The 72,089-nt window shown below is 41.1% G+C and overlaps 1 protein-coding gene across 1 annotated transcript; it reads left to right on the top strand.

Moving 5' to 3' along the window:
- The first annotated feature begins 13,620 nt into the window (after window positions 1–13,620).
- KIF3A (kinesin family member 3A) lies at window positions 13,621–39,028 on the top strand. The gene is given in 16 exon segments (XM_070933929.1): window positions 13,621–13,909; window positions 16,656–16,800; window positions 18,422–18,506; window positions 19,974–20,079; window positions 20,517–20,656; window positions 21,280–21,477; window positions 24,153–24,327; window positions 24,998–25,099; window positions 29,704–29,860; window positions 30,777–30,957; window positions 32,342–32,452; window positions 33,397–33,522; window positions 35,188–35,241; window positions 35,625–35,693; window positions 35,844–35,968; window positions 38,636–39,028. Coding segments are annotated over 16 exon segments (2,112 nt in total). The 3' UTR covers window positions 38,685–39,028.
- Window positions 39,029–72,089: the final 33,061 nt, after the last annotated feature.

Below are 72,089 nucleotides of genomic sequence, written 5' to 3'. Positions count from 1 at the left end.
GCAAGCTAGAAGACTTGGTATAAAGGTACAGTCAAGGGCTAAGAACAGAATCTAAAGGAACATCTCCAATTTTATGAGGAGCAACCACTGTAGAATTGAACACAGTAATATAACAATGCTGCATATCTCAGACCAAACTTGAATGTTAGGAAAAGGTTAGACCATAAGAGAAAATGTCCCTGGCAATTAATTGCAACTGAACCTTTATTAAACAATACCTAGACTGATACACTGATAGTAACTCATAATGAGGTTTGACTGGTTCTGTCTTTGGGTAATGTAGAATGTTGCAAAATCTCTGCCATTGTGTTTATGAACCGTGGTTTGCATATAGATCAACCAATGTTGATATCTCGTGGTTTAATGAATCTAGCTGGTATCTCAGATATCCAATAAACAGAAAATTAAAAACACATAAATAATACATTTCACACCATGTCCATTAAATTTACTGTTGAAGAGAAAGTTTTTTTCTTCCATTATAGAGAGTTTTAACTTTCTTTGATGGAGAGATCCACAATTTCTTATATATTCCATTTATATATCAGATATGTTCTTACCATGTTTCCAAAGACATTAATGGACATGTAATGGAAATTATATACCATATAATAATTAAAAGAGCAAAAAAAAAAAAAAAAACCACAGTAAAAGTACAATTATTTTCCATCTAAAGGGTGCATTGCAATATTGTACATTTCCATCTTCCTTATCTAACATCTAACAAATTCCTAAGCACAAATCTTTGTTTTCAGAGTGAAGCGACAGCAGGAAAATAGGCAAGTAGCCTGGGAAAAAAACATGATGTTCCTAATGAAGTACAAGGCCATTTCATTTTCACTCTGCTGCTAGTATTAAATAATACAACACCATACGGTAAGCTATTAAGACACGGCTGTTAGCTGTTAGTTAAGACTCATATGTCACTTGCTGAATATAAGATGGAAAAATGTCAGCGAATCCACTGCTTATATTGCCAGCAACAGTTAATGGCTCCCTGTGCTATATCAACAATTGATAAAGGGTAGCAAATTGCCTTCATTTTGTTCTTCCATCCTCTTTTTTTTGTAGGCAAAAAAACTGGTCCTCCTTTTGGGAACCTCCTTATCACCTGGTTATATAGGTAGTCCTCATGGCCACAATTGAGCCCAAAATTTCTGTTGTTAAGCAAGACATTTGTTAAGTTAATTTTGCCCCATTTTATGACCTTTCTTGCCCCATTTTATGACCTTTCTTGCCTCAGTTGTTAAGTGAAGCACTGCAGTTGTTAAATCACTGGCTTCTCCATTGATTTTGCTTGTCAGAAGGTCACAAAAGGATCTTGGGATATAGCAATGGTCATAAATATGAACCACTTGCCAAGCATTTGAATTTTGATCATACGATGACGGGGATCCTGGAAAGTTTGTAACTGTGAAAAACAGTCATAAGTCACTTTTTTCAGTGCTGTTGTAACTTTGAACAGTCAGGAAATGAACTGTTGTAAATTGAGGACTACCTGTACCATATATTCTAATGCTCACTATAGTTCTGAAGGACCAGGTGAGTCTGTTTCTTTTAGAGAAATCCCACAAATGCCTATAGACCTCTACTGTGAAATGTTTCTCCAAGAAGTTTTTAATTTTCCAGGTTCAAGAAGCCAACATTTATGCATAGTGTGATATTGACAATAAAAATAAGTCAAGTGTGAAGGGGAAAGAAGTGACCCCAGACTCATGCAACGAATTTCAAATAGTTTGCATTCCTTATCCAGTTTGCATGATGAACGCTACAACCACCAGTTGGACACAGATGCATCCAGAATACATAATCAAGAATTGAATTAGGAGATTCCCACACTGCTCACTCAGGCATAAGAGAGGTGATAAATCACTAAAGCAAACAAGGGTTTTGTGCCACAAATGCCTGGGTGGCTCCATTAATCTTGACTTGCCAGAAGCTTAGCAAGGCAGTTGAGACATACCAGGTCTCAATCCATGCCAATGAGCAACAGTCTACTCATGCATACCAATTGTGAACTGTGAGACTGTGGCAGTGACACAAGAGAGTTCAGGTACCCCTGTGCTACATATCACACCAAGATCACAACTGTTTTCCTAATCTGGTATTCAACAAAGTGGCTGGGCTAGAAGATGGTAGGAGTTCGAGAATAATATTTATAGAATTTATCAATGAAGCCTTGAGTGATAGATAAGATTGGGTTAGTCATGCTAGACTTCTATCTGCACAGTCAGCATAGTCAATAGCAAAAAGCTGTAAATGTGACTGTCCTAAACATGGAGGATGAGGTGCCTATCCATGTTTTTTTTTTTTTTACCAATCCATGATAATATTTTGCAAAATTTGGTAAGAAAAATAACTTTTGAAGTTCTTTTCCTTTGGGGTAGGATGTGCCTTCCAGTCTGTCTTGAGTCCTAGCAACTACCTGGATTAATCCCTGCAGTTTTCTTGCCAAGGGTTTTAGAGAGTGGTTTGCCATTGCTTCTTTCCTAAGGCTGAGAAAGAGTGACTGGCCCATGGTGACTGGCTTTTTGCTTAAGGCAGGACTAGAACTCCTGGTCTCCAAATTTTTAGCCTGGTGTCTTAAGCACTACGACAAATTGTCTCTTCTTTTCTTGCACTGCTCTGTTTTTCAGGGTTTGTATTGGCTGATTTGAGGCTGATTCTGACATTCTCCTAACATTTTTTTTTTTTTGCCAAATGTGATAAGAAAAAGAAAACTTGGAATTCCTTTCCTTTGGGAGCGGGGCGTGCCTTCCAGTCAGACTTGACTCCAGGTGACATGTCCCAGGAATCATTTGTACATGACATATCTTCATAATGTTGCTTTTGTCTCGTGCCAAAAAGTCCAGGGCTGAAACATTTTGAAGCTGTCTTTAGTGGCTACAGTTTTACTCCTCCCTCTATCCCAACATAGTTTTTCATGGATGTGATCTAGTATGGGTTGTGCCAAACTGGGTTCTATGGAACCCTAGGGTGGGTTCTGCAGGTTTTATAGGGCAAAATAATCTCTCTGCCAGATTTACATCTATTGCAGTGAGTTTTGCTTTTGCTTACTCCTTTTTGGAAGGTTTTCTTTTCTATTTTGATCAATTAGAAAACCCACTACAGAGGGTACAGGAGTAGCACCGAGGCCAGGAAAAAATGATTGATTGGCCTCAAAGGTTTTTTTCCCACTTGGTCCCTTGCAGAAAGTCCCTTTTCCCCCTTTAGTTCTCTAAAGTAGTTTTATTCTCTGGAAGGGATTAAAGGAGAAGAAAACTTCTAATGCCTTCAGGCATCTACTCCTGTTTTGATGCAGCAACTTGCAACCCTAACTACTTTTTTACAGTCGAGGAAAGGGCTTGCCAAGCTGACATTCGGGACCCCAAATCTTTTTGATTCCAGGAATTTTATATTAATGAACAGGTTCTAATTCCTGAAAACATTGAAAATCTGTGGTTTAATACGGATCAATGATGTAGCCATTAACTCAGTTCCTATTTTACCACTTTCAAAGCTAGTTTGGTATACTGGTTAAGGCATCAGGCTAGAAAACAGCTGGATGACCTTGGGCCGGTCACTTTCTCAGCTCTGGGAAGGAAGTAATGGCAAACATTACTTCCTTCTGAAAAATCTTGCCAAGAAAACTGCAGGGACTTGCCTAGGGAGTTGCCAGGAATCAGGAATTACTTGAAGGTATACAGTATACAAATACATGCAGAAAAAAAGTTGAGTGGTTTAGGATACTGGGAGCATGTTTCCCTTTTTAGCTGCTGGCACTGACTTACCTGGCCATTTTGGCTTGGGCCTGGACACCTGGCTTCTGCACGGGTATCTGCCCAAGTCATTTTGATAGATCTTATCTGGAAACCTTACAAATACAGGGTTAGTACCCTGTTTCTAAAACATGATTCCAACATTCTTTGAAAGAGCTAGGCCTGTGTTTAAAAAGCAAGTGCTCTTTTAAAAGAGTGCTAGTCAGATGCTGCACTGAACATCAATTTAGTCTGGGAGAAGAAGCCAGCTTCCAACCATCTTTCTATTAAGATGGGCATTTGTTTATTACCAGGGAGGTCAGGGGGAAGAAAAGGAAATATTCTGCCAGATGGATGCTGCTTATTCTGTCATAATGAATGTATTACAGGATTCCCACTATTTTTGCCCTCAAAAAGTTTAACCTGGCTGTAGGTTTTGCTGTCTTTGATACTTTGGTTGTGGGAACAATGGTGTCTCTTTGCCATCCAGGCTCTTTCTGGATGCTTTAGAGGTGTCATTCCATTGCAGCACAAACTCAGGACAGAGCTTGCTCCTTTTCAGGCCTGCTCTCTGACTTCATTGCACCCTCTTCCTCTATGCCTATTAGCCTGGAGCAAATTGAGAGGGAGAAAAGGCACCTATGGTAATTTCCTTGCTATCTCACTTTCATCCCAGTGACCTGCCAGTTGGTCTGTTTTTGAGCAGGAGTCCAATGGTCTCGAGTCTGCTGTTGAAAGCATCCACCACACTCACCCAGCCTTGCCAGACCATAATTAAAGAGAAGAACTGGTGATGGGTTTTCCCCATCAGCAACTGATGCCAGAGGAGGGGAAGTCCACTTAAGGAAACTTTCATCTTAACTTTCCTGCATTAACACTGCAAAGATGGACTACTAGTTGGCCACGTTACTGATCGCTTTATTAACAGGTGTCAAAGAAACACAATTTTTGCAGCCTTATGCAGACTGGGGGACGGTATTAAAAGACGCCTGGCTGGGCCCTTTCCGAGGTTCTCTTAAACAGTAGCATTGTGATAGTTTCAATTTATTGTAATGTAACTTTTATTGCATGCAATACAGGAAACTGCTTAAGAGTGAAGGAATTACACACACACACATACACACAAAATCAAAAACATATCCCAAAAATTTCTAGGCAAGTCAGCAAATCTAAATTTCTTGAATGTGGAGCCTTTGCATAATTTATTACAGTCTTTTGCAGAGCAAACGTTAATAAGTATTTTATGGCATCACAAATGTGAGAGTTGCAATTTGACTCATGTTTGGAATTTTTTTTTTTGTAATTTAGTAAACGGAAACTTCTCGGCAAAGTAAACCGCAAGGTACTGATTGACAGTGGCGGCTGGTTACTGTAAAGTCCCAAGTTAATTCTGGATGTATACATCGTATACATTACATCGAAGCCTACGCTAAGCAGACGGTTTGGGTTTGTACTTTGTACCATAAACTGTATAACAGGTAACCAAGATTAACCCAACATGGCTTGTTGTGCAAATGCAGCGCCTGGATCTTGATGCGTCCTGCCTAACTGTGTGGTGGGAGCTGATGTCCGAGGACAACCAAAACTGTCAGAGCAGGCGGGGGGGGGGAAGAGAGAGGGAGAGGAGAAGACAGGAAAGCGAAGCCGTCCCCGCAAACCCAACTACAACAACGAGCGCGCAGGGAACAAAACAACAGGAAACAAAGCACGTGACTCGGATCATATGAGTGGCTGGTACTTTAAAAAAAACAAAACCAGTGGAAGACGAAAAACAAACAACAAAAGTCAGGTTCGCAAAGCAGAAGAATCGGCCAAGGGCGCCAGAGGAACGGATCAACTCCATCAAGGAGGCCAACTTCCAGGAACGAGAGGAGAGCGCGGCAGGAGATCTGAAATCTCCCTACTCCTCGGACGGGGCTCTTACCTAACTGGCACCACCCGAGAAGACCCTCCGTATCTTTGCTACGGTTGCTGCTCTCATCCTGGGTCGCTCCGTCTCTCGGCAAAGGCTCGATCGGCGAAAAGGAGGAGGCGGAGGAGCAGCAGCGGCGGGAGGGGCGTCCACTCCGGCGCTGGAGAGGGCTTGAAGTCAATAATAGTCCCTTCTTAAGGCCCTAATACTCCTCGCGGGGAGAGCAACCGATCCGCCGCCCCTCCTAAGCATTAGCGCCGAAGAGCAAGCGGGGGCAGCTCTGCTGTTGACAAACCCCAACCGCACAAGATGGGACGGGACGGTCCTTCCGAGGGCGGGCTTAGTCCGCTTCAGGAGGCTCCGGTTCCCTATTCGCGCAGGCCACGCCTCCTCGGAGAGACTCCGTGGGACTCTGCACGGAACTGCCAAAGTGGGGGGGGCGGGGGGTGAGAAAATGGGAAAGGGTGAAATGGCCTTCTGAGGGCCAGGTCTCTCAACCTCTTCCAGAGCTGAAGAAGCTTCTTGGATGAGAAGCGAAACGTCTTCAAAGAAAAACCAGAAAGTCCAATTTCTGAAAAATTCCCTCTGAAACTTTCGGCTCAGGTTGTTTCTGCTATAGCAGGCCAAGGGGACCCTTTCCTCCACAGGAAAGAGGAGATTTCAAACCAAATAAACAAGCAGTAACAATATCCCAAGATGTCCTCGACATACAACAGTTTGTTTAATGACCGGTTGAAGTTACAACAGCATTGGAAAAAATGGGATTTATGACCATTTTTCAACCATTGCAGCATCCCCATGGCCATGAGATCAAAATTCAGACGCTTGGCAACTGCCTCATATTTATGATGGCTGCAATGGCCCCCAGATAAGTCATCAGCTTTTGCGACTTTCTCACCAGCAAAGTCAATGGGGAAGCCAAATTCACTTAACAACCATGTTATTAATTTAACAACTGCAGTGATTCACTTAACAACTGGGGCAAGAAAAGTCATAGTGTGGGCTAAAACTCACTTAACAAATGTCTCGCATAGCAACTGAAATTTTGGCCTTGATTGTGGTCGTAAATCGAGGTCTACCTGTATTGTTTTTATTGCTGTCGTCGATTGTGGTTGTAAATTGAGGACTATCTGTATTTGTTTGAATTCTTCCTGTCTCAGGTCTATTGAAGTTGAAATATATTTATTGCAGAAATTCATGGGAAGACAGTTCCAATAATTCTCAGCTAGCCCAGCCCTGGTGTCTCACTTACATTGTTTCTATGTCAAACATCTGGAAACCATCACCAGTTTGGCCAGGAAGACTATAAAAAAGGATCAAATCTCAGCCTTTTGAGTTTTATGCAGACTTGGGTAGAGTAGCCAAGAATGGCAGTCCCTTTTATTGAAAACAACATGTTTGTTTCATATCCCTGAGAAAAGGTACGTTCATAAATGCAGACCAGTACATCCGTTTAACCAATGGGGTTCATACAAAAAGTACCACTGGGCCAATATTTTGAGAAGCCATATGTTGCAAATAAGATTGTGGAGGATGTTTGCTCAGAGTTTACTTTGGAAGATGAAATAAGGAAATGATGATTGGTTCCTTGTATTTAGAAAAATGAAACTGGAATGTTTTCAATTTTAGTGAGTTTTACTGCTACAGTACCTTCTTGCCTTAGGAAGACGCTTTAATATCAGAAAGCGCTCATGCTATTTTGTAAGCCTACAGTGGCCTTTGCAAAAGAATTGTGTTGACAGGTATATGCATTGCTCTGAAAAATCAGGTTATAAGCATACCCAAGCTTCTTTATAGAGAACTCATTTAGGGAGGTTGATTCCAATTATTTCCCTCCTCAGAAAGTTCATTAAATTATTTGATGCGGAAGACATTTTGTAATGATAGCACTTACATTTCTCCGATATCCATTCTCCTGTCTTCTAAATACAAGTCCTGATTAAAAATGCCATGCTGCCCGAGAGAAGGATCCTTTGGCCTTAAATATGGTAGTATAGAAATGCCATATTTTTAGCATAAAGTACAAGTTACTTGCTGGAAAAATATTTAAGGATTTTTGGAATCTGTTATGTCTGGAACATTATGTCCTCTGAGATCACATTAACCCTGATCCTGCTGATCTTTCATAAAATGTTAATCTGGAGGTGCTACAGGCCCTGCTGATCAGGTTAGATGGCCAGTTGAAAGATCTCTGTTAATAGTTTTGTGACCATTGTTGATTTTCTAATTCCTTAGTAATATTTTATTCTATTTATTTTAATATTGTTGGCTTCATAGAGTTACATTTACAAAACGGGTGGCAATATAAATGGAATGAATAAATAAATGTGCATACGTGTTAAGAAACTTACAGCTGGCTTCCCTAACATTAGTGTTTTGTGTGTCTGTGTGTATGACTAGTAGTCAGTCTCTCATGATTGTGTCAATCTACTTAGATCTCTAAAGAACATCTGCTGAGCCTATTCTGAGATCTTCGTCCATTTCATTTTAAGTTATAAAAATTGGGGATCCATGCCTTATTGTTGAAAAGACTAACAAAGAATTATTGTGGCTCCAATTCCCCCCTCCCCTGGGATTAGTAATATTATACTACTAATATAATAATAATAACCAAACTTGAAAGAAATGTAGCAAAAAAAAATCAAAATTCCATTAAAATCAATGATGTACAGTTAGAGTAGTTCAGACTATAGTAAAAGAAATTATAGTTTGGAATAACCAGGCATTGTTCACTAGTGGCTATATAATTTATAAAAATCCCATTGTATCCCATTTCCATCTTATTGTATCTATGGAACAGAGTTAAGATTGTGAAGCTGATAGGTTTAACTTTAGGTTCCCTAAACTTTACATCTATTAAATATATATCATTAGCCAGCCCTTTCCTTAAGAAAAACACCCCCTGCTACAGTATCTGTTTCATTTAAGACTTTTTCTGTTCTTGACATTTTAGAACACAATGTTCAAATGAAAACATTTGAAAAACAATTTTTCAATAAAATTTTAAAACTGATCTAGGCTGCAGAAAACTGATGAGGTATCCAGATGACCTTGAAAATAAGTTAAATGCCAATTCAGGAAATATGCCTGTCAACACATTGTATTAGTAATGCATCATTAATGGAAATGGATGCTTGCTTTATTCTGTTAATTGATTTTTGTTTATTTTCTACAATTAAACTCCAAAATTCTCCGTGAATGAACTATAAAAACAGCCATCTACCTGACTTTAACCAGTATGTCAGGTTTTTACATTTTGGCACATCATTTTAAGTTTTCTCCCAAAGGCTAAACAGCTACATTTAAATTTGTTTACCTTCAGTCTAATTTGAATTTACGTAAGTAATAATGTGTTGCATGGTTTTGAAACATTGCAACTTTACAGTTCTATACTGTATTTTCTAATTAACTCCTCTTCCTCTTATTTTCCTAAGAATTGCCATTTGTAATGGCCTCAAAGACACTGGTGAGCTATAGAATCATATATTTCAACAGCTTTTAATCTTTTTAATGGTAAGGTTGCTTTATTTATTGCTTTCTTATTAATAATATTGCTCTGAATATTTCATAGATGTGGATTAATAAGCAAAAAGGTGTGGTAATTAAATCTGAATATTTGTGTGATTCTTTTATAAAGGACATTACATACACGTGTAACATACATATTTATCATTTTATGGATCATCCATGAAATCTTCTTGTTGCATGTAGCAAAGCAGAGAAGATAAATTGTTCAAATCCTGTGCGAAGTGTGTGTGACCTGGATAAAGCTATGCCAGAGATGAACAACTGTGGCCCCTTTATGACCTGTGGACTTCAATTCCTAGAATTTCTCAGCAAACCATACTCAGCCAATCATGGCTCAGGAATTCTGAGAATTGAAGTCCACAGGTCCAGTGGTAGAATTCTTTTTTTTTTTTTACTACTGGTTCTGTGGGCATGGCTTGGTGGGTGTGGCAGGGGAAGGACATTGCAAAATCTCCATTCCCACCCCACTCTGGGGCCAGCCAGAGGTGGTATTTGCCGGTTCTCTGAACTACTCAAAATTTCCACTACCGGTTTTCCAGAACCTGTCAGAACCTGCTGAATAGCACCCCTGGACAGGTCATAAAGGGGCCATAGTTGTCCACCCCTAAGCTATGTGTAAGGTTTGGGAAAGTCATATTTATAAGCTACTAGGTAGCTACTACCTCAGCACCTGCTAACAGGAACGTGACATGACAAAGAACCCACTTCTTTTAAGATTAAGCCAGAGGAGGATGGTGATCATATCATAGCAGGAAAGAGGTAAACAAAATTCATTTCTACTGCCATCTGGTGGTCTTCTACATTTATGCAGCCCGAAGTGGATAATTAGGGAAGCAGAAAACAGGATGGCCCCACTACCCAGTTTGAGCAGCTACAGTAGTTATTTCCTTATTTTCTGCTTTTTTACACTTGGTTTCTATGACCATTGTGCTCAATAGGATAGAAAGGATTAAGATAAAAGATCCCACTGGGAGACCACAGCAGATTGATTCCATACAGAGAGCAGCAAACACCTCTAATGAAAACATCACCTTAATTGTTTTTGCAGAAAACAAAATCCAAGAATGGAATAAAAACAAAGGCAATAGTATTTAGACCCCTCCAATACAGAGACATACACCAGGTGTGTGGCAGGATGATTGCATTTCACAACTCTAATAAAGAAGCCACCAATCTTACTGGTCATTCTTTAATTTTGAATGGCCTCTATTTAACAAACAAAGTCGACAGTGTTGATCCGAAGTCCCAAAGGTGCTTTTTCAAGTGGAAACTGGACTTTTTCTTAAAAGAAAAACCAGAAAGTCCAGTTGCCTCTTGAAAAAGCACCTTTGGGACAACCATGACCCAGATGACTGAGAATCTCCATAGACTTCTTGATCTGAAGAATTGTCAGTACTTTTTTTACAGAGTGTCCCACGTTGATTCTGTGACAGCAGTTTAACCAGGTTTGTCCATTCAGGCTGATGGTTCATAAAGAGGAAAGAAGTAAAAGAATGAAGATTCCCACCCCCACATACCCCCACCCACCGAGGACAGGCTGGCAGATGTTATAATCCAAATAATGTCCATTTTTCCCATCCAGTTAATTCCAGGACATTCGTCTGGTTTAGCCAAACCTATCCAAAAGACCGCATCCCCAAGTTCGTCTACAGCGATCACCCTGGAGAGAGGGTTCCCAGAGAAGCAGTTTTGTTTCCATCTTTACAGGAGAAACAACCAATGGTCCAGCCTCACAAAACAGATCAGATGGATGCTGCAAAACCTGGAAGACCAGAGTAACAAAATAACAAGAGTTGGAAGGGATCTCCTAGTCCAACCCTACTAAGCAGGAGACCCTACATTATTTCTGACAGATGGCAGTCCAGTCTTCCCTTGAAAGCTTCCAGTGATGAAGCTCCCAAAACTTCTGAAGGCAAGCTGTTCCATTGGTTGATTGCTCTCACTGTCAGAAAATTTCTCCTTATTTCTAGGTTGAATCTCTCCTTGATCAGCTTCCATCCATTATTCCATGTCTGGCCTTCGGGTGCTTTGGAAAACAGGTCGACCCACCTTCCTCTCTTTGGCAGCCCCTCAAATATTGAAACGTCATTCCTGGTTCTTGTCTTCACTAGACTAGCCATGCCCAGTTCCTGCATGTTTTTAGCCTCCAGTTCCCTCATCCCCAGATAGCAGCGAAGAGCCAGCGGTTCCCCTCTCGTCCTTCCCCCTCCGCTCTCCTTTCCTCCGCGGGCGCCTCTCGTCCATTCTGCCTTCTCCCGCTGCCTCCCCACCTCCTCCCTTCCCCTCCCCGCGCCGCAATCCTCGTCCTTCCATTGGCTACCACGCCGAGGAGCACCGGCTGGAGCCTTTTGCCTATTGGCCGAGGTGCCTCTGCAGGGCTCCGAAGAGCGGAGGGGGCTTGCTGGCTCTGTCATTCCGGGTGGCGCAAGCGCATTGGCTTCCGTTATTGTTCACAATTGTAGCGGAGCCGACGGGTAACACTGTAGCTGTGAACGCCCCCTCCGGCTTTCTGCCTCCCTCGGAGCGACGCCTTGCAGCCCCGTTGAGTTCGGCGGCGGCTGGAGCAGCAGCATGCCGGTGAGCCACTCACCCCAGCCTTCCCCTCTGCTCCTTTCCGCCCCGGCTTCTTACGCCCCGGCGCGCCGCGGCCCGTTGCTAAGGACGGCGCTGCCCAGGAGAGCCAAGCGAGGTTTGGCATCAGGTGGTGGGAGGGTGGCGGGGTGGCTGCTGGGTGCGGGAGTCTGCAGAGGGCTGGGCAAGGGGGCTTTAGAGAGCGCGAAGGGGCGCTTTCAGGGATGCCGCAAGGCCGGTCCTCCTGGGGTGGATCTGGAGATCTCTTTTCCCCCTTAAAACGCCACCAACCAACCAATCAGGAGTCCGAAATAAAGCATTAGGAGGTCAGGCAGCAATCGCCCATGAGCAGCCAGGTCTCAGGTTAAGGTAACCTTCCCCTCCTCATCCAGATGGGACGGGCGACCCCGCCCCTCCTTGACCTCACGCATTAAAACCTAGGGCTTGGTTGGTTGCCAGTTACAGGTAGTCCTCGGCTTACGACCGCAAAATTTGTACAGCCGCAATTGAGCCCAAAATTTCTGTTTCTCAGCGAGACAGCTGTTACTGTGAGTTTTGTCCCATTTGACGACCATTTTTTTTTTTTTTGCCAGAATTGTTAAGTGAATCACTGCATTTGTTAGTAACATGGTGGTTAAGTGAATTTGGCTTTCCTGTTGACTTTGCTTGTCAGAAGGGCCCAAACGAGGATCACATGAGCCCCGGGAAACTGCCAATCACCTTATCGGTATCTAGTCAGAAGATAATAAAAGTCCAAGGGAAACACATTCTACTGATTATTTAAATTTGTGTATTAGATGAAAACTATATTTTAAAAGGAATAAATATATTTCTTCTAAAACATCTAAAGCAGGTTTGTGGCTTGGAAACCTCGCTTGGGGGGGGGAGAAGGGAACGAGGCCACATGAGTGATGGGCCAGTGCACACATGCGGTTTGACTTGCATAAGTGATGGGCCAGGGTGCACATGCATGCACATGCAGTTCGACTGCAAGTTACTTACGAGATCGCCTTCTGCTACCGATAGCCTCCCACCGGCCAGTACACTCCCACAGAGAGGGACTCCTCAGGATATTGTCGGTCAAACAATGTCAACTGGCGACACCCAGGGGGAGAGCCTTCTCTGTGGGGGCACTCGCCCTCTGGAATGAATTGCCCCCAGAGATACGGATGATCCCTGATTTACACACCTTTCGCCATGCCCTCAAGACATTATTCCAACAAGCTGGGTTGGCCTAAACATTAATTTTAATGGGTTGTTTATGTTTCAGTGATGTTGGGGCCAAATTATTTAATGTGTTTTTAAATTGTTTTTAAATTTTATATGGGCACTTGTTTTTATCTTTGGCTGTGCACCGCCCCGAGTCCTTCGGGAGAAGGGTGGTATAAAAATTAGATGAAATAAATAAAAATAAATAAATAAATGTGCATGCCAGCCCACCACTCACATCAAACTACATGTGTTTGCCAGCCTGCCACTTGCATCAGTTAAGCTGCATGCACACATCTGTGCATCGGGCTGTGGCCCAGTTGCGAATAGACCATGTCCTGGTAGTGGGCCACAGCCCGGCGGTTGGGGACCCCTGTTTTAAAGTAAAGTACCTTTATTGGGCCTATCCACAAGAAAATCTTGCCAGATCAAATGCAAAAATTTTTCATAAAACATTTTGATGCTCCTTTCTATTTTTTTTAGTGACCACTTAAATATAATCCAAAAATAGAAGATTTCATATTTTCCAAAAATAGTTATTGCCAAATTGCTTCAGGAAGTGTTTTATTTATTTTTTTTTCCTTATGGGAGTTACGACTGTAATCATGTTTTGGTATCTTGGTCTTGCTCTTTGCTGAATAATAATGGGGCATTTCTTTCTCCATGTAGATCAACAGATCTGAAAAGCCAGAGAAATCTGATAATTCCGATAATGTCAAAGTTGTGGTTCGTTGCCGGCCACTCAATGAGAGGGAGAAGACCATGTGTTATAAAATGGCTGTCAATGTTGATGAAATGAGAGGCACTATTACTGTGCATAAAACAGATTCTTCCAATGAACCTCCCAAGACATTTACTTTTGATACTGTATTTGGGCCAGAGAGCAAGCAACTCGACGTCTATAACTTGACTGCAAGGCCAATTATTGACTCTGTGCTGGAAGGTTACAATGGTGAGTGCTTCTTCATTCTAACGGGATGGAGAAGGGGAGGCAGGAGAGCCAGATGTAAACACTTTCTTTTGCAGCACAATTGCCTTTCCTAAATATTAGAACTACTCTGCATTTGTGTGGGGTGTGTGCATGTGTGTATGCATGTGTGAATAGATAGGTATAGACACATGCACAACTTTTGCTGTTCTATTTCAGTATGGAGCCCCCTATTTACAAAATGGATTTGCTTCTTGTAACATCTCTATTTTGAGCCACAGAGAAACAATCCTCAATAGAGTCCTTCAAAGTGCACTAAGATAGAGAAGGATTGTACTTAGCTTTTGTGGAAACCTTTTTGCTCAGAAAAATAATCATATGACTGTCTGCCTTTCTTCACCTATATATATACTAGCTGGACGCCTGTGCTTCTCTATGAAACTATGTGCTTGGGCTTGATAAATTGACACTTGCAGCCTGAAACTAAATGTAGAATGTGTAATAGTGTGTTAATATAATGCAACTGGCAGTTGGAACAGAGGGGGAGGGGAAGTAGAATGTCCCAGCCCGCAGCATCCAGTGGTATTCATCTGGCTAGCATCCTGTCAGTGTGTGAGAGAGTTGAGGGGTGTTTGGAAACTCAAACAGTATTTGCTGTGTGAGCAAGAAGGAGACAGGAAGGAGACTGGGCGTGGTTTAGCTCAACTGTTCTGTAGTAAAGGTGCTTGCTGCTGTGAAAGTAAAACTGAAAGTGAAACTCCTCCTCTGCTTGTGTTTTGCATTTGGAACAAATTTCTTTTGAGGTGGAGAGGGGGAGTAGAACTCCTTAGCATCAGAGCGTGTTAATAATAATAATATAGGAAATACTAATGCTCTGATGGTCATTTCAAAAAATCCTCTCTTAGTGAGCACCTAGAAGCCAAGAGGAACATATGTGGCAAATTTCAAGTTTGTAGGCTTTACGGTTCTGGAGATTTCGTGATTAATGCATGAGTGGTTTTCGCTTTTATATATATAGATAATGCAAGATATCAGTCCAGTTAGACTTATTAAGCCAGGATCAGCCAATTCAACACTTGCAAAAGGCATCAGAGTTGGGTCTGTCAAAACTAAACTCTACACAGGTAGTCCTCAACTTACAACAGTTCAATTAGTGACCATTCAAATTTACAATGACACTGAAAAAAGTGGCTTATGACCATTTTTCACACGACCTTGTAGCAGCCCCATGATCATGTGATCAAAATTCAGATGTTTAGCAACTGCCTCATATTTATGATGGCTGCAGTGTCCCAAGGTCATGTGATCACCAATTGCAATCTTTTGATGAGCAAAATCAATGGGGAAGCCAGATTCACTTAACATGGTACTAATTTATCAACTGCAGTGATTCACTTAACAACTGTGACAAGAAATGTCGTAAAATGAGAGAAAACGCACTTAACAAGTGTCTCACTTAACAACAGAAATTTTGGGCTCAATTGTGGTCATAAGTCAAGGACTAACTGTACAAGTCTATATATACTTGTTTGCCCCTAACAGTTACAAGGACGTTACAGGTAGTCCACCTTGTTCTGTAACCATTCAAAGTTGCAACAGCATTGAATGAGGGGATATACAACAGATCCTCATAGTTGTGGCCATTGCAGCATCCTGTGGTCGTGTAATCACCATTTGAGATCTTCTTTCCTGGCTTTTCACAAGCAAAGTCAATGGGAAGCCAGCAGGAGGTCAGAAATGATAGCCAGGATGCTGCAACCACTTGAGATTCACCAAAGAATGACAACTGGGATTGCTGGAACTGCCATCATAAGTTAATGGAGTCACATGACATCACACTGCATAACCACATCACTTAGCAATGGAGTTCCTGGCCCCAATTACTGTTGGTAAGTGAGGACTATGCTTTGTATATGCAACTCCAAAGTTTTTTCTGGTGAGACATATGTGATAAGTCAGTTCTTTAGTTGTTGAGAGTTGGGGTGTTCAAAGATGCCTGGTTTTATTTGGCTGGACTCAAAGGACACAACCTGATTTTCATATTGTGGATTAATATGCACTTATCCTTCATTTTGTGAAAATATTTTCTAATGTTTAATAAATATACCGTACATAGAAAATTGTATTTTAGGCTTAGGAAAAAAATATATGGGTAGTTCTCAAATTACAACCACAATTGAGCCCATAATTTCCATTGCTAAGTGAGACATTTGTTAATTAAGTTTTGTCCCATTTTACGACTTTTCTTGCCATAGTTGTTAAGTGAATCACTGAAGTTGTTAAATTGGTAAGACTGTTGTTAAGTGAATCTGGCTTCCCCATTGACGTTACTTGTCAGAAGGTCTCCAAGATGCTCATAATGATCCCAGGACACTGCAACTGTCATAACCCTGAGTCAGTTGCCAAGCGTCTAAATTTTCATGTAACCATTGGGATGCTGCAACAGTCGTAAGTGTGAAAAATGGTCATAGGTCACTTTTTTCAGTGCCGTTGTAACTTCCAATGATCACTAAGCGAATTGTTGTAGGTTGAGGACTACTGGAATTTGGGGAAGGTATATTTTTAAACAAAAAGAAATCACAGTTTGATTCAGAAATGTGATGAAACAGTGTCATGAATGAACATATGAGAAAGTGACAGAAGAACTGTGTTTTTGCTTCATGCTTGGAAGTTTCATAGAGATCCTTACTTCTCGACATGTGCATGAACACCTAGGAGAGCCTGTGCCCTCCTGGTACTAGGAGTGCTAAAGAAAGGATTTATATTACAGGTACCATTTTTGCTTATGGACAGACGGGAACAGGAAAGACTTTTACTATGGAGGGTGTCCGGGCTGTACCAGAACTCAGGGGAATCATTCCCAATTCTTTTGCTCATGTATTTGGACACATTGCAAAAGCTGAAGGAGATACAAGGTAAAATAATTCGTTTTCTTTCTTCACATTCCTATCCTGCCAGTATCAATTCCACTTCAGAAGGGCTTTCCTGGACCAGACTGAAATTCCACCTAGTCCAGGATTTGGTTTCCAACTGGGGAAAATTAGGTGCTGGTGGGAAAACACAATCAGGATATGAAGGCAACAGATGTTGTCACACTGAGAGCTGGAAGGCATTGCCAGTGCTACTTGGCTTTTTCTATCTAGAGTTTCAAGAACTTAGAAACAAATGCAGACTCCTTGCTTTTGTGAACCAAAAGCTCTATTCATGCATACATCCAGGCACACTTATCTAACTCAAAGTCTAGATGGCCAAGCTGGGTTTGAATTCCAGAAGAAATGAGGGAGGTACTTACTTACTCATTCTATACTTTCCAACAAATTTGACCAATAATGTTGTTTCACTTTTGTTATATCACTTGGTACTTTTTCTCCAGAGTGCCATTGTCTTATCCAGTTCACATGGGAACTGTCAGTTGTTTTAGGAATGATTCTTTTTCTTCAAAGTCATCTTTTTTGTCCTTGAACTGAATTTCTTTCTGCCTTTTTGGCCTTATATCTGTGGAGGGAAATACATCCTGCATTTTTCATATGTGCTCATTCACACAAATATATAGCCTAAAATTATGCATTATCACTCTACCATAAGAGTGATTGGTATGGCTTATTAGTGTCAGCATATTGGCATTAATATACTGATTGACATACATTTCATTAATTAGTCTGATTATACATGGTTAATGTATTTAAACACCATTCCTTTTAGTTTTCTTTTAATATCCAAAGATAGACAGCTTTTGAAATTTGCCTTACAATTATCTAATGCTCCTGTTGATTTGCCAGTAGCAATGAATTATCTAAACTGAATAGGTGTTTCATGAAAAAAAAATACTTCTATAGGACATACTGCTTCTAACAGCACTCAGCAGTACATATGTAAATTCTTGCTTGCAGAGTTTTCTTTGTCTTTTAATAAGCATCATAGAAACTTGCTTGCCACCCAAACTGAGATGGGTGGTATATAAATTTAATAAATAAATTTATAAATTTAATTAGGTATTTATTTAATTTAAAAAACTTGCAATCTACCAACTCAAGCCTTAGCTGAAATAAATATTAGGTACCAAAATTATTCTGAACACTCTAACTTAATGTAACCTGATTCTTAAACATACCTCTAAACTTTTGACTACCCAAAGCTTTCTTCATTTTAGTATAATTTAGAATAAATTCTCCGAGCTTCTCCATTTTACTCCAGCAATGTGAGATACTGAATACTTCAGAGAGGAGAAAGAAAGGGGATTCCTTAATTCCTTCCGATTTCCTTATAGAAATCGCCTCACAAAAGAGTGGATGGATTCCATTGTCTTTACTTCATAACTTTATGGAAAAATCATACAGAGCATGACATTTCTGTTGCATTTCTGTCTCAAATACATTTCTTAATTTGAAATGCCCCAAATGGAATCTTTCCCCCCCCTAATAAGATAGAGGCTATAATTCCAGTGTATCTTCCCCTTTCTCTTCCCTCCCCCCCCCATTCATACATTAAAATTAATTCTGGCAATGTTTTTGCTGTAATTGTATTTTTAAACTTCAGGTTTTTGGTTCGAGTTTCTTACTTGGAAATCTACAATGAGGAAGTTCGTGACCTCTTGGGAAAGGACCAGACACAGAGGCTAGAGGTAAAAACTGAAATTCTTACCATTGTGAAAACTAGGTACATGATGACCTCTCTGCCGTTTACACCAGGGGTGAAATGCTCGGACTGGATCGGGTGATTCGGTAGCGATCGTGGCGTGTGGTTCGGCAATCCGGTAGTAATGGCAGAGCAAAGCTCCATCCACCCGCCTGGGTGTCGTTACTTCTTGGTTTTAACTGAGCCGAGGTGGCGCAGTGGTTAGAATGCTGTACTGCAGCTACTTCAGCTGACTGCTAGTTCAGTAGATCAGCAGATCAAATCTTACTGGCTCAAGGTTGACTCAGCCTTCCATCCTTCCGAGGTGGGTAAAATGAGGACCCAGATTGTTGGGGGCAATATGCTATTTAGTATACTGTCTTTGTTGTAAGCCGCCCAGAGTCCTCGGAGAGTGGGCGGCATAGAAATACAAATAAATAAATAAATAAATAAATAAATAAATAAATAAGTAAGTAAGTAAGTAAGTAAGTAAGTAAGTAAGTAAGTAAGTAAGTAAGTAACCAGGAAGTAATATGTTCTTTACTTTCTGCGCATGCGCATAAGTTTTTGTGCATACACATAAGGTCTGTGTGCGCATGTGATGTGTGCGCGCGAGCAAGCGAAGTGAGCACTTACAAACCGGTAAGGAAGGTAGTAGATATCACTCCTGGTTTACACAAATGACATTACAGTGCTCACCTCTGATTTATTATGGCTTTTCACACAGTCAGTTAGACGTTTTGATTGGATTTGCCATTTTTATCCAGCTACCAAATTCTTCCCAAGTCCCTGGGATAGGCAAATGTTGTTCGATGGTATTAAAGGTATCATCACAGGATGAAAGCTGTTCCAAGAAAAGTTGCCTTTTGCATTTGACTGATGGTTATTTTGTCAATGTTGATGGTGCTTCGGGTGTTTTGGCATTTCACCCAAGGCACCTAGTCATATTGGTATTATCTTTGTTTCTTTTGCCACAGTTGTTCTACTTCTATTTGTAAGTATTTATGTTTTGTGAATTTTTTCAGTTCTTTCTCTTCTCTTCTGCTGTCTCCAGATACTACAAAGTCCTCTATCCAGATTTTTTTTGGTCTTTCTTATCAATAGTAGTTAAGTCTAGAGTGTTATGGGTGCTAGTTTTTATACATGCACACACAAACAGACTGAATATACTAATATTCCTGTCTTTTTTTCTCCACAACAACAATACTGTGAGGTAGACTGGAGTAGACTGGGTTGAGGGAGAGTAACTGGCTCAAAGTCACTCAGCCAGCTTTTATGCCTAAAGGATGCCTAGAACTCACAGTCGCCTGGTTTCTAGGCCAGCACCTTAATCACTACACCAGACTAGCTCTCTTTAATATTCTAAGAACATAAATACTTGTATGGTCTATTCCACTGAATATAAAGAACACCAGGAACAGTTGTTTTAAAATACATATTGTGCATAGAAATTATTAACTAAAATGTCTTATAGGTTAAAGAACGACCCGATGTAGGAGTCTATATCAAAGATCTTTCAGCCTACGTTGTAAACAATGCAGATGACATGGATAGAATTATGACTCTTGGCCATAAAAACCGTAAGTTGCATAGCCCTAGTTGAGTGCTTCATATTCTTTGTGGAATGTCCTCAGTTTCATTAATTGTAATTATTCATTATAAAAGTGTAAGAAAATCTATCTATATAATATTTATGGTGATTCCTTTGTCTTTTCCAGTGCAGCTGGCTCAGTACATGTGTTTCTACATATGCAGCCGTTGATATAAAAAAGTGATCAAATTTGATTTGGTTCCTGAAGCTTGCCTAAGCTTTTCATTTTTATAATTAATGTAAATATAAAAAACCATGCAAGCAAGCTGAAGACAGCTTGAGTAGATAGAGTTTTGATACCTGTTCATTCATTCTGTTATTTTTTCCTTCCCCCACAATGTTGGAACAGGGCTGCTAGAGCAGTGTCAAAAAGTCAAGATGTTGTTATTAATTCAAGCTTTTATATTCCCTTTTCTGTGTCAATAGGTTCTGTTGGCGCCACTAATATGAACGAGCACAGTTCCCGTTCTCATGCTATCTTCACAATCACAATTGAGTGCAGTGAGAAGGGTGTAGATGGGAATATACATGTGCGTATGGGCAAACTACATCTAGTAGATCTTGCGGTAAGTTTTTTCTTTTCATAAGTTTGTAGCATGTTTTGTCACAGCAGAGGTGATATTCAGCAGGTTCTGACCAGTTCTGGAGAACCGGTAGCAGAAATTTTGAGTAGTTCTGAGAAATAGCAAATACCACCTGTGACTGGCTCCCATCTATTCTCTTCCTCCAGAGTCCCAGCTGATCGGGAGGGAATGAGGATTTGGCAGTAACCTTCCCCTGGAGTGGGGAGGGAATGGGGAATGGGGATTTGGCAGTATCCTTCCCCTGCCACACCCACCAAGCCACGCCCACAGAACTGGTAGTAAAAAAATTTTAATCCCACCACTGAATTATAGCTATTGTCAGGACTTCCTCTGTTCCTAAAGAAGCTGCTAGAAATTGCTAGTTGGAGTGGAGGATTTCTTCATGTCCTTAAATGAACCTTCATTTCCAAACCTATGCTGCCTTACCTCTTTAAGGGCCCCTTCTCTATTGGTGTGGGCTTTTTGTGCCTCCCCTCTTGCATGTGGTTTCAGATCAAGCAGGCAGCCTTTTTCAGTTGCTTTATTTAATGCTCTTCTTTGAAGAAAGTATTTCTGGAAGAGCAGAAATGTCCCTTAACTCTCTGCCTCTTTCTCTCTTCCTAAAGGGTTCAGAAAGGCAAGCAAAAACTGGAGCTACTGGACAACGACTGAAAGAAGCAACAAAAATAAACCTTTCTCTCTCCACCCTTGGGAATGTCATCTCAGCACTGGTGGATGGAAAGAGCACTCATGTGCCTTACCGTAATTCTAAACTGACCCGGCTACTCCAGGATTCTCTTGGCGGCAACTCCAAAACTATGATGGTAATAATGAGACATTAGTGATTTGTGTAGGGCAAGTAAATGACAATCCAGAGGCTACCAGGTTCTGGATGGGGGAAGCTGGTTCAAGCTCAATCCAAACAAGATGGAGTTACTGTTGATTCAGAGATTTCAGCACTACAGCTCTTTGACTCTTGATGGTATTGTTCTACCTCAGAAAGAAAGTCAAGGGTCTTGCACTCACAGCTCTTGCTCAAAGAGCAGATGAAGACTGTGGCCAGAAGGGATTTTGCAGTGTGTGGCTGGTGGTGTGCCTTATTTTATTTATTTATTTTTAATTTGATTTATATGCCGCCCTTCTCCGAAGACTCAGGGCGGCTTACAATGTGCTCAGCAATAGCCTTCATCCTTTTGTATATTTATACAAAGTCAGCTTATTGCCCCCACAACTGGGTCCTCAATTTACCTACCTTAGAAAGGATGGAAGGCTGAGTCAACCTTGAGCCTTGGCGAGATTCGAACCCTGCAGTAATTGCAGGCAGCTGGTCTTAATAACCAGCTTAATAACAGGGTGCCTTAAACCCCTGTACTACCAAGGCTCTTTTCTCCTTATGTTGAAGAAGATGCACTGAAAACAGTTATTTGTGCCTTTATCAGCTCTAGATTAAATTACTGTAATTTGCTTGATGGATGGCAGCTCCTGGACCAGTAATCAGCTGGTCCAGAACAGAGTGGAATGTACACTCAGTGGTTAGTGGCATTAGTGCCATGGTACTCTTATAATGCAGGAGCTACATTGGCTACCAGTAAGGAATTCAAGTGCTAATCACTATCTTTAAAGCCCTATGTGGCTCAGGGCCTGAATATCTTAGAACCCTTGATAGTTTCTGTCTGTCCCATGGCAACAACTAGGGATTGCTTACTAATGAAAGCCACCTCCCAAGAGGTGCAGAAGGAAGGGGCCTGACAGCAAATGTTCTCTGTAATATCTTTCTTCTTTTGGAACAGCTTCTTCCTTGAACCAAGGATGCCCCCCCACCATCCTCACAGCTTTCTGGAAGCAAGTGTACATATGGTTCTGGAAGGCCTTGGGGATTAAGCAGCAGTGCCATATCAAATGCTAATTAGCTATTATTTTAGTATCAAAATTGGAAAAATTGTTTATATTGATAATTTATAATTCTGATTTTATTGTACATTGTATGCAGTACAATATACAGTTGTGTTATACAGTAATTCTGCAAGCAAAATATATTAATAGCTTCAGCTCCTAGTTCTCCTTAATTATTCTTCTCACCACATATTTTCTATTTGCAAAGAATGCTAAATCCCACATGCAACCTTGAATCCTCATTTTTCAGCTTTTGAAGTCATCTCCAATACCTGAAAATCAGTGGTAGCGTTTCCAAATGTTTTGTGGCAAGAAATATATAAAAATTCACACTCAAATTATCTTAATTGTAATGCCCCTCCCACATCTTTTCAAGAAAAGATGTGGTATCTTGATTTAATCAATGTGATTTTGCAACATCCTTCTAGATGCTGGGGCCATTAGCCTACCACAAATGCAAATCCAAAGGGTTGGCCAATCCAGCATACATGTTCATTCCCTGTTTCCTTTTCTTCATACAACAATCCTATAAAATAGAATGTTAGGTAGTAACTTTCAAAAGTTCATCTGTTGAAGTTTTAAGAAACTGGTGAAAGATAAATCAAATGCTTTAATCACTGCACTAAGCAGATGATCAATGATAGTTGAATTAACTTGGGTGCAGAGATCATGAAACTCTAGATTTCTATCTCTCTGTCTCTCTGTTTCTCTTTCTCTCCTTTAAAAAGAGCCCCTTAAATCTCTACAAATAGGCTTTGTTAGTCTGTAGGTTTCCACAGTGTAGTAACATTTTTAAAATTTTAGCTTCTCTATTCGCCATTGAAAAATGGGGGATAGCTACATAGAATGGATCAGTTGCCTCAGAGGAATCAAGGGTTGCTTGGTGTAGCTGGGTGGGTAGAGATGTCCTTTGGGAAGTTTTTTTTATATCTGAGATGCTCCATTCCAGTTCCTTTTTAAATGTCAAGTTATCACAAGCAGGCAGTGTTTGCTTCTTGGAGCATGCTTCCATGGAGCATGGAAAGTCCTCAGTGAGCTTTTTTGCGCACCCTTTCTTTCAGGTTTTTTTCCTCTTAAAGCTTTTTCATAGTTCTGCAAATGTTGGATTTTCCTCAAGCTTGTTGAATTCTCCCTCTTGATATAACATCTACTCCCAGAGGTGATGCTTGCCAATTGGAATTGTGTCAGTTGCCCAATTCATTGCAGTTCAGTAAGGATAAATTATGAACATGTGGTTTCCCTCCAAGCTTCCCATGCCAGGAATGTAAAGAACTGGTGCAGTGGAAGTGATCAGTAGTTCTGGTTTTGATGGTCCTGATCACCTGCCTATTGTGGAGAATGCCAGTGTCCAAGCATAGCTGGAGAGGTGTGCGATTTTTGGCTTTGAGCATTTCTTGATTGAGTTGTAAATGTTTCCCATGTGCTTAGTTTTGAAAAGCATACAAAATGTTCTTGCACTTAAAATCTAACTACCGGTATGTTAGAAATCTAGCTTCAGCTTACATTTGACCATAATGTTGCACTTTCTGTAAATTGAGAATTAGACTGCTGTATACTTAATTGCAGGCTTTTATGCCTGTTTATATTTTTTTTTCTTTCTTCTTAGTGTGCAAACATTGGCCCAGCAGACTACAATTATGATGAGACCATCAGCACTCTGCGATATGCTAACCGTGCTAAAAATATCAAGAATAAGGCTAGAATTAATGAAGATCCAAAGGATGCCTTACTTCGCCAGTTTCAAAAAGAAATAGAAGAACTTAAGAAAAAGTTGGAAGAAGGTAATTTGTTCATTGTCTCCTATTAATACATCTGGCTTGTAATGTCCATTTTAAATACAGTCCAAGTTCTCCAATAAAATGGCAAACGAGAAATGTAGATTTTAATATATATATTGGATTATCCTGTGCTTACTTCAAGAAATTAGGATGATACACATATTTGTTTTCCTTCTATTTTATGTCTTTGAGCATCTTGTACTATAGCTTATGCTAGGAGATACTGAGTGTCCTAAACCTACCTGTCAAGTTTACCAGTTTAATGTCTTCTTTAATCCAAGTCCAACATGCAACCTCCATTCATGGTTTTAACTGCTTTCAATGAAATATTACATCTACCGATTAGATAGCAGCTAAGAATGTGTTACAGGCATCACCTATTCTTATTCCCTAAATGTAGGTTTGTTTGCATCAAATACAAAGCAGAAGGCACAGTCAGTTACATTTGATAAGAAACAGAGCCTTTGGTAGCAATATCACTTGCCAAGGATTTCTTGATAATTTGCTAATTATTTTTGATCAGTTTCTTTGTAGTCCTATTTTCTAACAAAACTTGTAAAATTAGATTAGGGTAAAATTAGACCGGGATTTAAATTAACACACCAGGATTCTGTAGATAAAAATTAATTTAAAATCTTTTGTTTCCTGAATTAAAAATGCCAAACTGCTGTAGGGGAAGAAATCTCTGGCTCTGAGACCAGTGGCTCTGAAGAGGATGATGAAGAGGATGATGGGGAAATTGGTGAAGATGGAGAAAAACGAAAGAAACGTAGAGGTAAGGTGCTTTCAGATCACTTGATATCATCTTCATGTTTGTGCCTAAGCGCCCACTGCAGTAAACTTGTCCTTCTATAAAACTGTATTTAGTTAAATCATAACAATTAAAAAGGTTTTTTTAAGGATAAAATAATTGTGGGGTGTAATGACACTCAAATATCTTCTAGCTAGTATTGATGTTTCCTAGAAAGCACAAAAGTTAAGTTCTGGTCTGTCTTCTGAACTTTGGCTTCTACTTCATTTAAACCAATAAGTTTTAGAATTGGGGGTGTTTGCATATAGAAATTTGGTTGAATGTATTGGACATTCACTCCTAAAGACAATATTTTTGTTTCCTGTTTGGTGATTGTGGGGGAAAATAATGATGGCATTGTTAAACTTTACCTCTGAAAAATGAAGGATATCCTTCTGTTAACTTCAGGGACCCTCTAGAAAGAAAAAAGAATCTACAGGACTTTAAGCTTCCTGTTGATCTTCATTCAATTTAACTTAATTTTTAAAAGCTTAGTCATAATAATGTAGCTGTGAATAATACTGTAGTTTAATTGCACATAAGACTTAACTTAGTCTGTTGTATGTATCAAGTCCAGGGTAGTAACTTGAGATAGAATTTCGGAAACTACTTTTACGCTGAGCAATGTGCTATGGAGACAAAGGAGGCAGATTTCAGTTTCAGTGTTGTGAATAGAGAAAATATTGTTATTTGGTTGCAAAATGTCTTCTTTTAGGAGTTCTTATCCATGTATAATTGGATAGCACATGACCCGAAACCTGCCAATGCATTACTGATTTAAAGAAATCTTCCCCAACTTGGAGCCCTCCAGATATGTTGAACTTTAATTTTCATAAATTAAATGCATTTGCCAGGGGATTATAGGAATGATACACTCAACATACCTGAAGAGCACCAGGCTGGGAAAGGTAATTTAAATCAGGGATGGGCAATTCACAAGCCCATCGGTCCCCAGGCACAAGTTTTGTGTACTTCAGAGCTCCCTCTGCCATATTTTAATGATGGTTTTCTCAACCAATATCTAAGGTCTGTAGACTGCTGTGAAGTTGATTCTGATTTATTTTTATCTGAGGGATTTCTGCCTGGCCCCATCTACTTTGCTTCATAGCTCAATCGAATTCCTTGAAATCCTGGGTCAGAACAACAAGTTCAAATGCAGTTTTTATCTACCTTTGCTCTAAGCAAGTCTTTTGTGCTTATCTGAAAGGAGTCCTAATTTGGTTGAAGCAAAAACACTTGAAGGGCTGATGCTCCTTTCCCCCTTTATGGATCTCTTCCCCCTCTGAGGTTTTTAATTGATGCATTGTTAGTTATAGTTAAACCTTTAATAATAATGTTTAATAATACTATTGAAACGTTGCCTGAAGAAGTGAGAATTGCACTTCTTTACAGACCAAGGGATTATAAATTGTGTTTGTTGATATCTCTGCTCACCCTCAAAAATGACCTCAGGAGGATTTGTCAACCAATCAGGGTACATTAAAATTCTGAGCTGTACAGTTGCACAGCAGGGTTCTTAAAGGAACCTGAGGTGATGCATCAAAGAGTCAGTCTCTCTTGAGGACTTTTGGGTTGATCTTTTACCCTTTAGATCTAATGTTCAGCATGTATTTCTTGTTTCTTCTTCTTCTTTCCTGGGATTTCCATGGGGCCCACTTCTGTATTTTCCAGGCAGTAGCAGCAGCAGTAGTTCAGACTCTCCATGCTCTGTCATAGAAAAACCTCTGGATAAAACCTTCACTAGTGAGTGGGAGCTCTTAAGTCATCCAGTGAAGCTTTGGCCTCTCCATAATCCATGCGCTCATTGTTTTGATGCTGCATTTTGCTCCTCTGTCCCTGATACATCAGTTTTGTTCAGAGTGAAATGTTGATTTGCTACGCATAAAGTAAAGCATGCTTTTTCTTTTGCTGTTTCAAACTTACCTACAAACACCAGGATTCACCTTAGCTAAATAGTCCAAGAAAGGAAAAAAGGAAATATTGATATTGCTCATATCAGCCAGGGTGTTGAGTAACAGGAACGATTTTTAAGAAGGCATTGTTGACACTGTCTGATATGGTACAATCATACTAAGCACAGATAGCTTTTGGCAATATTTTTTCTGTAGGTATATGCTTTGGAAAGGGAGCTGGTTAGATAATCTTTGATACAAGTGACACTGAACGTCACTAGTAAATGATTTTAGACACCAAGGTAAAGGTAAAGGTTCCCCTCGCGCATATGTGCTAGTCGTTCCCGACTCTAGGGGGTGGTGCTCATCTCCGTTTCAAAGCCAGAGAGCCAGCACTGTCCGAAGACGTCTCCGTGGTCAGTGGCCGGCATGACTAAACGCCAAAGACGCACGGAGTGCTGTTACCTTCCCACCAAAGGTGGTCCCTATTTTTCTACTTGCATTTTTTACGTTCTTTCGAACTGCTAGATTGGCAGAAGCTGGGACAAGTAACGGGAGCTCACCCCATTACATGGCACTAGGGATTCCAACCCCTGAACTGCCAGTCTTTTGATCGATAAACTCAGCGTCTTAGCCACTGAGCCACCATGTCCCTTTAGACATCTAACACTCTGCTTATGTGGGAACTTCCCATTAGTTTCTGGAGCAGGGGTGTCCATAGGGTGTGGTTTTTTTTAAAAAAAAATTTTTTAAAAATAAAAATGTCATCTTCCATCGCATTATTGCAGGCATCATCTTAACTCTTTTGACCACACCCCAGATCCCCTAACTCTGGAGGAAAAGACACCCATATCTTAATCATGCATATCTGCATGTCAGCTGTTTCCTGCTTATCAGAGTAAATAGAAAATCTCTGTTTCAGCAGAGTTTTGCAGATAGCGATCGACTAGTTCCTGGCAGCAGACGTGATGGAACAAATTAAATAGATCTTTATTTTATATGTCCATTAATAGTTTGAAACAAAGTCTTCTCCCACCACCTCTTCCCCCTGCTGCTGGCTTTCAATCACAATGGAATGTTTCATTGGGGAAACACATCACAGTTGGCTGGATACTTTCCAGCTTGATATGATGAGTGGGATAATGATGGCAGCTGTTTTTTGAAATCATAACTTACTTTCCCCACATAATGGCTTTCCCCCCTTTTGCATGCTGCATGAGTCACGGCATTTCCTCCTCTTATTTCTCTTGTTTTCCTCCTCCTTTTTGTTAACCCCTATTAAAATGTGCCACTTTATCTCTAAGGAAACATCTGACTTTTTGGAAATAAATCTGTTTTTATTCAAATCAAAGTTACAACCATATTAGAATCTATGAATGATGCAGACGGTTGATTGGAAATTGTGATCAAACACCAAGCAAGCTTGACTGGGCATGCCTGACAATTGGCTACTTCAAATACCCCAGCCTTAGTTAGTCTAGGTAGCATACTATTTTTTTGAATGTTTCTCCGGGAACATTCTCTGAGATAAGGTTAGAGCTTGAACAGCATACCATAACCCTGTTCAGATAAGTAATATTACATTGTAATCAGAAAACTGAAGAGTAATCAGATTCTTACTCCACTTCAGTTTTAAAATGGAACAATAAGGTTGACCTTTAATCTTGCATTGCGGTGTTTGCCTTTTCTGTACATAGATGCAAATTTTGGAATGCCTTAATTATTTTTTTTTATTTTTTTCAAAAAAAGAAATCAAGCAATAATATGTTTCTTTTTTTTCCCTCTCCACCCCCTTCCTCTTTGTGCGTGTGCTGCCTCTCTGCGATTTGTTTGCCTCTTCCTCTTAAATGCAAGATCAAGCAGGTTGGTGTGTTTGATTTGCACTGCATCTAATAGAATTTAAATAACTTTTAAAAACTCACCTAGCTTTTTGTGCTCTAAAATCTCAGTGGATACAATGGGCATGCAATTCTATTTATTCTGTTTCGTTAATCGATCGAGTGCAGCTAAAACGGAAGTCGGAGGAGGAGGTTTCACCATGTAGACAAAATTTGGGTAACATTGTCCAAATAAAGATATGGGAGACAAGCCAGAGATTTTCCTTCTATAGCAATAGCTCAACTATTGTTTGTTTTTTACCTTACCAAGATTGTCCTTCTGAATATTTCATGTTGTGGGGAGGAATGGGCAAAGAGTAACATGTGGCAAACAAAAAAAGATTCTTCTTTTTTCCCTTGCTTCTATTTCTACCCTCTGACCAAATGACAAATTCTGCTTTAGCTTAATAATTTTGCTCTTTTTTTCTTCTTCCAGCAATATATTATTCCAGCACTCTGCATTTCATTTTTAATTTTAAAAGTTAATCACTAGAGTGTGTATATTTTTTTTAAGATCATCATTCTAAATTAATGAAAATGTTTTTGGTGTGATAACATTGGAACATCTTACCCAGTTGATCATTATAAATCAAACATTCCCAATAGGAACGAATAACAATGTATTTGATGCAAGACCCCAGAATGGTTATTTCTTGATTTTTGGATGATACCGGTAGATATACTTTTTAGAAGTCTCTATGTTGCAGTGTCGATTACAAGCTTGTTACAAGAACAAATTCAGTGAAAAATTTTATTAGTATGACAGTATAATGAGAAAATGCATCTGCTTAATTAACCTTGCTTTTAAATCCTGTGAAAGGAAAAAAGAAAGTTTCTCCTGACAAGATGTTGGAGATGCAGGCCAAAATTGATGAGGAAAGGAAAGCACTTGAAACAAAGCTCGATATGGAAGAGGAAGAAAGGAACAAAGCTCGGGCAGAACTTGAGAAAAGGGAGAAAGATTTGCTTAAAGCACAGTAAGCATTCTGAAATTTGAGAAGACATTCCTAGAACATTCCTCCAACTGAGTGTTCTCACAGGCTGATTTGTTTGAGTCCAACTCTGATCAGCACAATATATCTTGGAAGGAGGATAAAAAGTGGTTGAATAAAAGTATTCAAATCACTTCACATCAGGGGTGAAATCCAGCAGGTTCTGACAGGTTGTGGAGAACTGGTAGTGGAAATTTTGAGTAGTTCAGAGAACCGGCAAATGCCATCTCTGGCTGGCCCCAGAGATTCCCCCTGGTGGGAATGAAGATTTTGCAGTATCCTTCCCCTGGAGTGGGGAGGGAATGGAGATTTTGCAGTATTCTTCCCCTGCCATGCCCACCAAGCCACACCATGCCCACCAAGCCACGCCCACAGAACCGGTAGTAAAAAAATTTGGATTTCACCACCGCTTCACATGTCTTCTCTAATTGAAGCTTTTATAACAACTCATAAGGAAAGTTGGCATTATTATTTCTTTCATCCCTTATTTATTGAAGTTCAGTGAAATTCTTATAGAGAGATATTAGAGAAGTAACTTAACATTAGTTACAACAATTCCGGTGACACAAGAGCATTAAAGTAGAACATTTTGAGAGAGAGAGAAAAAATCAAAAGTTTCCTTTGTTGTAAATACAGCTGCACTAGGGTTCTTGATACATCAGATGAACTGCTGGAAAGTAGGCCATGTTCAGCCTGGCTGATGTTGAGAGAACATTAAAATCTTAAAATCATCCTAAATACCCCTACATGGTCTTAATTTTCTTAAGATTAGTAAGAGAATGTAAAGAATTGTTTAGGACTTCTGTCATATGCAATATGGGCTGCTACATTTGGGATTTTTAGCTGTAGAATCCTGGCTGTAGGAATACAAAGGTTTGTTTTTTTCCCCCTGTTTCTCTAGGCAAGAACATCAATCACTATTAGAGAAGTTGTCAGCTTTGGAAAAAAAAGTGATTGTGGGAGGTGTGGATTTGTTGGCTAAAGCTGAGGAGCAAGAGAAACTTTTGGAAGAATCTAACATGGAGTTGGAAGAACGAAGGAAAAGAGCAGAGCAACTCCGAAAAGAGCTGGAGGAGAAAGAGGTCTACTTATTATCTTGCTGAACTATTGATTTCTTTTATTCTAAACAGCCTCCATGATACCGTTCTTCATCTATGTGTTTTATGTTCAGCCAAGGCTAAGGAATAATCAAGAAGTAATAGTATATCTGCATATAATATGATAGTATCCAAAAGTTTAGAGATATGTCCTGTAGTACTGAAAAGAGGAGATATAATAGTCCAATGAAACCCTTTTACTTTTTACAACCCTATTTTTTTTTTTTTAGAATAGAGTTGGGTAAACAACTAGCATACTTACCATCATAAATAGAAAAAGAAGCAGAATCTCTTTAAGGCACCCTTGAAAGGGAACCAATATTGAAGCTTTTCTAGACAATGAGATGTAACTGAAGAAAATGAAAAGAAATGCATGGTTTAACTACTAAAGGAAGCAGAGAAGGAAGCATCTAGTCAAAATATAAGTGCAGTGATCAAGGATGCCATGTCCGAACTGCATACATTTGGACAAGCACTAGAGGGCAGCAAAGAGAAACAAAAATGCTTACTCTAGTGGTCACCCAGAATTTTGCAGCCCAGACATGGCAAACTATGCTTCCAAATTCAGAACTCAAGGAAGCAGTGAAGGAGACTAGAAATTTGATAAATGGGGAATACATTTTTGGACAAAGTTTCGTGTCCAAAAAGGTATTTGACTTTGGACTTTGTCCAAAAACATAGCAAAAGGAAGAAAGCTTGTCCTTAGTATCTAAGTAAATTCAAAGGAAAGAAGAAAAATGGACATATATTGATTATGGCAAAAGTTCATTTTGTCTGCATTTAAGTTGTAGTCCTGTAGGAATTAATGCACTTGAACTAACCAACAAGTCAAGGCTTCAAGTTCAGTTTCAGCTTCAGGAAAAAAAACCAATGAAAAACTAAAATGGCAACTAGAAGGAAGGAAATGTGGTCTTTTCCCTCTCACAGATATGTCCAATTTTAACACAAGCTTCTTCCTTCAAAAAAACTGGATGCTTAAAACTTTGGAGATATATCTTGATACTCATTGGAAAGCATCATACGGAAGCTCTAAATCTTTCAGATGTAATTGATAAAAAACCACAACTATATAAAAGACCGGATAGTCTTTTTCTGCTTCAGCATAAGTAGAAGCTGGAAAAGACCTCATTTCCAAATTTGTCAGACCTTGCTAATTAAAGCATTCAAATAAGATTTAAAGCTCACCTTGGGTGAGCTTTGGTGAGTGTCTGAAATAGATGCACAAATGGCACAATTGGGTGTCAAAATATTATTGTACTCTTATTTTATGAATCCTCCTCCAAGGGCTTATGTAAAATAATATTCTTGCACCTGCTCATCAGTTAGACAATGGTGGCCTATCTATTTTATTTTTTAATTTGAAAAATAGCAAGAGCGTTTGGACATTGAAGAAAAATATACCAGCCTGCAAGAGGAAGCTCAAGGGAAGACTAAGAAGCTGAAAAAAGTGTGGACAATGCTCATGGCAGCCAAGTCAGAGGTCAGTATTATAAATAATGAAAAGAGTCTGGTTTCAGGATAAAGGTGCTGCTTGTAGGTATACAGAAATGATTCTTGTAAGAGGAAATTGAACATGGCTCAGTGGCTGAGTAAGAAGAAACTAAAGAGGAAAATGGAAGTTGGTATGTAGATGTTCCCTGAGGCTTTTCAGGAGACTAAGGTTACTTACTGAAACAAGCATACCTGCTGCACATAATTAGTATACAGGAAGAACATATGCTTGAATTATTTATACTTTTGAAAGAATTGGTAGCGTGACCATAAAAAGAGCAGTTTAAGTCCAATAGTTCATTTAATTTATTTTTGGAATAGAGGCAGCAAAAGAAAAAAAAATCCATCTCTTCCTCCAGCAGTTTAGAGTAGCATGAAGTCAATACGGCCTTAGCACATCGGAAAAAGAAACAACTACTTTGTTAATTATTTGCTAAGCATTTGCTTATAAGATACATATATCTGAACACTATTTTTTGAATTCCCATCTGACTGTTTACTTAAATGCATTTTTAGAAGCCTAAGGTTGAGAATGAGTGTTTGGGAGAAAAATCTTGGGGGATACATTTTTCTCTATGTCATTGACCATTTCCCATTATTGCTGATACATCTAGACAGCTTATTTTAACTTAATTTTCACTATAAAGATAATTTACAGTCGTTCATATATTTTCCCAACAGAGTTGTTTGTTTGGTTTTATTGACCATTATTCAAGGAATAAGAAAGAATAATTCTTAATGGATTATCTTTAAATAGTTTTTTTTAAAAAAAAGAAACAGCAAATTTAAGAACAACAAAGAAGATGGAAACAGGATAATGTTGATTGTTTAAAAATGTGATTTAAGAATATAACTTTTAAAATATAATTTTTAAATATTTTTTAAAATATTCTAAATATTCTCAGTTTGGTTTGGTTTATACCGTATTTGTAGATGGCAGACCTGCAGCAAGAGCATCAAAGAGAAATTGAAGGTTTACTGGAGAACATTCGACAGCTCAGCAGAGAGCTTCGTCTTCAAATGCTTATAATTGACAACTTTATACCTCAGGATTACCAGGTGAAACATTTCTGATGATTTTGAGAGGTTAAACAGTAGCTATAGGTAGCTTTTACCTGAATTTGCCTTGATTGTTAGATCAGATTTTTAAAAATATTTTGGCATTTTGTATTTTAACCCTCTGAATAAACTAAAATCTCGGGGGGGAGGGAATAGATTCTTACGAATAGATAGAATGAAATAAAGTTATAGTGCTTTAGAACTCTCTCTACTCCTGATTTCCTGTGCCTGACAGTTACTACTGAGACATATGTATATGTCTCAGTAGTAACATGAGACATATACATAGCTAATAAATTAGGATCCATTTCTCAATGGTGAGCCAGAGCAAATTCACATTTTAAAGAAGCTGTTTGATGAAACATTTCCTTTTCTGCCCTTAACATATTTGAAGACCAGATATTTTATAAAGGAACAGACAGTGAAATATTTCCCACATATATTCTCCAGTGTAAATTGATACTTCAATTTTATGAAACTGAGTCATAGGCTGATAATTATGATGGCAATACTGAGTATCCACATTTAAACTGCACTGAATATCAGTAGCTGGAGGCCAGAAGCGTATGTGACTTCAAATCTTGACTCCTGGTGTTGCCTGGACAGGTTCCTGCAGTTTTCCTGGCAACATTTTCTGGAACCTTTGCTTTCTTGGCTGAGAGAATGACTGGCCCAAAATCACCCTAATGACTTCATGTCTAAGATGGGGCATATAGTCTTCCTGTCTTTTAACCACTGTACCAAACTAGCTCTTAGAAGTCAAAAGAAGGGTACAGAGGTCTAAAGCTATCACATTTATAAGCTTCCACAATAACATTGTAAATCAGGGGTCCTCAAACTACAGCCCGCGGGCTGGATATGGTCTGCTGAAGCCATTAATCCAGCCCACGTGGGACCACAAGGCTGCCCTGCCCACATCGCCACACCTACCCACCAGCCCCCACCTGCCTTCTGGAAGCCGAGGAGGTCAAAAACAGGATGCACGGAGGCCTCGGGAGGCCAAAAAAGGGCCGTTCTTTGGCCTCCTAGCCTCCAGATAGGGAGGGAGACACACACACACACACACACACACACACACACACACACACACACAGAGAGAGAGAGAGAAGTCACACACACACACACACACACACACACACACACACACACACACACACACCAAGGCAGCCACATCCCTTCATTGCCACTGCCGCCTATCCCCGCTGCCTGGAACGGGCCAAAAACGGGACACGTGGCAGCCGAAAATGGGGCATGTGGAGGCAGAGATAGGTGGCAGCAGCGGTGGGCAGCTACGGGGACAATGGGCGGTGGCAATTCCTGCATCCTGGAACAGCTGATAGGTGGTATTCTGGGAGGCCAATCCAACCACCAATCAGCTGCTTGTGCTAAATCAGGCTGTGCTGAAGCTGACTAGGCTGTTTGCTGTTTGCTGCAAGAGGTAAATTGCTGGGAGGCAGAGCTTGTAAGTGGGGGCTGGGTGGGCGAGGCTTTGGCAACATTAGCATTAGTATAAGTCGCACAAACATTTCTACCCACTTTTGGGGGGGGGGAAGTTAGAAGAACTTTGGGGAATAACTTGCTGGGGCAATGCCTATTTGCTTCGGAATCTACTTTGTTTAATAGTAAAATGACCTCTCTTTTCTGTTTTTCTTGATTCTTCTCCAGGAAATGATTGAGAACTACGTTCACTGGAATGAAGATATTGGAGAATGGCAGCTGGTATGTGAGCTCCCTTTTACAAAAACAGTACATCCTTCAGAATCTGACTCTTACGCTCCTTGAATTAATTTACCAAGCCTCCTCTTAGTCAGTTGGTAGCCCAACTTCCAGTGATGATGTTAACAGACTTTCATTATATATTTAAAATATTGTTTGTATTTTCTTTTAAAAGAATGCCTTTTTCTTCTATAATTACCATTTACATTTTTATTTGGAAATTTGTTGAAACTACATTTCATCTTTAATTTACTAACATAAATGGGAAGAAGCAAGGACAAAAATGTCCTTGCCTTGCCTTAGTGAGACCACTTCTTACTATGACAAAAGCCAACAGCAGAATGCAATTACTTTTGAAATGTCTAATTCTTTTTTTGTCTTTTAAGAAATGTGTGGCATATACCGGAAATAACATGAGAAAACAGACTCCAGTGGCAGATAAGAAAGAAAAAGATGTAAGTGAGCCTTTGCAAATGTGTGTTGTTGGAAGTCCAGTTTTCAGCTTTGCAACTATCTTTTATATATGAATGTTTTGATTTTGATAAGAGTACTTTGGCATGATCCATTAATGTTTACTCATCATGTTCACTTTTTCCTCCCCTCAGCCCTTTGAGGTGGACCTTTCCCATGTATATCTAGCTTACACTGAAGAGAGCTTGAGACAGTCTTTGATGAAACTAGAAAGACCAAGAACATCAAAAGGAAGATCAAGGCCCAAAACTGGCAGAAGGTTAGAACCATTGTGAAATACTGTTTTGTGCCCAGCTTCAAATTTAAAAGTTGAGATATTTAAGGCTGTATGCAAACAGGAGGAACTCCCCCCCCCAATTGGTATATTAAGAACTCCACGTATGTCCCTGATACATGTATGGAGATGGTCCTGTTTTGTGTGCACAGTAGAGCCAACAGAACCTTACATAATAACTTTGAATCACATTTCAGTTTAATGGAATATTTTGCATTTACTAATCTACACTGCTATAAATACCGGGGAGACAGAACATTGCTTCACAATCAAACCTATTACTCTTTGCACAAGTCAACAGTAAAAATAAAGCCTCTAGAGCAGTGGTTCTCAACCTTCCTAATGCCGCGACCCTTTAATACAGTTCCTCATGTTGTGGTGACCCCCAACCAGGGGTGGGTTCTAAAATTTTTTACTACTGGTTCTGTGGGTGTGGCTTGTTTTGTGGGCATGGCTTGGAGGTCATGTGACTGGGTGGGCGTGGCTAGCTGATCATGTGACCGGGTGGCCATGGCTATGTGTATAGGGACTACTCAGAGGGCTGAAAAAAGTCATTTCTGACAGGTCCTCGCACTTTTGACTGGTCCTCACACTTATGATCCTCCTCACATTTATGCCTGTACAGCATTCTTAACAACCATATCACTCATTTCACAACTGCTTCTTTTCACCATGGTGATAAGATAGGGCAAAAAACGTAAATTGTGAGGATAGTCGTAAATTCGAGATCTGGTCAAAAGTGCAAGGACCAGTCAAAAATAACTTTTTCAGCCCTCTGAGTAGTCCATGTGCACAAAAGGATACAGCAATAGAGAGAGATGAAGGAAGGGAAGGGAAATTAGAGTAGGAGTGAGGGTAAGAGAGGGAGGAAGAGAGGAGGAGAAGGAGAAAGGAAGAAGTAGGGAGGAGAAGAAGAGGGGGAGGAAGAGAAAGTAAGAAGGAAAGAAAAAGAGGTGGTAGGTTTGAGGAGAAAGATTGCTGTACAATAAAAAAGATGAAAGGGAAGAAAGCCAACCCCAAACAAATATAAAGATATTAAGATAAAGAATGAATTGTTAAACTTTAAAGAATAAAAGAGAATAAATATGAATAAATAACAATAATTAGAAACACACATACAAACATACAATGTATTTTCTTTGAACAGAGTATTTGGCCGGTTCACAAATTTAAACAGTGTTTAGTCATTTCAATTAAATTTACAATTTCGATATTTCCTTTTTGCCATATTTATTCCTCATCTATTTTTGTAAAAAACCAATATTACCCTTCATCCTCATCTCTAATCTTAATCAAATTCAATTTTTCCCTTCTATTCTATATTATACCCCTTCCCATTGTCATCTATTTTTATATCCATTCTCACATTGGTTAATTATGTAATATTAGTTATTTAATATAAATTCAACATTTTAATATAAATCAATTAGTTATATAACTACCTTTTTTGTATATTAATCAATATGAACATGAATATTCCAATTATTTCCATGCAATCCAATTTCTTACAAATCAGTTAATTATATTTACCAATAATAATAAACCAAATAATTTCCCCCATATATTCCTCCAAACCACAACTTAACCATTTCTGCTTTCAACACAATATACAATTAATAGTATCTCAATTATTACAATTCCCATTGTTTGCACCTACCTTTTTTGGTGAGGAAAAAGAAAAGAAATCTGCCTGCCTAATTTTCCAACGTTGTAGCAACAGCAAAGCCAACAGCCTGCTTTACTTTCAGTTTCATTTTTCAGCATAGCTAGGGGAAAAAAGTTGCTTCAGCACTCTTTGCAAACAAGCAGCAGAGCCCTGAGCAAAACAGCTGAGAGCAAATCAGCTGAGAGTCGGGAGCCGATCTAATCAAGGGCTAATTAGCCTATGCTGAAGCTCCGCGGGCCAATAAAATTACAAAAAAACACCGAACCATTTGTTAAATTGCTGGCTCACCCACCCCTCGCCCACCACTATTTATTGGCAATAAATAGTGGTGCAGAGGGGCGGGGCGGAACCGGCAGAATCCCACCACTGGCTATAGGGCGGCCCTTTGAAGCTCCGCGGCAAGAATTTAAACAGTTTTTTTTCCTCTAGCCATCAGCTGGGACTCAGGAGGTAGCAATAGATTGAGAGTGGGCGGGGTAAGCGAACGGCCAACAGAGCAGAGAGTGAGGGTGAGTGAAGGCGTGGGGGGGGGCGAGAGAGGGCTTTGGCGACCCCTGTGAAATGGCCGTTCGACCCCCAAAGGGGTCACGACCCCCAGGTTGAGAATCGCTGCTCTAGAGGATCCCATGAAGTATCAGTCAGGAGTATGTGATGGATGTCTTGCCTAGAGTTAGGTCAGAGACTTCCTCCTGCATCTCTTGAAACAATTCATTTATTCCCTATTACAGCCTCCAATTAAAGTGATTTATATCTCCCATTCTACTGCCTCATTGTTTTCCCCCAAAGTCCACTCATGCCATTAGTCATGACTTTCCTTTTGTATAATATGTAAAATCAGTATCGTTGACTCTTCTGTGAATGTAGGTTCATTTTTAATGCTTTTTCATGATCATATTGCTTTGTGTCCTCAGCTGTTTCTTTTGTATATATGAATGCATTGAATATTTCTTGATTTGACTAATGTGCACTATCTTCTCTCCAAACAGAAAACGCTCTGCAAAATCAGGAGCCGGGATTGATTCGCTGCTTCAATAGGCCAAAACAGTTAGGGATTTTAGTTTAAAAAATGCTTGTGTGGCTTAACACCTGGCCCAATATTATCAGCCTGCAGTTGTTACCCAAGACAATAAGAAAACAGTTTTTTTTTCCTGTTGGGTTACTCTTACATCTTCTGTATTAATGTATTAATTCAGATTCAACAACATGGGGTTCATAAACTTGTCATTGTTATGAATTCCAATAGGCATTGTGCAAAAGCAGCTGTTGGGAATATCTTTGTATTTTAGATTGGTGTGTATTCAGTGGAAAAGATGGTATATGTATCTGTTTAAATTTAAAACATATTAGCCATATTATAAGTAAACAAACAGATTCTGTAGCCTGACATATACTTTTTTTTTGATCTGTTGCCATTTGCTATAGACATTACTCCCTGTTTGCACAGCTGCAGATTTCTGGGTTTTTTTTACATACAAATAGTTAACAATTGTTACAAAATCTGGGAATTCTTCATGCCTTTTAGGCATCTTCTACCATATCTGTAGGAGAATTTCCATTTTCTTTAGCATATATGCATATATTTGGTAATATGCAAAGATAGACTGTTATAAAATAATGGTGTTGGATTTATCTGGGGTGGATGGCAGAGATAAAGGAATCCTTGGGATTTCCATTATGGCAAGTAACACAGTCTTCTTCAAATATAGATGTTTGATTTACAAGAAGAAGTTCACAGAGATAATTTTAAAGATAATGTGACTAAAGGAACATGCTTTTTCATTTATAACACTAACATTTGAAGAGAATAAGAGAAATATTTTAGGAAATAACTTTGGTGTTGCACAAATATTTCTGTGGAGAAACAATGCAGATCTCAGAATGACAATAGTTAAACCAAGGGATGCTGTACTTACTGAGCACTGAGACACTGGCATGCAGTAGTGTTAGATATTTAATGAGTTTTTATCTGCTCTTCCTAGATCAGACCTCAATAACATAAAGTCCATAGGAGCCCTACTCCCATGATACTATTAAGTAGCACCCACAGAATTCCCAAATTAAACACAAAAGCCTTAAAATGTGGTAGAAATCTTGGAAATTTGTTCACACTTTAGTGATTTTGATGCTAATGTCATCACAATTCAACAAGCATTTTAAGGAACTGAAGCGTCATACTTTTTCATCGTTCAACATATTTGATTCCAACTAATTTCAAATACAATGTTTTATTTATGAAGATACGCTGCTGCTACCCACAGATTATTTTATTTACATTTATATATTACATTGAGAATTCTGGAGATACCTGTTAACTGTGTATATTTGAAAAGTCTTAATTTTAATCTGACATTGTGATTTGCATTTTAAAAGCTGTGCTAGTAAATGCTCTAAAGAAAAAGAACTTTGGTTATACTTTGGTAACAGGATTTCCAGTAGCTGTTACTGAATCTTATAGATTGCACCTGATTGCTATAGATGATCTCTGCTTTTATAATCTCGATTGAATTTATCTCAATGTCAACAAAGGCACAATTGATGCTGCATATGGAACAAAGGTGTGGCTCCAGGAAAAAGAATGATCATGAGGGAAGAATACAACCTTCTAAAATAAAAGCTATTCACTTTTGAACATTACTAAGCAAAGTTTACTTATGGAATATAAATATATAGTTGATAGCTTTTTAGATTTAAAAGCAAAATATCCTAGCATTTTTCAAAAGCAACATTCTGGATTTGGCAGAGTTAGGAATGGTATTTACTGTGGCAAGGAGAAAGAATAAATAGAGGTGCTTCCATTGATGTGGGGAAGTGATGACCTGCTGGATGATGTTGAACACCAGTACCTAGCATATCCAGTGATTGTTAACACAGCCTTTGTTCTAGAGCAGGGGTGTCAAACTCGTGTCATCATGTGACGTATCATGACTTTCCCCCTTCGCTAAAATGGGTGGGTGTGGCCCGCGCCTGATGCAGGCCGCAAGTTTGACACCCTGTTCTAGAGGCAGGCTGCTGATGAAGCTGCTCTTAGCTTCGTTACTTTGCTTTCTTCGTAGCACACTGAAGCAGCTTCAGAGGATGCAGGATGGAGTTAGCTGAAAGTGGCTTTCAAGGCATCTGAAAACTTTGAAAATGACTCATCTTGCCTTAACAATTCAAAAAGAGACGTTCTGTGTTGTGGATCACCACTTTCAAAGGCTTTGCACAGCCCTGTCATAAAATCAGAATTCAGGAAACTCATTTAATTAGTCAAACTGAGCTAAAGCTTTTATTCATCCTGTTTTTTTTTTTCTGTTGCGACATTTAAAGTCATTTGTATGTATAGTGCATCCCTTTGTTCCTTAAACTCTTACCTGGTTTTTGCATTCCAAGCTGAGCAGGGAAAATGTCACTGTCTCATTGCAGTTAGTTACCTTTCCAGTTTAATAACAATTGATTACTGTTTCTTGCAACCAGTACTGCATATATTAGGAGAAAAAGATGTAAAAATTTGTCCATAATTTATTGTTTTGCTAACATTTCAAAGTTATAGTTTTGTTGTATGCAAGGTGTGTTCTTGTTAATGTACATACTAGTAAAATATATTGACAGTTAAACATTGGTGCCAAGAAATAAATGTCTTGGATCCTCCTATACTTGTTTCCATCTCCTGCATCTGTTCATATCTTTATGAACAAACTAGCTCATGTGTCAATTTCTCCTTATTTTTTTTTCCTGCATTTCTGAAAGAGACTCCAATTCTCTGGAGCCTACAGAAGGCATGTTGAAGAGAGGGGTCTTTCTTTGGCAGTAGGTTTTGTTCAGTTATGGGGACACAGTGGCTCAGTGGCTAAGATGCTGAGCTTGTCGATCAATTCCCATCAGACCAGGCACATAGTTAGATGATTATGGCAGAGGATTGTTGGTTATACTCAAATTTGTAGTGATTAATTGTTTAGATCTTTCAGTAAATATGCTGAAAGGTTACCTATTAAAATTGTAAAGAAAAATTCTGTGAATGAGAAATTTATATGTAATGGGTAATTGACAAACACAAAGAGTGTGGAAAGGAAAGAGAATATACAGATGTCTCTAGAGATTTACCTTTGAGACAAGGGTATACAGATATACCCTGAGCTTCAGATCTGAGTAAAATCATAGCAATTTTACAGTGATCCCTGAGGAGAAGTTGGCATGGTCAATCTACACACCATTATATTAACAATAAAATTAATAAAGCCAGAAGGCATACAATACAGGCAGGATGTGTGTGTGTGCAGATATTGTCAGAAAGATACTATCCCAGTCAGGAGGAGGGATCAAGTGAGGGATCAGTCTGGAATTGCTATGTAGACACAAGATGGCAAGGTCTGAAACCCCACCCCCACCCCCCATGAATGCAGTTGAACCTTATCTAGTTTTTCCCAGGGGCAAACTATGAATCTGAGAAGATTCCTGTGACATAGGCAATATAACTAAAAGAAGCTGGTTTAAACTCTTCACACAAGGGTCTGGTGTTTGAACCTGACAGATATTTTACATAATATTATAAAGGACAAAGGACACGGTGGCTCAGTGGCTAAGATGCTAAGCTTGTTGATTGAAAGGTCGGCAGTTCAGCAGTTCGAATCCCTAGTGCCGTGTAATGGGGTGAGTTCCCGTTACTTGTCCCAGCTTCTGCCAACCTAGCAGTTCGAAAGCACGTAAAAAATGCAAGTAGAAAAATAGGGACCACCTTTGGTGAGAAGGTAACAGCGTTCCGTGTGCCTTTGGCATTTAGTCATGCTGGTCACATGACCACGGAGATGTCTTCAGACAGCGCTGGCTCTTCGGCTTTGAAATGGAGATGAGCACCGTCCCCTAGAGTCGGGAACGACTAGCACATATGTGTGAGGGGAACCTTTACTTTTACCTTTGTTCAGTTGAGGCCAGTAAAGATCATTTTGCCAGATTTGTTAATCCTCTCCTGGAAGTGCATATAATATAGGTCATCTTTGACTTACTGCAGTTCGTTTAGTGATCGTTCAAAGTTACAACGGCACTGAAAAAAATGATTTATGACCATTTTTCACACAATCCTCATTGGCCATGTGATCAAAATTGGGATGCTTGACAACTGGCTGATATTTACGATGGTTGCAGTGTCCCGGGGGCATGTGACCTTCTGACAAGCAAAGTCAATGGGGAAGCCAGATTCACTTAACAGCTGTGTTACTAACATAACAGTTACAGTGCTTCACTTAACTGGCTAGAAAAGTCATAAAATGAGGTAAAACTCATTTAACAAATGTTTGTAAAGCAATTTACAGACATAAATTTTGGCCTCAGCTGTGGTCGTAAGTCAAGGACTACCTGTAACAGGTCCTTTAGACAAACCACTCTGCTTTGCATTTTTAACTCAATCTTGAAATAATTGGCACCAAAACTAGATGTTTTACAGCTAGTTTCTCTGATAAACACTGCCACAGAAAGAAAACTAGAAACATAGGCAGAAAATATTGAAGACACAGATGACTATGCAAAGAATATAGAAAAAAATGTATATAATTTTTACAGATGAGAGAGAGAGAGGGAGAAAAGAAAGTTCGTATTACTATGCAGAGCAATTAGAAACCATTCAGTCATATTTGCAAAATATGAAGAGACGAAATTATTTTCACTATTGTATGTTTTGAATAAAATAGAAAACCATGGAATTCTCTTTTGGTTACATTTTCAGAACCTTCAACATGTATTATGACAGAAGACTAGTTCTGATGTGCAGCTGTGATAAGACAAAAAGTCATTGTGAAGACCATCATGGATTTATTTATTTATTTATTTATTTTATTTTAAAAATGGTATACTCTTTCCTAAAGAAAGCTTTTCCCCATGGAGGTTTACAATCCATTTCAAGATGAAGACACAAAATCAAAGTTAATAAAAAACCAATAATTAGAAATATCAGCTGTATGCATTTTAAATATTTATATACTGTAAATCTATATATAAATGGAAGACATTGGACCTATAAATATTAAATATGAACCATGAGGATTTTATCGTTCCTGGATTCAAGAAAACAAATTTCAAAACTGATTTTCATTTAAACCTTACAAAAATAAATTTCAGCTACAACATAACAAGTTTTGTTAGTGGGTAATAAAACAGTATACATCCAACATCTCTCCATCCTTATAAATGGATTTGAAAATCATTTTATACAGAAGATTTTTTTTTTAAAAAAGGTACACTATCCTGTAATAGCGTACAGTATATGCAAATACAAAAGCACCATCACTATATTCATTTCCTGTTCATAACAGAACTTCTGCATTTAGTCTCTGCAGACAAGTGATTCAAACAAAAACCTCTGAGGAGTATCATAGATTAGATTTGCACAGTACTAAAATTATTGTAAATAAATTGTATTTATATCATGACAGTTGAAGGGGCAAATAATGGCACTTCAAAAAATTTTAAATTTTTTCCTCCAAATATCCAAAAGGGTATATAGAGATGATGCATGGGAATATACTCATATGCATTTGGGTAGATATTTTTTTTAAAAAAAAGGAAAAAAAAAACAGTAGTTCTCCTTTCTAGATTGGAATATATTTCTAAATAAATTAGTTTCTACATTTCCTCTCAATCACATTATTTATGGCTAACAAATATGAGAAGTCTCGGTCTTTAGAAGTAGATTAGTTGCTGCATTTTCTTTGATGGGTGTCTTTCTAAATTTTTATTGTTCTAACATCTGTTATATAATCTTTGAATATAATCCTTAAGTTTGGGGCAGAATTCCTTCATAGTAGTGCGATCTTCTGGCAGAGTACATTTACTCTATAGAAAAGAAAAGAAAAGAAAAATAAAGATTATATGCCTATAATTTATTTTAAAGTACACTTGGCTCCTGATGATTTCACAATCGGACCATCATATTGTGGGTTTTTTTTCTAATAACACAGAAATGGCTTGGCATTGCCTTCTTCCAGGTTGTTGTGCTATGGCTGTGCAGCAATTTGGCCTGAATACACATGTACTACCTGCTAGCACCTCCTTTAACTAAAAACATCTTTCTCAAGGATCTCACTGCGACTGGCCAGAGCAACTGCACAATTCTGAGAAAAGATGCAACTGCCTTAAGGAGTTTATGACCTGTCTTTTGACTCGGCATCTCTGCAAAGTCTTTCATTTTTGCAGTTTCTCAATCCATTCTACAATTCTGGAGTTCCTTGAAACTTTGCTCCCCCCCACCTCTCCAAGAACTACACAGACCCTATCAATCTGCTAAGATGATATTATTAGTAGTAAACTTTTCTCTTAAAACGGAAACAGATAAAATATAACTAAATATCCAATAGTAGCTAGAAAGTATAATTCTTTGTTCATTTAACAATGCTAATTTTCTAAACGTTCACAGATGGGGAATACAAGTTTTTAAATGGAATACTCACAGTTCCTTTCAGGAATTGTGATTCTTGAATAAGGGATAACGTGGTATTTCTGCATCTATCATGGTCAAGCGTCTTCAGAGATTTGTCTACTTGGCAGAACACATTTCTGACAGTGGCACACTGGTAAAAATGAAAATTAAGAAAAATATTGAATGTAAGATTCATACAATTTTTAGTTTCACAACTTCTCCTAAATTGTACTGAAGCATGAATATCCTTGGTTTTCTTTCCTGGTCAGTTCTACCTCAGTTTTTGTAGATGGTGATAAAACAGCAGCAGAAATACGTTTTCTGGGTAGAAAAAGGAACAAATCACAATTGATTTGTTTACAGGACTCCCTAAAAAACATGGGTCTTCTTTCTTTTCTAATCTGTAAATTTATAACTTGTTAGTTGGGCAATGATTTGCAGCAACATCTGAATTGTGAAACACTTCTGATTTGGGGAGTTGAAATACTAGATTTCAAGAAACTGAATATCGACGCATTGATGCCAACATTTTAAAAATGTTATATACCCTAAACTGTTTTTGAAAAAGACTTGAGAGTCCCTTGAACTACAAGGAGATAAAATCAATCCAAGGAAATCAACCCTGATTGTTTTTTGGAAGGACAGATACTGAAGCTGAAGCTCAAATACTTTGGCCATCAAAGTATAGGATTCCTTGGAAAAGACCCTGATGTTGGGGAAAGATTGAAGGCAAAAGGAGAAGGGGATGGCAGAGGATGAGATGGTTAAATAGGATCATTGAGGCAATGAACATGAATTTGTGCAAAGTTCAGGAGACAGTGGAGGACAGGGGGACCTGGCGTGCTATGGTCCATAGGGACATGAAGAGTTGGACATGATTTAGCAACTGTACAATAACAATGACAACATAGCTCTAAACAGTGTCCAACAATTGTTGTAAATACTGAATGTTTTTTCAAACCTCCAATTTCAAACCTCCAGCTTCAAGGCAAAATCAAAATCAAAACCATTGTTTCTATTTTGTTAGTAATATACTCACCAGTTCTTTTTTGTCCAGGTCTACAGTAAAGTCCAACTTGATGGCCCTAACTTTTTGATTTTTGCAGGTTGTATTCTATGGAGAAAGAAATTGTTACATTATTAAAAAGAAAGAAAAGAAGCCCAATGAAATATCTCTACCTGATCACACAATTTTCAGATCTTTAAAATAATTTATCTTAATGGCATAAAAGAATTTAGATTCAATGCTTATTGCTGCTCTAATTGTGAATATTAATTCTTCACCTTGATAAACCATAAATTTAATGTAAGCAATAATGCTATCTCTAATTATTTCATGTAAAAGAAGCTGATTTCTGAATTAGGAGGGGGAAAAACAAAAAAAATAAATAAACCTAAATGATAACTGTGTTCACAAGTTGTTAAAATATTTTAATGGAGCTATTCTTATCAAAGTACATCTGTTTTAATACTATTCATGATCTTCTCCTTTGTTTCTCTACAAATTAGCTATCTACAAAGCCAGGTATGACTGAAAGCCTCTGGGAAGGCTCTTCAAGGACAAAGAGATTTTGGAGACCTTCTGCTCCATCTGCAGAAAAATAAGATTGAGGCAGGTGGCAAAGAAGAACATTTGGTGGAAACTATGGCACTGGAGAAGACATTAGATAGGCTATTCAAAATTCTCTTATTAACAGAACAGGGGAAAACAAAATCAGTTCTGGACATGTATTTCTTCGAAAAACTGCAAACAAAAATACTTCTTTTTAAAGAGGAAAGCAACAGGCACTCAGGAGCAAAGTCCATTTTTAAAACAAAAAATTAGTCACAATTAATTAATTATAATTCCTTTAGATGTTCCCTCAAATGGTTCTATTTTTTAAAAAAATATGTTTCAATTCTCTGCGGCTAATAGGTATTGGGAAAAATTTAATATTGTTCTGAAGAACAATAACTTTAACTGATGTCATTTAAAAATAATCTTTATCATTCTCTGCACTTCCTTTTCTTTCCTTGTACCAAGATTACTTAAATTACAGAACAAGAAATCAATTGCGTTTTCATGTAATATGTTAAGCAATGTTCTTGAAAAGTTACCTCTTGGTCTGCCAGTAATACTATAATTTTCTACTACTTTACTAGAATTAAACCTGTAGCTATAGGATCAAGAAAATAGAGGTGGAAAATTGTTTTCATTCTACAATCATTAGTATAGAATAGAATAGAATTCAAGTGTGGCCAAGTGTGATTGGACACACAAGGAATTTGTCTTAAGTGTATATGCTATCAGTGTACATAAGGAGAATAAAATACATTCATCAAGAATAAAAATATATAACACTTAGAGATAGTCAAGGTTACTAATAAGCTATCAAATCGTACTAGGAAACAAATAAAAACAATATAATTGAAAGATACAAGCAACATGGTTATAGTAAGTGGTAAGAGATAGATACTAGTAAGGAAGAGAAGAATAATAGTAATACAGTCTTAATAAATTATTTGACAGTGTTGTGGGAATTACTCTCAATTAAAAATAGGAGGGTCCTGAAAAATAATCAAGTTTGTAAACAATTCAATTTTTTTTGCCTATTGACAATAACTTTAAAGATTTTTACAAGCTTTTTTAATGTGTTCATCATTAAAAATAATATCTATTTGTGTGTGTGTAATATTCTAGATTTTTCAGACACAAGAACTTTTCAAACAACAATAAAAACACATCTTAAATACAAATACAGGTATGGAAGCAATTTCTGCATTTATTAAGCAAGGAATGTATTATATAATATCAACATGAGCAAAATAAATATGTACCTTCAACATGCTACATGTTTCATTCAAAGTCCTCATCAAATATTCTGCCTCTCTTCTAATTACGTTCCTTGATTCCAACGGAGTCATCAAAGTAGGCTGAATCAGTAGGCTGAAGTAGACAGCAATAATCACTTTTAAAATCATGACTGTGATTTTTGAAAGATAGATAGGATCCCTTCTGTGTGTAGTGCATTCGAAAGCCAATTATTTATATAGAAAAAAAATAATGTGACGTATGCAATGTAGTTTCCTACTATGAAAATGGAAACCACATCTCCTAATGATAAGATAAAAATGCATAATCTGAAATTTCATAAAAATGTAAATTTAGAAATAATTTCCAAGTGAAGAATGTTGAGAATTCTTTGGACCTCTTTATAAGATAGGAAAGTACAACTGTAGATGTTGCACTGATTCAGCAACAATCACAGCATCCAATAACTTCATTGGGGGTTGAAGTTTCTATCATGCTTGATAGGTAGAGTATAAGTATTTAGACACCTAGGCAATTAAGCATAAAGATCTACAAATGTCATTTTTCATTAAAAAAAAAATACATAAATATACCCGGTCTTCTCAACCTTTTTCTTCCTCGCTATTCATTTTTCCAGCTTTCCTAACCTCGTTCCTTTCTTTCTTCATCCTTCTCTATCTGAAGGCAGGTTCTGTTGGCTAAGCTTTCTTCCCAGCACATTGGTTGAACTCTAACCTCATCTCTATTGCCCTGCACCACTGAATCACCCTTCACTTTCTCTGCTGCCATCTTCAAGCTTCCTTTTGTACCAATTGTGCCTGTCTAGATCTGGGTCTTCTTTTATTTTTCTTTTTGGAGGCATCAAGCAGAAGTATTAAACCCTGTTGACCTACCAACAGATTTCCCTCCACGATTAAGTTAAAGCATTATCCAGCCATCTTTGGAACTTCAGATACAATCCTGGCATAAAGTCTGCACTCCCCGTTTCTACTTCCCATCTTGCCTCTAGTGCATATATTCCAAGTCTCTGCCAAATGATATGATCCTGATTGGTCAGCGTGCCTGTCATTCTAGGCAAGATGATCGGTTTTCTTACCCTAGCTTGTCTGCCTTCTCCTTTTAGCACTCTCACCAAGCAATGGAGAAAACGTTAACCAATCAGGACAGTTTAGTAGGAATTGAGGTGACTTTGCTTGGCAATCCTTCTCTGGGCTGATTTTTCTGCCAACCCTCCAAACCAACTGCATTTAGATATAGCTCCCATCTTACCATTAAAAATTCACAAATTTGCCTGCATCGTAGCAATCTGTGTGCATAAATATCCTCACCTACCTCTAGGAACACAAGCTAGAGCATAAAATAGCCCCCCTGCCTTTTATTCCTACAACTCTGTGAGGGAGGCTAAGGTGAGAGAGTGTGGCAGTCCCAAGGTCACCCCGCTGGTTTTGTGCCTCAAGACTAGAACTCACAGTCTCCTGGTTTGTAATCCGGTGCCTTAACCACTACACCAACCTGACTCTACTATACTATAGTATAATATACTATAGTATACTATAGTATACTATAATGTAGCAGTACTTGGTGTTTTTATTATGCAGGTGGTCCTTGTTCAGCAGCCACTAGTTCAGCAACCGTTACAATGGTGCTGAACCAAGTAACTCACAATGCGTCCTCAGCTGTCACAGCATTACCATGGTCATGTGTTGGTCCAATAGGCCAGGCTACCTGCAGGACTGCCTTTCCCTAAGGACATCTACCTGTCCTATCAGGTCAGATAGGGTGATAGACTCCTGGTTCCCTCCCTAAATATTGTCCTCTAATGGGAACTAGGAAGTATGGCAGCCCCTTTTCCATATCACCCCCTACCCTATGGAACATCTTGCCCCCTGAAGTTCAGCAGCCCGCCATCCATTTAGCCTTCCAAAAAGCCTTAATGACATGCCTTTTTCCCCAAGCATTGGGAGATTAAACAATGATATGTTTTCCTGGAGCCACGTTTTTGCTTTTACTGCTTTATGTTTTAATTAAGTGTGTTTTAGAGTTTTAAAAAATGATTTTATTGGGAGACACCCAGAGTTGTCTAAAAGATGGGCATCTCTATGAATGTTTTAAATAAATAAAATTAAAATAAATTGTGATTCAGGTGCTTGGTAGGCAGCTTGCCATTTTGATGTTGCAGTGGTCCATGGTTCTTTTTTTCAAACTTCACTGCCAGTTTATGACAAGCAAAGTCAGTGGGAACACTAGCAGGAGAGCACAAATGTTGATCATGTGACATCTCACCTAATGGCCGCATGGGATTTGCCTAAGAACAGCAATTGGAACTGCTGGAATTACTCTCGTAAATCAGCAAAGTCATGTGACATCATGATTTATAACTGCATCAATAGTGATCGAGTTTCTGGTCCCAATTACCATTGTTAAGGGGGAGATTACTTGCATGGTGGCCGTTTTAAATATTTAAATTATGAATTAAATTTAGAAGGTATTTGTTGAGAAATCATAGCATACAATAATTTATAAATTTATGCTTATATTTCACACTATACAAATTGAGGATAAAATATCTAGATTAATCTTCCTCTATTAAAAAGAAAGGACATTTGCATGAACTATTTGTGGAATCATATTTTAAATGCTTGCAGAGATTAACAAAATCAAAATGGTCAGGGATAAAATATATCAGTCAAAAAACCTCTTGTGGGGGAAGTAGCATGTCATAATTTTCTTACAATGTGAATATAGGTTTTGATATTATCAAAGATGGGAGTTAGGGGGGAAAGATGTTGCTTCAGGCAAAGCAAGATAAAAGATTTTATCACTAATGTGATGCTGACAAAAAAAAAATCACACAAAAATTTGCCACGACATATGTCAGGAAATGGTTACAGTGATGTGAATGGAAGAGGTTTTCAAAGCTCTTAGGGTGATATTCTAAGAATCTGCCCTATAAATTTTGCAACTATGCTTAAATGAACAGTGGAAGAATTTAGGTTTTGTCACTGGTTGTAATTATTCTAATGTCAGTGTCATTCCCAAGCCATCTCCCCAGGCATTGATACCCCACAAATCCATTTAGAAAATTAGTGTCCTCCAATAAATATCCTTAGAACAGGAATGGGCAAACTGAACTGCCTGGAGCACAAATTTTGCTCAGATTCGTGTTTTGTGAGAGCCCCAGATCCCAAAAGCAACTTTGAAAGATTGCAAAATATTGGCTGCCTTGTTTCCTGCCACTCTGAAGTAGGCATCATGCAAAAACAATACCATCTAAAATAGGGTTTACTGAATAAAAGAAACACACAAAGAAAAAGAGAAAAAATCCTGGCCTTCCTTGTCCCACTTCGGTGTGGCCCTCTCAACATGCAAACCTCCAGACTCTGAGTTGACAGAAACGTATGCCAGAATAAATTGGGCTGCCATGATAGCTGGGCCCCCTCCCACTTTATGAAGAAGTTCAGCAAGTGGTGCTGTTTTAATGTGCAGTAAACGAAGAAGCAGGAATAGTAGAATCCCCTGTTTTTGTTTCCACTCCTACCAACTATCACTAGCCAGCAGCAAGAACACCCACCAGTAGCTCTTCTTAATGGGCAAGAGAGGGAAGGGGCAATTACCAGGTGCTGTTCTCCATGACTATTTTGGCTTGGGCTGCAGACAGGACCAGACATCTGGCCTCTGCAGGCCTTTTATAGACATGAACAAGAGATCTGCATTAAAAAAAAAGTTTGTCCCACTGACAGGCCACAAGGACAGAGTCTGCGGAATTTGATAGTTATCAGCAGTGATAGGGTTATGTATGGGTAACTGAATGCAGAGTTGAAATTCTCTACTTATGTTGACTAGAACATCTCTATTTACGGGGTTTGCTACCAGCGAGTGGCTTTGTGGGCAGTGAGTGATCAAGGAGGACAGTTATGATGAGGGAGCAAAGAAAATGACATGACATTAGGCAACTCTCCCCCCCCTCCTCCGGCATACTACTACTACAACTACTACGACTAGTAATACAGTAAAAGTCATAGCCGTGTGAAAGTGCTTTTTGGTGGAAATAGGAGAAAAACCATAATACACTTATTTGGAACAGAACCAGCTGGCAGAATCTGGCTGTTTTTTCTGGTTTAAATTTGTGTTCACTGCAGCAGCATAGGTATAGCACGGGTGTCGGCAACCCGGGGCTCCGGAGCCACATATGGCTCTTTTGTCCCCCTGATGTGGCTCCCTGTCAGCTGAACCCACCACTGGCTGGGCTCGCCTCTCACCCTCCCCAGTCACTCCTCAGCTGGCCTGAGAAGTAAGGGTGATGGCGGGGGATGGAGACTCGCTCCATATTCCAGAGCAGGAGCGAAGCGCCCCTGTACTTGCTGGGTCTTGCTGGAGCTTCTTCCAGCCCTTGGTGCTGTGTGCACCTAGGTTGCTTGGGGGGACACACGACTTGCTCTCCGCCCTGAGACACTGGCCCAGCCCGGCTGCGGCCAATGCTCCGCAACTTATGCTTTCTGAAATGCCTCTCAGTCATTTTGCAGGCCAATGCTTGAAAAGGCAGATGTCTGATCTCTTTTGCCGCCCACATCACAGCAGCCGTGGAGGGCATGCCCAGCAACCAGAGGGGTGAGAGTGTGTCCTCAGAAGATTACAAAGACCACTGGGAACTAAGCAGACCCCAGCCACTGACTGCATCCTCAACCATGTTGAGGAAAGTCATAGAATGAGTCTGTTGCAACATTGTTGGGAGAGGAAGGAAAGTGCTACGTTAAAACTGGACCAGCGAAATATGATTCTAAACTGCCTCAGAGGTGGCCTGGGGATGAAATGAAGGCAATGGCATCAGGGCATGACCTTTAGAAACAGTTTGCAGGGCATCTTCCTATTGTAGCTAGAGAGATGTGAAGTTGAGCCTTCAGAATTCTGAAAAAAGTGGTATGTAGTCCCAATACAAAGAAGTTTATTTATTTATTTATTTATTTATTATTTATTTATTAAATTTTTATACTGCCCCCTCTCCCGAAGGACTCAGGGCGGTGAACAGCCAGATTAAAAAACATACAATATAAACATTAAAATACATTTAAAACAAAATTAAATCCGAAATGGCTCCCCAATTTAAAACATTTAAAACATTGTCGACACCACTTTTAAACTGCTCCCCAGGCATATTCGTTCTCAACTGAAAAATCATTTTAAAAAACACAAAAACAACACTATGTTGAAAACATCTTCACCTTGAATGGCTTGGTTAGTTGGTGGTTTTTATTCTCATTAAAGATAGCAAGAAAGACATCGTTTTCATCCTTTTTTTCAAGGGGAAGAAAATCTGGATAAAAGTAGAAGAGAGTTCCGGTGCTTATATTACTTGTGAAGTGGCTGAGTGATCCTTTCTTTGCAGATGACTGTAGTGATCCTTTCTTTGCAGATGACTGTCTATTTTTCATGATGCACACTCCTCCCACACAGTCTGCAATCTGCCTGACATGAAGACAGATTATACAATGTATGATGAAGTTGCTTTTTCCATGTGGGTGACTAGAAAAGCTGTGGAGTGATGACAGATACATACATAACAAAAATAAGGAAAACAAACAAAAAAACCCCTGACCTTTGCACCACAGGAAAACTCAAAATCAATTCCCAAATAAATTCTAAAGAACCCTGAGAAGGAGAGGGGAAGGCAGAAGCCATAGGAATATCAGAATAATATAGTGGGAAGGTACCTTGGAGGTCTTCTAGTCTAACCCTCTGCTCAAGCAGGAGACCCAATACAAATTCAGACAAATGGCTGTCCAGTCTCTTCTTAAAAGCCTCCAGTGATGGAGCACCAACAACTTCTGAAGGCAAGTGTTCCATTGCTTTATTGTTGTCACTATCAGGAAATTTCTCCTTAGTTCTAGGTTAGTTCTCTCCTTGATTAGTTTCCATCCATTGCTTCTTGTCCTGCCTTCAGGTGCTTTGGAGAATAAGTTGACCACTTCTTTGTGGCAGCTCCTCGAATACTGGGAGACTGTTATCATTCCATCCCTAGTCCTTTTTATCCCTAGACGTGACATATCCTCTAGGTTTCTAATCATCTTTGTTGCTCTTCTCTACACCCTTTCCAGAGTCTCAACAGCTTTTTTACATTGTGGTGAACAAAACTGGATGCAATATTCCACGTGTGGTCTTACTAATGCTTTATAAAGCAGTGCTAATACTTCACATGATCTTGATTGTATCCCTCTGTTAATGCAGTTTAGGATTGCATTGGCTTTTTTGGCTGTTGCTGCGCACACTGCTGGCTCATATTTAAGTGATTGTCCATTAGAATTCCAAGATCTCGCTCACAGATTTACTGCTATTGAACCAAGTTTCAACTAATTTGGACCTGTACATTTGATTTTTTTTTTTTGCTTAAGTGTAAAACCTTACTTTTCTCTCCATTGAATTTCACTTTCTCTCCATTGAATTTCATTTTTTGGAGATGACAACTTTCAGGAAATCAAGCACATATTCTTGGTGTAGTCTTAAAGATACGTTCTCTTAGCATAGGTTTTGAAAGGTAAAGTAAGAACAATGGATCTGCTGCCTGTCTTCTCTTGGTGCAGGGAAAGGGAAAAGGGGAGAGAAAGAAGTGTAGGGTAAACAGAAAAAGAAAGAAAAGCATTGACTTCCGACTATTTTTAGTGCAGTAGAATAGCAGTAGCAACAGCTACTGCTATTATATACCCCTTTGTAATGTTTTACAGCCCTCTCTAAGCAGTTTACAGAGTCAGCATATTGTCCCCAACAATTTGGGTCTTCATTTTACCCAACCTTGGAAGGATGGAAGGCTGAGTCAACCTTGAGCCAATCAGAACTGAACTGCCGAACTACTGGCAGTTGACAGAATTAGCCTGCAAAACAGTACTGCATTCTAACCACTGCAGCACCATGGCTCTTCATAATATTATTCAGAATAAAATAACACGGCAGCCTCAACTTTTCACTTTTATATGCGTAACATGTACAAGCCATTTGTATAACAACAGTTATCTAATTAACAAACCCAAAGTAAAAAGTTTCCTTTTTTTCCATCTCAAGCACAAAATCCAGAAGCGGTTTCCAAATACAAAGTTGAATGTATTCTTTTCTTTGATTAGAGCAATTAATCTCTGCTAGTTCCATCTGTTTTCCCAGTCATTTATCCACTGTAGGAGTTAGAATATCTTTCCACTTTTTTGCATAATGCATTCTTGCTGCTATTAACATATATAACAGCAAGGTTCCAGATTTTTTTCCCCAAGTTCTTTGTCCATTAAGCCTAAAAGAAAACTCTCTAGTTTAACTTTTATATTCATTTTAAGAATCTTCTGTATTAAAACATGAATCTTTCCCCAGTTTTTCTTTGCTTTATCACAAGTCTAGATCACATAATCATTTCATGTGAGTCAGCGAGTCCTCATTTGCTTATATCTTCAGCATTAGAAGATCTGATGTCCTTTCAAACACATTCTATGATGAGTCCAATATTCTCCAAATACAATTATTTTATGAATTAACCTTAACTCTGTATATACCATTTTATAGGCTTTATTGGAAATTGGAAATTCTAGTTCTTTAGTCCATGCTTGAAATATCCCAGAAATTTTAAAATATATTGAGCTTTTGGTAAATATAAATTATAGGTTTTATTTATGTAATGGTGTCCATCAGACAAGTAAGCAATTCAGATGCCTTTGAGGCAGTCAAAGCATCTGCTCCGTATAAATCCATTAGAATGGACTTAAGCTGAAGATACCTCCACTGTTCTGAACGGAGAAGACCAAATTCAATTTGAAGCTGAGAAAAAAAATCATTAAAATTGTTATGTCCTTATAAGGACATCCGCCCTGATTGGCTGCTAGCCATCGGGCGGGAGATTTGAATCCCTGTCAAGGGGCGGTGCGTCTGCCGGGAGTGAATATAAGGAGAGCTCCGGCAGCGTGCCAGCAGTCTTGTCTTGTTACTTTGTAGCTAATAAAGTTATTAAACGTATCGAGCTGGTCACGTCTTCATTTCCTGCGCCTGATCTAACACTGGCGACAAAGGACTAGAGAAGAGAACCTGAGAAAGACTCACGGCACGATCGCCCACAGAGCTGAAGTCACCACACCACAGCGATTTCCAGAATGGCAACCCCGCAAGCCCCGATGACCGCGCTAAATCCATTCGACCCATCCCGAGAGAAGTGGAGGTCGTACATGGTCCGATTCTGGCAGTTCCTGCGAGGCAATGGCTACCAGAACCTCGACGATGAACGGAAAAGAGCCCTCTTCCTGGCTCACTGCGGATCGGACGTCCTGGAGATGGCGATCGACCTCGTGGCACCCAGGAAATGTCCTGGAACGACCTGCAAGAAGTCCTGCAGGAGCATTACGCACCCACAGGCACCCCAATCGTAAACAGGTTCACCTTCCAGCAGAGAAACCAGCGGGAAGGTGAATCCATCAAGGAATTCGTGGCAGCGCTTCGCCAAATCGCTGCCAACTGCGAGTTCGACAACGTGGACAATGCCATCCGAGACCGCGTTGTTTTTGGCATGCGAGATGTGGGGCTGCAGAAGAAGTTCCTCAGCCGGAAGAGGATTCCACTCAAAGACGTCCTCGACGAAGCAACAGCGGCTGAAACATCAGAGAAGGCAGCCGCCGCGATGGTGAAAGCGAGAGGGATCCACAAGATCCACAAGTCGGGCCTGACCTCATCAGACGACTCAACCACGCAATCCGAGTCTGATGAGGAAAGAGCCGTCCACAAGGTTTCCCGCCCCCCCAGGCAGGAAAACCCACAGCATGGCGACCGGGGAGAACGATGCGGCAGCTGCAAAGGCGACCACCCCAGGGCAACCTGCAGATGGAGGGACGTGACCTGCCGTCGATGCCTGAAGAGGGGGCACATCGCCGAGGCCTGCAGAGCAACAGATCCAGCCCCGGAACCGCCCAGACCTCGTTTCCGCGAGAATCGCAAAGACAACCAGAGGACATCCAAACGGTCCTCGAACCAGTCCCGGCGCGGGGAGGAGGAATATCTCCGCAACAGAACAGTGCACCAGACCACCATCGCTCACACAAGCGACGAGGGGACCACCAAGTTCCACATGACGCTGCTGGCAGAGGGGTCATCATGCAAGATGGAGGTAGACTCCGGATCCGCCTACTCCATCATGGACTGGCAGCACCTACAGCAGCTGAAGCCATCCTACAAAAAGGCCCAGCTGAAAACCCCGAAGTCAAGGCTTGTGGACTTCAACGGAAACCCCATTGGAATCCTGGGCAGAGCCACCATCCACGTAAAATACAATGACTTCAACGGAGAGCTGCCCATCACCATTGTGGAGCACAGCCGACCGAACCTGTTGGGTGTGGAGTGGTTTAAGCCGCTGGGGCTTTCTATCGAGGGCATCCACGAAATCCACAGGGACGAACTCGACACCATCATCGAAGAGTTCAAGGAAGTCTTCGATGGTAAGCTGGGCAAATTTGTGGGGAGGCCAATCTCCTTTAATCTGGATAAGGGAATCACCCCAATTAGGCTTAAGCCCCGCCGAGTTCCGTTTGCCCTGCGGCCTAAAGTAGATGAACAGCTGGATAAGCTGATCGCCCAGGGCGTCCTGGAACCGATCGATCATGCCTCATGGGAGACCCCCATTGTGACCCCACTGAAGCATGATGGGTCTGTGCGCATCTGCGCCGACTACCGTTGTACCATCAACAAGGCGTTGGCACAGAGCGCATACCCAGTCCCAGTAGTGCAACACCTACTGCACTCTCTGGGATCTGGCTCAATTTTCGCAAAACTGGACCTGGCCCAGGCTTACCAGCAACTGCCAGTGGATGAAAAAACGGCGGAGGCGCAAACAATTGTCACGCACAGGGGGGCATTCAAATGCAACCGCCTCCAATTTGGAGTCAGCGCTGCCCCCGGCATTTTCCAATCTATGATGGAACGCCTCCTCCAAGGCGTTCCAGGGGTGGTGCCTTACTTCGACGATGTGCTCATCTCCGGTGTCTCAAGAGCTCAACTCCTTGAAAGGCTCAGGCTTGTCCTGCAGCGGTTCAAGGCCAAGGGCTTGAGGGTCAGGCGGGACAAGTGCATCATAGGAGTACAGGAAGTCGAGTTCCTGGGCTATCTCATTGATAGCATGGGCATCCACCCCACCAAATCAAAAGTGGAAGCAATCCATGAAGCTCCAAGCCCAAAAAACAAAACGGAGCTTCAGGCTTTCCTTGGGTTGCTCAACTTCTACGCCATTTTCTTAAAACAGAAAGCCACAGTTGCTGAGCCACTCCACCGCCTGCTGGGGAAATCGGCTTCCTGGAAGTGGGGCCAGGAAGAAGAAGCAGCATTCCGGGCCATCAAAGGACTATTGACGTCCAAAAGCGTCCTCATCCAATACAGCGAGATGCCTCCCATCAAGCTAACTTGTGACACGTCGCCATACGGGGTGGGGGCAGTCCTCAGCCATGAACTGCCCAACGGCACGGAAGCCCCGATCGCCTACTTCTCAAAGACGATGTCCGGCACGGAACAGAACTACAGCCAGCTGGACAAAGAAGCCCTGGCCATCGTGGCTGGAGTGAAGCACTTCCACGAATACCTCTACGGAAGACGCTTCACCATAGTCACCGACCACAAGCCACTCCTGGGACTCCTCGCAGGCGACCAACCCACCCCGACCTTCATGTCCCCACGGATGACGAGATGGGCCATCTTCCTAGCCGGCTACTCCTACAGGCTCGTGCACCAGCCAGGCACAGCCATAGGAAACGCCGACGCGCTCAGCAGATGCCCGTCGAAGAATCCAGTCGAGGACCCAGCCCCCACGCTCCACCTATTCCATATAGATGACGACGCCAGCTGTCCAGTGTCATCCGCAGATGTGGCCATCTACACCCAAAAGGACCCCACACTCCGCCAAGTGAAGTCCTGGATCCTCAGAGGGTGGCCATCGGAAAAGACAGAGGAGAGGTTCAGCCCGTTCGCCAGGAAGCAGAAGGAGCTGTCCACCATAAAGGGCTGTCTGCTATGGGGAGACAGGGTGCTGATTCCAAGCACTCTGCAACGGCGAACATTAGAGACTCTGCACAAAGGGCATCCGGGCATCGTCCGCATGAAGGCCCTGGCACGGAGTTACGTCTGGTGGCCCTCCATGGACAGAGACATTGAGCAATGGGTCTCCAGATGTGACCCGTGCCAAGAAGTTCACCCAGCGCCGCCGCAATCCGAAGTCGCGAAGTGGGAGACACCCAGCAACCCCTGGTCGAGGATCCACATCGACTTTGCGGGTCCGATGCAAGGGCGACACCTCCTCATCATGGTAGATGCCTTCTCCAAGTGGCTCGAGGTGGTACCCATGGCATCTACCACAATAGAAGCGACGATCCGAGCCCTGCGCCGCCTGTTCGCCACACATGGACTACCAGACGTGCTGGTCTCGGACAACGGCCCCCAGCTCACATCCCTGGCCATGGAGTCCTTCCTGGCAGGACTGGGCATCCGCCACGCCCTGTCCGCCCCGTACAGGCCGGCCGGAAACGGACAAGCTGAACGCATGGTCAGACTCACCAAAGAAGCCCTCACCAAGATGGGCCCGGGAGACTGGCAAGAACGCATAGATAACTTCCTCCTCACCCAGCACATCACGCCACATGCCACCACCCACAAGAGCCCGGCCGAACTACTAATGGGCAGAAGGTTGAGGTCATCCTTGGACCGGCTGCACCCCCAATACAGCCCGGAAGTGACCGCAACCGCCAGCCGCCCGCTTCGCGCCTTCAGCAAAGGAGATTCAGTTTTCGCGCTGAATTTCAACGGCTCTCCTAAGTGGCTGAAGGGGAAGATTGCCAGCACAACCGGCCCCAAATCCTACACCGTCGAGTTGGAAGATGGACAGGTCTGTAGACGTCACATCGACCAACTCCGGAAAAGGTGGGGGGGAGCACACAAAAACCAGCCTGACGAGGGAGGCCTACAACACCCCGACGAGGTAGGTCTCCAACACCCCGGCGAGGTAGACCTACCACACCCAGACGAGGTAGGCCTCCAACACCCCGGCGAGGTAGACCTACCACACCCAGACGAGGTAGGCCTACAACACCCCGGCAAGGTAGGCCTACGACACCCCGACGAGGTAGGCCTACCACACCCCTGCGAGGCAGAGCAACGCCATCCCGACGAGGTCGGCCCTGCACACTACCAGGTACTGTCACGTCGGCAGTCCAGCGAGGTAGACCGGGGCCAACCGCTCGGGGGATGGCAACACCAACCCAGCCAGGTGGGCAACCGGCACAACAAGGCCAGGGACCACCAACCCAGCCCGCAAGTAGACCGGGACCTGCACAGAGGAGGAGCAGCACACCCCACCAGTGACGGCAGCCTACGCCAGCCCAGCCAGGGAGACCGCAGTTCCAGGCGAGTAGACCGGGACCCAGCCAAGACGGGCACCCCACTACCCATGGGCGAGGGTGGCACACGACTCCCCGGCGAGAGGGACCCCCGCCCATCTCAGAAGACAGCCAGGAAACAACAACCCGACCCGGATGACCCCAGGCACCACCCGACGGTAGACCAGGGACTAGGGGGAAGGGAAAGCCGACAACAACCCGGCCAGGGAGACCTACACCACCCCGGCAGGGGAGACCTCCGCCGCCCCACAGAGGTAGTCCCACAACAACATCCCGACCAGGTCGACCACCACCAACCAGACGGGGTAGACCAACGCCAGCCCAACCGAGGGGACCAACGCCACCCCTGCGAGGTCGGACAGCACGACGCAAGCCAGTACCACCCGCAGCCGGCGGACCGGACCCAAGGGCACTGAGCAGAACCACCACCCAACCGGCAGCAGGCCGGACCGCAACCGAACCGCAGCGCCCGGGAGACCAGGGAGGAGCAAGCGACAGACTTACCGAGACTCAGACGCTCTTCCCGGGTCGGAACCGAGCAACCGAGACGAGGCGATAGATCCACAGGCCAGGAGGAAGACCAACAGAACCAGCCATCCAAGGTCTGCGGTCCGGCCGGAGGCGCTGGGGGTGACCCCGCTCACTCGACAGCCGAACCGAGCCCGGTTCCGGAGAGGGAACCAGGAAACGAAGGAGCCCCGTCCATCCAGGCCGGAGACGGAGAAGAAGTGAGACTGCGCAGGTCAGCTAGGGTGCCGAGGCATCCTACGTACCTGCGCGATTACGTAACTTTTGTGGACGAGATTTGACAGTCCGGACTAAGGGGGGAGGAGTGTTATGTCCTTATAAGGACATCCGCCCTGATTGGCTGCTAGCCATCGGGCGGGAGATTTGAATCCCTGTCAAGGGGCGGTGCGTCTGCCGGGAGCGAATATAAGGAGAGCTCCGGCAGCGCGCCAGCAGTCTTGTCTTGTTACTTTGTAGCTAATAAAGTTATTAAACGTATCGAGCTGGTCACGTCTTCATTTCCTGCGCCTGATCTAACAAAAATAGTCATTACATTGTAGCTGATTTAAAGTTATTATCAGTATAAAATTATCAGGTTTTCCAATCAAATGATTTACCAAACCATTTTCAAGCTTGAATTTGTCAGAAGAGCTAAATATTTATGAGTCTTATTATCTAAGTCAATTTACATCTCAATATGCCCCCCAAATTTCTCACTGCTTATACTTCTGGAAGTAAGAAATTTTTCTTTCATGTTGTTCCAAGCATTTGTGGCCAAGAGATCTATAAATAACTCACCATATTTTTCGGACTATAAGATGCACTGGAGTATAAGACGCACCTTAGTTTTTGTGGAGGAAAATAAGAAAAAAGTTGATTGGCAGCTGGATCGCCTCCCAGAATACCCCCAATCAGCTGTTCCCAGAGGTGAATTTTAGCAACAGGTTCATTGGTTGTGAGCTCTGCGCCTTGCTTTTTCAGCCTCTGAAACCTCCATTTCAGAGGCTTTTTTTCTGAAGCTCCCTTTCAGAGGTTTTTTTCAGCTTCTAAAACCTCCATTTAAGTTAGGTAGCTAACTTAAGAATGTAGTTAGGCAGGGCTACATTCAGAGTATAAGACGCATCCAGATTTTCACCTTCTTTTGGGGGGGGAAAGGTACGTCTTATACTCCAAAAAATACAGTATATCATTCTAATGAATAGCTATCTGGGCCAGGAGCTTTCCCATTTTGCAATAATCAAATAGAATCTAAAAATTCTTGGAGTGGCAAAGGAATCTTCAGCATATTAATATTATCTAATGATAACAAATGAATATCCAGCAATTGATTAATCTCATAATGGTCCCTCTTTTCATCCAAACTATAAATTGACTTGCAGAAAAGGTAGACCAGTGGTCGGATTCAGCCGGTTCGCACAGGTTCATTAGAACCAATTGTTAATTTTATGTGCAGTTCGGTAAATCGGCTGAATTACCTCAGCCTGGCCCCACCTCCTGGCCTCCCTTGCCTGGCCCCACCTTGCCCCTCCCCTCCTAAGAGTCCCCCCCCCGACAAAACAACCTGTCTCAAGATCCCGTGGACAACTTTGGCTCAGGCAGTTGAATTCGGCCCAGGCCTCAAAGTCTCTAGACTTTGTTCCCTCTTTCCACAAAGTGAAAGAATTGCAGAAAGGCGCTGCTAGGCTGAGAATAGGGCTTCAGAGGATGCAATTCCTAATAAATGCATTATGTGCAGAGAAATGCATCCTATAACCAGTGAATCGCATTTTCTGAGGAACCGACGAAACTCCGGCAGGCTGTTTAGCCAGTTGCCGAAGGAAAGGAACAAGGTATACGGCTGCCCAAAAGTTCCTCCTCTTTGTGCAGCAAGGCAGCACAGTCAGTGTCCATAGCAGTAACGAAGGAGGAAGGCCCAGCAGTAGAAAAGCAGCCATGCTTCCACTTTGAAAGCAGGCTACTAAGAAGCGCTCTGGCTAAGCATTTCCTGACAACACTTGTGGTCTGTGCGGAGTGCCATCCCGCTGTGAGGCAACTTTTCTTCCCCAACTGAAGCCAAAGAGGCTTCTGAGGCCGCTCTCCTCGATCTGGGCAGGGCAGGTACCTGAGAGAGGCGCGTCTCTGGCTGCCCATTTCCCAGTGCCACCTAACAGCCATCACATAAAAGAGTCTTTTCTTCAACTTCTCAAAGCCTTTTAATCCAGATTCTCCCACTCGCCTGGTGTTTGCTTTTCTTGGAAAGAGAGGCCCGCTGTTGTGGGTCGGCCTCCTCTTCCCACAGCATTTTCTGTCTGGAGACAAGCAAGTCCTCTGAGTGCCATAAGCCTTTGTAGATGTAAGATGGCCTGTGTCTGCAAATAGTTTCTAAGCACAGTTTCTAAGCGGTGTTATTCAGAAATAAGTTATCTGCACAGAATCAGATAAAACACCTTACCCAAGAAAGCTCAGAATTATGTTTTTATTCCCAGTCATGTATATTTAGAATTGCAAATTAAATATGTCTAGAATAAGAGTGAGATCAATACATTCAGGAGATGCTAGCTTAGGTCACAGATAATAATCCATAAAATATTGAGAAGGAATCTATCTGTATGGGGGTAAATAGGATTATTTGAAATACTATGTCTTCAGTGGAAATATTCAAATAAATACTATATTCTCAAGGAAGAAGAACTGATTTAGTTTTAAATTTCACAGATGATGGTCTCTCTCCCAGCTTCAATTTCCTATCTATAAAATGGGACCAATATCTGTATTTCACAAAATGTTACAGACGATGGGAATGCAGATTCTCCACACTTGTGCACAAATGAACATGTGAGAAAATGCTAAGTATCCTTAAATTTGGAGCTCTTTTTTTCCGGACAGGATCTGTGTTCACTTGCAGAATGCATTTTGGTTTGGAGAACAGTATCACCTCTATGTCCCAAAGGTGCTTTTCCAAGAGGCAATAGGACTTTCTGATTTTTCTTTGAAGACATTTCGCTTCTTGGATGAGAAGTGGAGGTGAGGGGCTGGTTAGAGGCCGAGAAGTTAGCGCCGAGATCAGTGGTGAAATCTAAAATTTGTTACTACCAGTTCTGTGGGCATGGCTTGTGGGGGGGGGGGGGTAATGTGACTGGGTGGACGTGGCCTTTTTTTTTTTAACTTTTAAAACCATTTATTCTACAACCTCTTCGGGGAAGTGGTTGTAAAAAAACGCTTTCAAAAGGCTCTGACGATCCAAGCTGAGTTGCCTGATCGCAGAGGCTTTTTAAAAAACCTCTGCAGATCAAGCAACTCAGCTTGGATCATCAGAGGCATTTAAAAGAAAAAAAAGGGTTTTTTTTCTTTTAAAAGCCTTTGACGATCCCAGCTGAGCCGCGTGATCACCAGATGCTTTTTTAAAAGTAAAAAAAAAAGCCTCTGATGATTGTGCGGCTCAGCTGGGCACAGGGGGTGGGGCAGGGATTTTTGCTACCAGTTTCTTGAACTACCCGCCTCCATCGCTACCAGATTGGGTAATCCAGTCCGAACTTGGAGCATTTCACCCCTGGCTGAGATGCCAAAATGGCCTCAGCTGAGGCCGGGTGAGGCGAGTAGAAGCTGGGACGGGCAGGGCAAGACACGAGGCAAGAAGGTTTTTTGGCACAGGAGCATCACTCATGCACCCCCCCCTTGCCACCTGTCTCTGCCCATTTGTGGCAGTGCAGATTTATCATCTCTGGGTTTTAGCCAAGGGGAAGCAGCTGGAGCAGTACACCGTGGGGAAGCCTTGTACAAAAATGCATGGGCCACGGAGGTGAGTTGGAGACGGAAAAGGGGTAGCCCAGGAGGGTCTCTCTCTCTCTCTCTCACTGATCCCCAGTTTATTGGGGAGATGGAAGGGGCAAGAAGCAAGGCAGAGAAGGAAGTGGGGTGGCCAGTCTCCTTTTCGGGGGTTGGAAGCAGATGAAGTCTCCTTCCCACTTTGCATCCACATTCTGCCTGCGTTGCAACATCCGGAGGAGCCATGCCTGAGAAAGCTTGGCAGTACCCTGGAACACGAAATTGGTTTTCATTTCTTTGCACAAAAGGGTGGGGGGAGAGCTCATAAGATGTGGACCTACCAATGCACGATCTCCAAAGCAGTCAGATTGTGGGGCGGTGGAGCCCTCTAAGCCAAAATGACTAGTTTCCCAACTTTTTTTAGGTTACCCTAACACACGAATAGAGGCGTGAAGCTGGACTGGCTACATATCAGCCTGTCTGTGGTTAGGGCTAGCTGTCTTTCCCCAACAGGGCACTCTCCAGCGGCATCGGCTTTACCGTCTCAGGTCAGGCGAAGAGTGGCTGGGAGGAGAAGGAAGGAGCTGGGCATGGTGAGAGGCCAGGTGAGGTGAGTTGCCCCTCAACATGAGTGATGTTGAGTTGGTCACCCCCACCCAGTCACATGACCACCAAGTCATGCCTACCCAGCCGATCATTAGGGCAGAGAACTGGTTGTTAAATTATTTGAATCCCACCACTGGTTAGAAGCCAGGAGATCAGGTCTAGTCCTTAGGTACAAAGCCAGTGGGTGAACCTCTCTCAGCCTAGTCCACCTCAAAGAGTTGCTGTAGGGAAAACAGGAGGCGGATGACATATTAAATATGTTGACTGTCTTGAATTATTTGTAAGAATAATAAATTAGGATTTAAAAATTGAGAAGAGAATGAATGCACAACATAAACAGAATTCTGTGGCCTCTGCTGTCTCTACTGACTTTGCATGTACATGCAGTATTATTTGCAAAATAAGCAGAAATGAGTGCATTATAGTTTTATAGTCTGTCAGAAACTAAAACCAGCAGTTATATGGTCAATGTATAAGGTAAAGGTAAAGGTTCCCCTCACTAGTCATTTCCGACTCTAGGGGGCGATGCTCATCTCTGTTTCAAAGCCGAAGAGCCAGCGCTGTCCAAAGATGTCTCCATGGTCATGTGGCTGGCATGACTAAAAGCCAAAGGTGCACGAACCACTGTTACCTTCCTGCCAAAGGTGGTCCCTATTTCTCTACTTGCATTTTTACGTGCTTTCGAACTGCTAGGTTTGCAGAAGCTGGGGCAAGTAACAGGAGCTTACCACGTTACGTGGCACTAGGGATTCAAATCGCCGAACTGCCAATCTTGCTCACTGACAAGCTCAGTGTCTTAGCCACTGAGCCACCACATCTTTAAATAAAGACTATGTATAGTCTTTATTTAAAAAGCTTAAACAACTTTCAGATTCCACCTTAATTCTACATTACTAGCCCAACCTTAACAAAAAAATAACATAAGGGAGTTCACAAAAAGCTTATAAATATTTGCTAAACCAGTCTCTCCTTCATTCTTGATGAGCACTTGATCTCTCGGAGTTTCTGTCTTCCATTCAATTGCATTCTATTCCCTTCCCCCACGAACCTAATGCTATTTTAGGTAAAAGTTTCTAAATTATTCTTATACTGCTTCTGTTTAGTTTTACCTGGATTAAAATACAGTTTTATCATTGCGACAAGTGCTAGTTTTGACTTCAATAAGCCTAAGAGTAAGTATCTGGCGAGGCACCGGACAAGGGAAGGAGTGGCTGGGAGGGGAGGGGCGAGGAGAGGCTGGGCGAGGAGAGGCACCCCTTGACGTGAGTGATGTTGAGTTGGCCATACCCACCCAGTCACATGACTATCTAGCCACACCTACCAAGCCAGTCATTAGGGCAGAGAACCAGTTGTTAAATTATTTGAATCCGACCACTGGGTAGAACTAATTATACTGTCTCACTTACTTTGGCCAGGTCATGCAGGGAAATTCGCTGGAGAACTTTTATGTTGGGAAGAGTTAGTGGTAAAAGGAAACTTTGGAAGTCCTAAACAGGAATATCAGACAAAATATAGAAATTAAAGGAATGGAGATAAGAGAGGAAAGATATAAACTGCAAGCCTTTGCAGATGACTTGGCATTTATTGTAAAAGATCCGTTAGAGACAATTCCCAAATTATTAAAAGAGATAGAGGAATTTGGAGAAGTAGCAGGACTGAAAATAAATGGAGAAAAAACTAAAGTGATAGTCGCTGGAGAACACTTATGTTGGGAAGAGTTAGTGGTAAAAGGAAACCAGGCTGTCAAAAAACATGGTGGCTGGACACTCTCAAAGCTGACACCAGCCAGAACATAGAAAAACCTCAAAGAAACAGTGCAAGATCAGAAGTTGTGAAGAGATCTGACCCATAGAATTGCCAAAAGTCAAACTTGACTGAATCAATGGTGGGCTGCTACTGGTTCGCCCCATAACATCATCATCAATTATTACTAGCAACAGATTTCCTCAATAACTATTTCAGAAATTAAGTTCTGCTGATTTTGCTAGTTCAAATGATCTGCCAGCAATTTCTCAGGTCTTTGACCAGACTCCCAATCCTTTAATTTTAATCTGTTCAATGAAAAATTCTACCTTGTCAGCAAAGAAATCCCCTAAGCGTTGTTTAGCTAACACAAATACATTATTAACCTGTTCTGTGGGCTCATTTGCATAATCTAACTTTCTTTAAGCAAAGTTTCTGGCTGTTGATATTTAAGATTATTTTTTCTCCCTTTCTGTTACACAGCATCACTTTGCATATAAGCCATCTAAGAATCCCATGCATTCTGATGAGTTCAGATTGAGTTCAAAACATTGTGAAGTCAGTTCCTGTTCATCAACAGCATGAGTCTATGGAAACAGATAGGAGGAAAGAAAACATGGTATAGGAAGGAAGCCAGAAAAAGAAAGATGAAATATAAAATAGAGCAGATCAAACTGGGGATTGCAGAGTAAAATATAGAGGAAACATTTGGTTTTTAGGAAATTTTCCTCTATATTTTTCCTTTATAATCAAAGTGCACCCTTCTAACTCACTGGTGCAAAAAATGGGTCTCAAAGATTTCAATGATCCTTTTGTAGTTCACAGAAACCTCTAGAAAAGGAGGAAGGGAAATATTAAGTACTTGTTTGTATTCGCATGAGTTGCTAAGATTAAAAATCATGAAGTGATTAAGGTGTCAACTAAGATTGGGTAGAAACAGATGGTATTCCAGCCTCAAAGATTGACACATTAGGTGAATTTTAGTCATAACTCTCTAAAACCCAATCTATGCCACAGGGCTATTTTTATATTTATGGATGAGGGTCTTAGGTACAGAATTTTGAATTTGAAGAGGAAATGTAAAATAAAATACTTTCCAAGTCTTTCAGAAAGCATAAAACACACAGAGAAAGCCTTTTAGCTTTACCAACTCTCCTTTTCCACTTCTGTGAAAGAGAAAGAAAGAAGGAAGGAAGGAAGGAAAGAAAGAAAGAAAGAAAGAAAGAAAGAAAGAAAGAAAGAAAGAAAGAAAGAAAGAAAGAGAAAGAGGAAGGAGGGAGGGAGGAAGAAAGGGAGGGAGGAAAGAAAGAAGGAAGGAAGGAAGGAAGGAAGGAAGGAAGGAAGGAAGGAAGGAAGGAAGCCATGTTTTTGTTATCAGAAAAGAGAGCTATAACCTGAAACAAGAGTTGTAATGAAACTTATGATGAAACATTTTATTGTTATCAATTCTGCATGCTGTATTAAAAAGATAAAAAACAATAGCAATATCCACATTTATTTATTTCAATGTACAGTATATGGCTGCCCATCTCACTATCATGACTCTGGGTGGTTAGCAACCATTAAAAGACAATATCACCTCAATAACATAGTAAAACGAAGAATGACTCTAACCAGGCATGACTTAGCGCTATTAAGCCCTTCCTTGTACAATAAGAGTGGCAATTATTTCTCTGCTTTTATTATGTCCTCAAAGAGTCACCCGGCGGCCCTGTTCTGGGTCAAAGCAGCTCAGGTGATCATCTTCAGGGACATACAGAGGAATTTGTTCAGCACCTGACTGACAAAGTTTCGAGTTGGAACATATATGTGGAGCTGATCCATGTGAGATGCCTGGGGAGAGGTCTTGCCCGATAAACTGGGAACAGTTTGATCCTGTTGGATCTGAGGAAATGGACAGAATCCTCAATGCTGTCACTGCCACCACCTGTCAGATCCTTGTCCCTCCTGGATGATGAAAGCCTCCAGGATGGTGACAAGCAGGTGGGTCTAGGCAGTGATTAATATGTCTGTAGAGAAGAGGATATTTCTGGGGACTTTTATGGATGTCATAGTTCACTCCTGCCTTTAAAAAAACCATCTCTGGATCCCACCTACCTGAACAATTTTCATCCAGTTTCCAATATCCCCTTTTTAAGGAAGGTTGTGAAAAGGATGATGGCCTGGCAGCTTCAGAGGGTCTTTCAGAGGGATTATTTGGATTCCTTTCAGTCAGGACTCAGCAATAACACTTATATACCACTCCATAATGTTTTACAGCACTCTCTGAGCAATTTACAAATGTCAATATATTGCCACCAATAATCCTCATTTACTGTCCTCAGAAGGATGAGTCAACCCAGAGCTGGTCAGGATCAAACTCCTGACTGTGGGCAGAGTTAGCCTGCAATTCTAACCACTGCGCCACCACAGCTCAGGCCCAGTAATGGAATGGAAACAGAAATGGTCATGCAGTATTTGTTGATGATCTTTGGTGAGAACGGGATGGGGATAGTGCAACAACTCCATGATCTCTCATCAGCCTTCAATATCATTGACCATGGTATCCTTTTGGGTCAGCTACAGGGACTGGGGATAGGTGGCCCAGTTTTGCGTTGGTTTTGTTCCTTTGTCCAAGGCTGAGCCCAATTGGTGTTAATAGGGAAATCCAGATTTCAGCCGCTATCTTGTGGCATACCTCAGGGCTTGGTAGTATCTCCCCTCCTTTTTAACATCTACATGAAGCCGCTGGGTAAGATCATCTGTCAGTAGGGGTTGAGGTATCTGCAGTATGCAGATGATACTCAACTCTATATTTCTATCCCTGGTGACCCAAGTGATGCTATTGCTGTCCTCTCACATGCCTGGAGGCTGTGGGGGCCTGGATGAGATTTCAGCTAAAACCCTGACAAGACCAAATGGCTTTGCATGTATCAGGGTTCAAGATTTAATCCTGAATGGGGTTACATTACCCCAGATGGATCCAGTCCGCAACTTGGACTTGCGACTCCTGCTCGAAAAGCAGGTGGCAGTCGTGGCTAAGGCAGCCTTTGCACAACTTTGGGTTGTGTACCAGTTGCAGCCTTTCCTGGATCGGGATTCCCTATGTTCAGTTGTTCAGGCCCTTGTCATCTCACAGTTGGACTATTGCAATGCAGTCCACATGGGGCTAACCTTGAAGAGCATTCAGAAGCTACAGCTGGTGCAGAGTGTGGCGGCACAGACAGTTCTTGGGGCCTGAAAGAATGGCCCATATAAATCCACTGCTCCACAAGTTGCATTGGTGGCCAGTCTGCTTCCAGGTGCAATTCAAGGTGTTGCTAATCACCCTTAAAGCAGTGGTGAAATCCAATTTTTTTACTACCAGTTCTGTGGGCGTGGCTTGGTGGGCGTGGTATGGCTTGGTGGGCGTGGCTTGGTGGGCATGGCAGGGGAAGGATATTGCAAAATCTCCATTCCCACCCCACTCTGGGACCAGCCAGAGGTGGTACTTGCCGGTTCTCCGAACTGCTTAAAATTTCTGCTACCAGTTTTCCAGAACCTGCTGGATTTCACCCGTGTCTTAAAGCCCTTCGTGGCATTAGTCCAGGCTACTTGAGGAACCATCTTATCCCACTGGGATAAGCCCACCCCATGACAGCAGAGAAGGCATCCGGCAAGCCCATTGGCCCGAGTATTTGACTGGAGGATTCCAAGAGAAGGGCCTTCTCTGCCACTGCACTTGCACTTTGGAATATCTTGCCTCCCAGAGTGAGGTTGGCTCCAACTCTCCCGACCTTCCATAAGAGCTTAAAGACCTAGCTCTACCAGTTGGCTTGTGGCTTCAATAGAGGAACATCACAGTGGAAGTCATTGATCAGTTAACAATAAATCTCACTTCTCCCTCATCCTGCTGCCACCCTCCTCATCTTTTAATTGGGCTGCTGTATTTGGCTGTGTGTTGTATCCTATTTATGCTTTTATCTTTATATAGTTTTTATTTTTATGATTGTAAGCTGCCCAGAATTACCCTGAGGTAAGATGGGAGGCCAATAAATTTTATCAATAAATAAATAAATAATAAATCCAAATCAGAAGCAAGGTAAAAAAAAAATCACTGCAATCCTTGACCCAACTATCCAATGTGCTCTGCCCTGACCTCCATGGAAACTGACAGGACCAAATGTTCAAAGCGTCATCAAAGGCCAACAGGATTGGGGCTAATTCAACCTACAGGCAGAAGATGTTCCAAAAAGCAAAACGTCTATGGAGATTCTCAGTCATCCAATTCATGGTTGTCCCAAAGGTGCTTTTTCCAAGAGGCAACAGAACTTTCTGATTTTTCTTCGCTTCTCATCCAAGAAATTTCTTGAATGAGAAGTGAAACATCTTCAAAGAAAAACCAGAAAGTCCAGTTGCCTCTTAAAGAAAATACCTTTTAAATTTTCAAAGAGCAAGGACCATGACCGAAACAACTCTCTTCTTGAGCCCCACCAGATGGCACTCTTTCATAGACAACCAAGCTACACTAAGCGAATGGGAGAAAGGTCTCTGCATTCCACTGGGAGTGCAGCCCTTGGCATGCAATTCAAAGCCTGCTGTGGCCCTCAATCTGACTGTTGTTCACTCCTGACCTAACTCAATCATTCCCCAGTTTATTCTCAGTAAAACAGGAGGAAGGCTGGATCCTTGAGAGGCTTCCACTCTGTCTCTTTGCATGGCTTTCAAATAATTCCACACTTGCAGGATCTCATATCTTCATCTGTGGTTAGCAGTTGATAAGATTTATTTCTAGCTCAGTTTGCAGTATAGCTAAAGTTGAAGAAAAAAGTAGTTTCATTTGCTCTCTTATTGGTGGAACGCTTTACTTAACCTGATTCTTGACTCCCTGGCCTCTAACGTTCATTTCTCTCCTCTGTCTCCCTTTCTTGCGGATGTATAGAGCTTCAGCATCCCATTCTTGGATGGTCTCTCCACTAAACTATTTTCAGACTCCATAACAATGTGCAGCCCGAGTTGCAAAAATGCTAACCTGGATTCCTATCACTATTAAAATTTGCATGGGCCACAGAGACAGGGTATCTTTACAGTCAGAAAAATTCTTGTAACAATCATTCAGAATTTGGCTTTGGTTTTGCAAATAGTCAAAGGCAGATAACATCTATTGAGAACATGGAGGGAGGTGACATTGACTGCTTGTATGTAACAAAATAACGGAAGGGACCTTGGAGGTCTTCTAGTTTAAGCCTCTGCTCAAACAGGTGACCCTATACCACTGATGGCTAACCTTTTTGCCATCGTGTGCCAACAGTGGGGTG

Source organism: Pituophis catenifer, unplaced genomic scaffold, assembly GCF_029215685.1.
Source record: "Pituophis catenifer annectens isolate HBS135680 unplaced genomic scaffold, rPitCat1.0.hap2 SCAF_2, whole genome shotgun sequence".
NCBI lineage: Eukaryota > Metazoa > Chordata > Lepidosauria > Squamata > Colubridae > Pituophis > Pituophis catenifer.
The sequence above is the reverse complement of the archived record's forward strand: the minus strand, read 5'-3'. Positions and strand labels throughout refer to the sequence as shown.